General features: G+C 38.2%; 1 long non-coding RNA gene across 2 annotated transcripts; it reads right to left on the reverse strand.

Moving 5' to 3' along the window:
• Positions 1–7,143: 7,143 nt before the first annotated feature.
• LOC128851901 (uncharacterized) lies at positions 7,144–35,625 on the reverse strand. 2 transcript variants are annotated; one of them, XR_008449432.1, is made up of 5 exons: positions 35,520–35,625; positions 30,674–30,747; positions 27,879–27,968; positions 8,418–8,529; positions 7,144–7,444 (listed from the first exon to the last, which is right to left on the reverse strand). It is a non-coding gene; the product is annotated as an uncharacterized LOC128851901 (long non-coding RNA). The 2 variants fall into 2 exon arrangements; XR_008449433.1 differs by lacking the exon at positions 27,879–27,968.
• Positions 35,626–72,089: the final 36,464 nt, after the last annotated feature.

Genomic DNA, 72,089 nt, shown 5'->3' on the forward strand with positions numbered 1-72,089 from the left:
AGTGGGACTGTGCACTCATTAAGTTGCACCAGGTGACTCTGGAGCTGGCCCACCCCACCACACAGTGCCTCTGAGGAAGTGCACTTATGTCTTTCTATCCACTTTCTTCATGCATACTTGGTTTCCCATCAGAAAAAGAATCATCTAGGAACCTTTCTTAAAAGGGAGGCTTCCCTGCTGTTCTTAACAAAATGCTATGGACTCTGGGAGAGTTAGTCCGACTGTACTGGAGGTCTCCTTTGTTTCTCAAGTCAGTAGGACGGTGTTGCCCCCTTAACACTTGTTTTGCTGATACAGAATATTTTGCCCACAACAGACTCAGGATGGGGGTCAGAAATGCAGCTTATCTCCCAGAAAGATTGACGAATATGTTTTTCACTTTCCTCAGTGATGAGGGTACTACTTTCTTTCTGGGAACATCTTGCAGCTGATAAATTCTCTGCCACTCCCGACTCCTCCGGCACTGACTTGGTCTTTCTGATATTCTGCCTGCAATATGCAGTTTCATCTCCTCAAAGGATGTGAGCACCTGAAATTCTTTGGGTTTTTTTTCAAAAGCCTTTCAATTTAATATAAGATACCAGTATGAAATTTAATGGCCTATGGTATTTCAGCAACCTGACTAGATGATCTAATGATTCCCTCTGGCTTTAAATACCAAAACTCTCAGATCCTTACTTTATCAATGAATGCCTCATGTAAAATAAATTTAAAATAAAAATAACGTGATCATTTGTCATATATTTTCTTAACAGGAGAAAGTTTTCTCAGCAGCAAAATCATGGAAAAAGAAATTTCACCAGCATTTGGTGGAGTGATCCTGAACCCGAGGCCTCATTTTGTATGAAGGATTAGAGCCATTTCTCTGTGCTGGATCTGGGCTTCAGGCCTGTATCACCAGTGATATGTGAAATGTCCTTATCATCAAATTAAAAAAAAAAAAGCAAAAAAAAGCAGAGCCTATTCAGTTGAGAAGAAAAACAAAATGAGCCAACAAACGAGTGACTGTAATTTCCCTGCCAAAAAATGTCCAAAGACTGTGTGATGTGAAAGTTTCAGGAAGAACTGTGAGGATCAAGTGAAAATTTCTAAATAACAACAACAATAAAAATGCTGTTTTAAAATTTATTGAAAAGGGCAGCTGAACTAGGAGTCAGGAAATCTAGGCTCAGAAGAGTATATCGAGCAGAAGAGCCTAAAATGAGATGTCAGTAGACTTTGGGTATTTACACCAAAGTTTGTGACCAAGCTGTCCCCACGGCAGCAGGGAGAGCAGGGTGCTGTTATATCTTCTGCCCAAATCTCCATGTGAACTGGGAACAGGGAATGGGGCGCAGGAGTTCCTGTGAGTGCAGCTCATGGGGTGACTGAAAATATGTTGCCGCATGGGACCAGTTCCTGCAGGAAGGACAGCTGGTGGCTTGTTTACATCCCTGCCCATCATGCAGCTTAGCCAGCAATAAGAGCACTCAGCCAGTAACACTTCCTCCAAGACATCTGCTTTTCCAGACAGTGATAGGGTGCCTTGCAGACTGCAAAGATTAAACTCATATTAGAGCCAAGAGTCCAGAAGATGTGTGCTCCACCACCAGCGTGCTGTCTGTGCTAAGATACAGTGAGAGGCAGAGGTCCCACTGTGGAACACCTGGCAGAGGAATGTGGCCTCTGCATGGGTGTCTCCCCACAACTCTATTTTGAGAGGAATGTATAGAGAAAAAATGTTAGATTACTGGTAAAAAAAGGATGGTAGCCCAGTTTATTTACTACCAATTTTGACTCACTGTTTAGGATACTGCTTGAGAGTGGATTATTTTCTTTTCCCTTGAATGAAAGCAGCAGGAATTAACAAACAGTGCCCTTTCAGGTGCAAACCATTGCTTAGCCCTCCCTGCTCCCTTTGCTTTGACACACTACTGTATGAGGCACAGATACGTGCGATCAATTCTGTGTCCTCTCAAGGTGGATTCTTACATGAATTTTAGTCCCCAAATGCCTGACACAGTTACTTTTTGAGAAGGACTTAGAATTGCTTCTGAAAAGTCTCCAGTGTAGTCTCCATCTGTGACTGAGTTCATTAAACAAGTTATTGAGCTTGCTTACCAATGACAAGAGGAACTTCATACTGCGATGAATTTGCATGATGATTTTATTTTGACTTTCCAGCTTTTGGGTTATTCATATAACCTTTTTTTTTACTTGTAACAAAACACATAAAATTGACTTTTTTTCTTGGTTTTTAGACCTTTTTTACATGCTTAATTATGATGTATGAAGTTACTGATGTTAGTAAAAGATCAAAAATTCAGTAAGATTTAATTTATAGGAGGACACACACACATATGAACTCACATAATTACTGTACTTATTCTTCTGGCACATCTGTGGCCAGTAATAATAGCAGCAGTAATAAGAGTTAATAGTAATAAGAATGGCAACAAAACTCCCTTAACCTGGAAAATGCTGAGTAATGTCACTAGCCACATCACCTATGGTCTGTCTTGTAAACTATTTGACATAACTGACTTGAATAAAATTATAGGTATGTAAAAAATAAAGATATCCCTATTATATTTCCTTGTCTATTTTGTAATGGACACAACTTGCTACATAGCTCTTTGTTTCTGCTTTCCAGCATCTGCTGTTAGTACTTGTATTTATTAATTCATTAGAACACTGAGTTAAATTACTCATTTTATTTGATGGTGTTTATTCTGGCTTTCCACAATTTTTCTTTATCCTTTGAATTAACTTTTCATCTCTCTCCTGTCCTTCATTTGGGAAAGAGCAGGAAATCAGGTTTTTTTGAGATGAAAGAATTCTCATCCTTTTGTTTACTTATGTTGGGATTTGTGTCTCATTTCTTGCAAGAGGTTATGCAACATATTTTACTTATCTCAACTTTATGATGATATGATGCTTGATAAAGAACATTTGTACTGTAGGTGTGCACATTACTTCACAGTTTAAATATCATCCTGCTTATTCGCCTGCTGGGTTACAACATTTAGAGGATGATATTTTTTTCCTTTTTATGCTGTGTTCCTGCATTTTATAAAATTATGGTGATTAAAATACATTTTTTGGAATATGGCATGAATTTCTAAGCAGATATTAAAAGCAGTTTGGAGAGGAATACATGGCATTTGGATATTCTTTGGTCATAGCAGTAATACAATTCAGATTAAACATTGAGCTTGTCTCAAAAGGACTGCCAAGGACTTTCCTGTGCAGTGTGAGCCCAGACCTTCCATTTTGGAGCTTTAATCAGTTAAAACACAGAGTATGTACAGCTTGCTGTTTTCACTGAAAAATAAGTTGCTGGCATATCAGTTTGCTATTTGATAGAAAGCTGAGAATGAGGAGGAAAGCCCTAGCACAGGGAAATGTTGATGGACCCTTTCCCCTGCAGTCCACTGTGTGCGCCAGGGGTGAGCAGTTCAGCATTGCAGGAGCATAAGAAACACACATTTGGGTAAGATCTTACCTTCTTTCTTGAGAACCTGGCACTCTGACAAGATGAAAATAGCTTGTTACTGGTATCTCATGTTTTGTTATCATGGTGACATAACTCAGGGCTGCCTCCAAAAAGGCTCTACCCCTCCATCCCTTCCCAATTACTTTTCCTTTGGGACAGGCAAATCATTTGAGCCATCATTCAGTGAACTAACTATGGGAATGAAATGGCTGAAAAATAAATCAAGAAAAGATTCACTCGCAGACAGATTTGTTTCCTCAGCCATTTCACAGAGTGATGGCAAATTGCTGTGAGGCGTAGGTGGCTTGGGCACGAGAATAGGCTCCTGGGAGTTTGAAGTGAGCAGGACACCAGGATGGGAGAGTCCAGGATGTGCTTTTTGATTGACTTCTAAAAACCAAGTTCATGTGGTGAGAGGAATATCTTGGGGGTGGGGAAAGGGGAGGGAGTTCTTTATAGACATTCAGTTATCCAAAAGAGGGCCTTTAATGTTATACGAAGGTCTTCTTGCTGGGATGAGGGAAAGATAGGGGGATTGCTGTGTGCTTAACACGTGCCAGATCATGAGGCTTGCTCAGAGCACAGAAAGTTAAAAACATATGTAAAAGTCTCCATAAGACAGTTGGACAATTTTCTGAACTGCTTTTGCCTAACTCTACTTCAGTTGTACTTCAAAAATAATTAAACCCATGTGAAGTACAGAAAAAAAAGTAAAATATAAAAAAAACCTGTGGAAAATAACAATATTTCCTCAGAGAATATTAAAAATCTTTATAGGCAATTGGGACAATTATCTTTGGGTTTTGTCTTGTTTTGTTTTGTCTTTTAGCTTAAACAGGTTAAAGGTCTTTTAGCTTAAACAGGTTAAAAATCTTTTAGAATGTCTTCCTACTGATGAGTTGAATATACTTCACAAAATATGCTTGTAATTATTTGTGACCTCTCACCATGCAAGAACATGCTGAAGAGTATTTCTGCCTTTTATGCCCATTTACAAAACAGAGACCAGAGAACTATCTCTGCAAGCAGGACCCAGAGCTTTCAACTCACTGCGTGAACAAGGGCTGCCTACAATGAATATTTCAGTGCAACAAGAGCAAACCCACTTTATCTAGTTCTACCTCATCCTGCTAAAAATCTGCCTCTCAGCTCTAATCTACTCAAGTCAGTTTTTTCTCCTCTTTAAAAATTCTATGCTCCATGATGTATGATATGGATTATCATACATTATTTATGATTATAGTAAAAGTAATTATGACAGTTTTCCAAATGATCACAATACCACCATGACCTCAATTCCCAGGGCTCTCTCAAAGAATTTCTTTCAATTTGGAAAGAGATTACCAGTGTGGTATAATCTTTCTGACTGAAATTGAGTTTGCAAATTTGTCTGGGGAACCGGAGTCCTCCAGTAACTCCCTTTCTGAGCCCAAACGCCAAAAGATTCCAGCAGGTGAACAAAATCATTCATTTTGGTCACACCAAGCAAAACTGGTCCAGCTATGCAGCTAGTGTAAACTGGCTCAGCAGTCACAGCAGTGATGCTGAATTATGGTGGCTAAGGAGACTATTATATTCATTTTGCTTATCTGTAAAGCCCTTTTCCGAAATAGCTTGTGATGATTGTCTCTCCAAGGTAGAATCATGTCAGGAATAATAAATTAGCCATGTGTAGTGCATCTGAGGTAACACTCAGGTTTATTGCCTTTTGGTAAGTTATTAAGCTTTTATTGAAGCATATTTCGTATAAGCATCAATATTATCTGCATGCTTTGTGCCCAATGTGTTTCACTTTAGCACATTTCAGTTAAGGGTTTTAAAACAGGCTACAAGCACTAATGAATCAAGCTTTGTAGCGCTCCAGTGAGGAAAGAAAGAGACATCATTGTAGGTCAGGATACCAAGGAATGGAGTGGTTTTCTGAAGGCAGTAAAATAAACTTCAGATGATGATTCCTGCTCTTCTGCTATCTTGAGGACTTTTCCATTTTCCATGCTAATGGTGGTGTAGAAAAAGAAGTCAGCTTGCTCAGAGCTGCTGGCTGCATCCACTGGAGTAGTGGAGCCTCAGATGCACCCTGGACTGTACATGACCTGCGATGGAGTCCAGTACCTCTGAGCAGAGTTGGCCCCTCTAGCCTCACACCACTGCCTGTGCACACACTCTCATGTTACCATTCCATGCAAGACCTGCCATATCAAACGCCGTCGTCCCACACATGCTCTTGCCAAGCACAGGGCATCCTGTGGGTCCCAAGAGCAGCATTGTAACAGCTGTAACGTAGTTTGAATTAGCCATTGACTGTACAGAGGTGAGAGTTTTGACTGAGCCTAGTGTCAAGGCCCAATAAAAATAGAACAAAATACCAGCTATCCCTGTAATATGACAGCTGTGGAGAAACTTCCATTAGGAAACTTACTGGTGCTTTTTTAAACAAACACACTTTTACATCCTCTAACATTAATTTTTCTTCCCTGACATTGTGCTTAGCCGGTATTTAATTTTAGAAGTTCTTTTGTTCTGTGTGCTGGATACTGCTATTCACCCTTAACCATGTTCCCAGGTCTACCTGTTGTCAGGAGATGTCAGACCTGCAAGGTGAAATGTCAGGCCTATTGGGAGAAATTCTTCTTAATAATCCCCAAATTGTGTCTCTGTGTCTTACACAGTCATAACAACAAGTCATACACTTAGGGCAGTGTCTCTAATTCTCGAGTTTTCAGAAAGCCTCTAAGCTTTCATTTTTATTTCATCTTCCTGAACACAGTGATCTGTAGACCATAGAATCATAGAATAGTTATTGTTGGAAGGGACCTTAAAGATCATCTAGTTCCAACTCCCCTGCCATGGGCAGGGACATCCCACTAGATCAGGCTGTCCAAAGCCCCATCCAACCTGGCCTTGAACACCTTCAGAGATGGGGCATCCACAACCTCCCTGTACCAGTGTCTCACCACTCTCATGCTGAAGAAATTCTTCCTGATGTCCAGTTTAAATCTGCCCCTCCAGTTCATACCTGTTCCCCCTGGTCCTATCCCCACAAGCCTTTATGAATAGCCCCTCTCCAGCTTTCCTGTAGCCCCTTCAGGTACTGAAAGTTCACTATAAGATCTCCTCTGAGCCTTCTCTACTCTTTAATTTTTTTTTTTTCTTTCAAATGGATGTTATTGGAAACTTATAAAAATGTCTGAATCTTATTCAGCAAAGGCACTTCAGGCTTTACTCCCTTTTCTTTTTTGCTTTGGGCTCTCGTGACATCTGAGATAATTCACTTTCTTCAACTTCATTGCAATGCTTTATTTTCGTTTTCTTTGACTTTCTATGGTCACTTTGGTAACCACTGGAGTCACTAGTAGGCAATACATGTTCGTGTTCTTCTTGCTTATGTTTTCTCTTTTTCTCCTTCTTTGTTTTTATCATCACATACTCCATTCATAGATAGCATCAACATTCTGCTCTTCTCCATTTTCCTTCCCAGTGTTATCTGTCTCACTTAGATGCTGCTCTGTGACATTACCTCCCCCAGAGTCATTGAAACTATCTTCCTGGTGGTCAAGCTTTGGAATTTCATCTGCATTTTGTACTGTCAGTGAAGGTCTCAGATTTTTTTGGCGTCATGCTGCTCTTAGTGAGTCCTCCTTGAATGAAGAACACCCCAGCTGCATCAGAATCCAAATGCAATACTTCAAATTTCAGTTCATCCCCTATTTTCAACCCCAGCTCCTGCCACTCTACAATAGACATTCGTTCAGCCTTGGGGATAGAAGCATTAAAGCACCCATGGATCAGGCAGCCAATATGACTAGGGGCCACTTTATTAATTACACCCATCAGTTTTTTTTCCCTTTCTAGAGGCTGAAGATGAAGTCCGCCTCGATGTTCAGGTGGATGAGCCCTTGGTGGTCGTAAACGTCCCCGACCTCGCCCACCACTTTGAAGCTGTCGTAAGCCACGGGCACCCCCTGAAGGCTGAGAGGAGAAGAGGGGGAGGAGAAGAGCGGAGGGGGAGCGGGCGAAGAAGTTCGAAGAGGCGGAGAAGAAGAGCGAAAGGGGGGAGAAGAAGTTCGAAGGGGGGAGAAGAAGTCCGAAGGGGGGGAGAAGAAGAGCGAAAGGAGGGAGAAGTTCGAAGGGGGGAGAAGAAGAGCGAAGAGGGAAGAAGAAGAGCGAAAGGGGAGAGAAGAGCGAAGGGAGGGAGGAGAAGAAGACCAATAGGGGAAGAAGATGAGCAAAGGCGGGGAGAAGTTCAAAGGGGAGGAGAAGTGTGGAGGGGAGAGAAGAAGGATACTTTTAAATGCTTTATATCAATTCTTACTTTTCATCCTTCTCTCTGGCCAAGTCTTTTCTTGCAGTGGAGCTACCACCTTCATGTGCTGCTGGGTTTCTTAACCCTCAAGTCTGAGAACTGTCAGTTTTCAACCCCTCTTATTGGCTACTCGGTAACAGATTCTTTATTTTCAGGCTAAATTTAATTTTCTCAGTCTTTCATTATCGTGTTTTAAAAATTGGGGTGGAAAAAACTGCCACCAAACCCTTTTCTCCTAAAACACAACATGTAGATGTATAAATATTTCTAACCCTTCTCCTCCACATCTAGAAATCTGGCCACATGGGTGCATCCCACGTTTACTCATACATCACACATGCACCCCCGAGTTCCATGTCAGTGTTTAGTGGCTCAATTTTCCATGTACTTTTCGCAGATAAACTGTTTGTACAAGTCTATGTGGCAGGGAAGGGGAAAATACTGTTTGTATTCCTCAAATCCAAGTTTTAGTGCTATCCCGTGGAATGGTGAGTGGTTGGGGTCTTGCCTGACTCATTTTCCTGGTGTTGTCTCAGCTAAGGCTAGTTTTGCAGCTCCTTGCTCTACTTAGAGACCCAACAAAGACTTGGTTTTTTTCCTTCCCCCCCCTTTTTTCTTCCTAAAACTTCTTGCATTCACCTGTTTCCAGCAGTTCCACTTTGTGAATTTGTATGCCCAACAGCATCTTCTCTTTTCCTTGCAATTTCTTTTCTTGAAGGGAGACCAATTGCATAATTTCAGCTTGCATTCACTGTTTTAGATAAAGGGAAACAACAAACCAAGACACAATTGCCTTCTGTAAGATGCTCTAACAACTGCCATATTACATAACAACCATGCAGAGAGAGGACAGTCAGAAGTTCAGTAGAGTGGTACCCTGGATGCCTGCTGATTACAAGCTCCCAGGGTTACATCGGGAAAACTTTACCAGCCCGTGATAACTTTCCTTTCACCCCAAGACTAAAGAATTGTTGCACTAGAAGTGGCAACACAGACCAGCTCTGGCTGTACAGTCAGTTTTTAGCAGACTAAATATATCAATAACCTGTTACAAAGAACACTGACAAATAAGAAAGAGGAAGAGTTAATCCAATGGAAAGTTTTATGAAGAAACAACTATGCTAGTGTTGTGAAAAAGAAAACGGAGAGAATAAATTTGGAATGGTTTATCCTAAGTTAGTACATTGGAAATGAAGCCTGTTAAAAAAGAGAGAATGAAATATTTTTTTTTACAATGGCACTTTCCATGCATTAGTACTGCCTAACAATGAGTTTCACAATGTATAATATGCTATCCCTTCTTTGTCTCTTGTCCTTTGTCTTCATGTGTTCATGGTGATTTGAACCAGCAGAATTTAAAAACAAGTACTTTATGACATTAACTGATTTTCAGAAGCCTAAGAGTCTGCACTAGAGCAATGAGAGCAAAATCAAATTAGTTCTTCACACACCCTGTGAAAAAGATGGAAAGCATCCAATGAATGATGTGACTGAAGTTCCACTTAGGCTGGTAGAAAAGTTCAGGGAGTCCCTGAGCTGTTTCCTCATCTGCCAATAAAAGCACACCATCTTCTAGAGGCCCACTACAGATTTTGAACATGCATGGAATTAAATCTAAACTATATTAAATGTTGAATTATTTATGTTTTCTTTCTCTGTGTAGGAATTCTTTTACAGATTATTCATATCTATGGTGTTAAAATAAAAAGAAGTTGGCGTTCTGTTCTTGATGTGTTGAGATGTAGCTATAGGAATCTCCTTCACAACAATATTATAGCAAGCAGAAAATGTCTGATTACCAGTCAGTCTTGGGGATCATATGCCTTTTTATAAATTAAAACATGTAGAAACAAAGGTGGTTTCATGGTGACTTCCAGATCCTGAAAGCATCAAGACTGCCATATCTGTGTGTTTAACAATGGCATACTAATCTTAATAGAAGCCTTTATGAGCTGTTTTTCAGGGACTGGAAGTGAAGTAAGTGCTTCCTAGTAACTTCATAGAAGTCATTTTTTTATTAAAGCTGATCAAGAGCAACAAGCATGGATGTTTAATGATGCCACAAGTTGCAGCTCCCGGTTCTTTTCTTCCTCGTGTGCCTGTGAGCTAATCCATAGGAGAGCAATGGATGTCAACTCCAACCTTCATCAAAAAACATTGGAAAAACTTTTAGAGTTATGTACTGCATTATTTCTTTGTCTTTGTTTCCTCCCTAGTGAGAGATTATCTTTACAAAGTAGATAAAATGTTGATATATTCAATGGTGGTATGTTTAGGAGCCTTGGAGGGGACAGCGAAAACTCCATTCCCAAACTGATGCATGAGTCTCTCCTCTGGATTTCCAACAGGAAAGATCTCCCAGTCCAGTATCTCACAAGTACAAATGACCGTGGAATAGGTAGCTGCTTAGTCCAGATAAGTCCATGGAATACTGAGTCCATATTCACTCTCAGATATCCAGCCAGATAGCACTTTTTTGCACTACACAATGAACTTCAGTTCAGCCATAAAATGTTTCTGCATTACACAGAAAAATGTCCTATGTCCCTTCAGTTATTTTTCCACATACAAAAGAACAATATGCTACTGATGAATAATTAGAATGCCAAACATCTGCAGAGTTCTTCTATCACATTATACTGACAAACATTGATTGAAAGGTGGACTTCCAATGACAACTGTAATTTTTCAAGCGTAGATAGTAGGTATATGTCTTGAGTACACAGGCTTACCAAGACACCTTTGGTTTGAAAAAAATAAGAACAATGGAAAACTGTTAAATTGAGCAGGTGTTTACTGCAGAAAAAGATAGTGTGAAGTATGAGAAAAGAAATTAAATCCCCTGGGAATACAGCTAAAGTGAAAGCTGTAAGCTCTCCGCAAAATCCTTGTGTTGTGTTCAACCACACTGAGGCAATACTGGCTTCTTCGGAGGAAGGAAACGATTTATGGTCTGGTGCAGAAAGAGTGAGGACTGCAACATATAAAACAGTGAATCAAATACAGCTGTGATTAAGGATACTTAAGCCCAGAGTCCTTTACTTATTTCCTGTGAAATTGGAGACAGCTAGTTGTGTGCAAGTGATTGAGAAGTGACGGACACCAGCCTAGCAAAATCCTATTTATTTTCTCACCTGGAGGAACTGAAAAGGAGTAAAGCTACATAGCAGCAGGGCAATACAGGAATTTAGGACATTAAGTGATAATGATTTTAATGAACAAGCATTATGTCCACACATTCATGTACTTCTATGCATTTATATGCAGTAGAACGGCTTATATGTTATGAGAATGCTCATTCATTCCTTAGATTATGATATCTCTGATTCAGAGATCTTCCTCAGCTGTCATTTTTCTACTTTTTTTTTTGCCAACAGCCCATATGTTTGGTGTGCTATGTGTGGAATGAGACCAAAATAAACACTGATAGTAGATCTGGGTAAGTACAATTGCTGACAATTTAATTCTAGTTTGTATGGGCTGTTGCAAGTTAAGAAACATCCTATTGGAATGACCTCCTCGTTGAAACCTTGCCTCCAGCTAAAATGGGTACGAAGAGTCCTAATCAACCAATGAAGGGATTAAGAGTTACTCACCATAGTTTACTGTCCTCAAGCCAGAAGAACAAGCACTTGGAGAACAAAGTGAGTTCATGTATTCCCCCAACTTTTGCTCACCCCTGGGGGTGATACAAATGCTGTGAACTGTCACCTTGTTGACCTTTAGCAGAAGGCACTAGGAGAAGTTCCTAGATGCCATTTAAATCTAGCAGAAGACCTTTCTCTTTTCATAAAACAGCCATAAACTAGCAGTAATGTCACCAATGAATTCTTATCATGAATCCACACTATGGATTTGCATCAGCTTAGGATAATGTCAGTGAGAAGTATCACAGACTCTAGGTCACTTAAGGTTATGTATACCCTCAAGGCTACTCAGTTTTTATGTATCTATAGCGGGACCCAGAAGAACTCTGGGATTTCTTCTGATAGTATTCCCAACCAATTCCACTCTGTATTTAATTTCTTAAAACCCTGAGCTAGGTTTGACATTTCTGTTTATGTTCAGGCTAGTAGTACTGAGGAGCTTGATGTATAACAGAGGAGTGTCTGAATCCTTCAGTTAGAGATAGTAAATGACTTGGTGTGTCTTACTGTTTCTATGCATTTAGAGTCTAGGAGCATATCACGTGGGGGAAGGATAGTTTGTACTACAGTGACTGTCATTTGGAAGTTATTTAAGATTAGGAATAATATAAAGTAATAATTCTGTCAGAGTTCCCTGCCAAAAATTTTGGCTTATCTCATTCTCATTATCCACTTGCAGCTCATGTCGTATTTTCCTGAGTTTCCTCATATTCCAATTATTCTCTGTTAATATCCCATATCTCCCGTCACCTCCTGGCTACAGGCATGAAACTAGCAATGGCAATAAAAATCCTTGAGCAGAATAAATTATTCCCTATGAGCACTTGGAGTAATTTACAGATAAAAGCTGTGGTGGATGCCCCTTGGGGTGGTTTTTTTTAACAGCCTGGGACAGATGGTTGCTCAGTTAGCCAAATCCCAATTTTCCTCCTACACTGCATAGTTCCTAAATATTTGTTCTTCAGAAGGTCTTGCTGAGCACTGCCTTCCAAATGTTTCTCACTACAGATTTTGCAGTAATTAAAAAGCAGTGTACAGTTTAGCAGATAGCCAAAACTGCAGGTGATGCTTCCATGTGAATTTCCATAAGGATAGCTTTGCAAGTTCATCGTCTCCTTTTTTTTTTTTTTAATTAACTCCTGCTTGCATTATACTATGTATTGGGATTCATTACCTGTTTTAGTGTTAAGTTCTGTATGTTGATAGAAATAAAAGGTGATGGTAGTCAAGGGAAGTTTCAAAGTGGAAATGTTTTTGGTTTGTGTATCACTATTTTGAAGGCAATGTAGCTAACGTTTTTTGGCTTAGTAAATGCAGAAGCTATAAAAACTTCATTGCTCCTTTTAACACTTTACAAAATGACTTCTACTATTGTGCTCTTCGCAAGAAATTATATTCACAGTCTAAGTAGAACATATAGGGGACTTTAAAAGACTATTTTCCTTCACTTATTTTTAGATTCAGAATGATGCTCAGGTGCACTCCTGGAGAAGAATTACAACATAATCTACATTGAAGCAACTCTTTGGAGGAAATATTGTCCATCCTTTTCTCAAAACAGGGTTAACTTCAATATCAGAGCACGTCGCACAGAGCAATTCCCATTCAGGCTTTAAAAACTTCCAAGCACGGAGGAACCCAGACTCTCTGCTCCTGCATTGAATCACCCTGAATGTGATTTTTTTCCTTGCATCCAACTGAAATTTCCCTGCAACTTGTGACTGTCACCTCTTGTCTTTTAATTTTGCACTTTGGGGAGGAGTCTGACTCTCCATATCCTCCCATTTAGGGACCTGAGGATAGCAATTGTATCTCCCTTAGCCTTGTCTTCTCCAAGCTAGGCAAACCCAGCTGCCCTGGTTTTTCATCATGCATTATATGTTTCAGCCTCTGGTCCTCTTAGTGGTCCTCATAATTTTAGCACAAGTGATACAATAAATAATGAAAACCAGACTTTTTTTTGCAAATGGTCTGGGAATATCCTTATTCAAGTTGGATTAAAATAGATGGGCAATTGTTTTTGCAGTGCTTCTATGAAAGCCTGGATAGACAATAACACAAATAATGAAATTGAGAATGAAAATACAAGGGCAGAGGGAGTAGGAGTGTCACCGATTCCCAGTAGCCTTTGTCCTGCGCCCCTGCACTATCCTTGAAAAGCCACAAACCTGATATGGCACTGCAGATTTGCTGCAACTTTCTTTTTTTTTTTTAGAATACTCCAAACATAGCTGTAGAGCAATGGAGGATGTGGACCACTGAGTCTGACTGCCCCTCAGTGAAAGAAGCTGCAACATGATGTCAACCGATTCAGTTCTTCATAAAGGCAGAGTCCAGCCCCACTGGAAACTGCAGGCTGGGCTGTCCTAGAACTAATGGAAATCACTTTCTGGCCTCACCCAAAGTCAGATCTATACAATTTGCTTGCAGTTTCTGGAAACAGTGCCTTATTTAAAACCCTGAGCCTGATTCATCCCCCCGCTGCAGAAATTTAATAGAGTGGTGAAATGCATTCATCATTTTCAAAAACCTGGAAGCAATGGTGGAACTTCTCTGCATTCATAAGGTTTAATATACATTTTAAACATTGTAGGATAAGAATCTACATTTAGATTTAAGAAGGCAATAACAGCCAATAATCATAATGAAGGGGTGATAGCAAAATTTTTGCTGTGCTATTGTATTATCTAAATAATAGTGTTCTAGAAATGTTGTGTAGCAAGAAAAATAGTAACATTGCTGATACACATTTTTGGTTTGAGATTAAGATAGTCTGACACTTTTTGCAAGGTTTAGCTGCGAATGCAATTGAAAAACATGACTTCAAGACATTAATTTCTGGAATATTCCATTTCTAGAGGGTTTGTTTTGACTGCTAGTTATAATGTTCAAAATCCTTTGCCCTTTTTTATCCAAACCCCTTTCTTCTTCTTTTACTCACTGTCTTCATTCCTTTTATCTTCTCTCATCCAACTTGCAAGTAGAAAGGGGAGAGAGGAGAGGGAGATGGTATAAGGGACAAGGAAAAAAAAAAACCAATGCACCCATTTTAATTCTCTATACAGATATAAAAATATTCTGCAAACATTTTCAATTTCTTTATCAAAAACATTTCAACTAGCTTTAGCAATTTAGCTGGAAATTGCCTAAGGTAATGCTGTCATGATCCAGAAGATAGATATCCTCATATTATTCATATTTCCCTAGGTATGATGTTTGGCACATAAAAGAAAAATTGTGGCAGATGAAAGTGACACATCCTTTCCCAATTCTTGTTTTCATTTTATAGCTGTAACGGAACTGCTTGAGATTGTTTTCTATTTTTTTCTATTTTTTTTTTATTTTCTGATCTTTCCCTCTTATTTAAAAGGAATAAAAACAATTGGGCTGGAAACCTCACCATCTCATGAAATGCCTCTGCACTATACTGCACACTTTCTTCTGCATTTTATTGGCTGTTATGGCATATTTAATGTAGGAAGGCTCTGGGAAATGCACACCATGTATATACACTCTTGCTCTTGAGAGGCAGTGTGTTTAAGCAAGACTCATACCAGGATTCCTGAGATCTATTTTTAATCCTGTCAACGTCTCATTTTGCGACCTTGGACAAAACCTCTCTCTGCCCTTCAAACCACTCATCTGTTATATAAGATCAGATATCTGAGATACTTTAGGGGCATTACAAAGCTTAATCAATGTCTGTAGACTGACTCCAAAATGGTTGAAGGAAATGCATTACTGAAATGGACAGTTTCTCCCAGAATATATATACCCCAGCCACAAAAACCTTCGTAAGGCTTACCCTGAGGCACGGAACAGAGATCACAGGCTACACATTTTGCTTAACTTACTTTCCTCTGCCTACTACTGACTGCATGCATGAGTACAGATCGTCACTGCCCAATCTTTCCCATTCATGTGCTTTTGTAAGCACATGTAGACAGTGAGAAAAGCATGGTCTGACACTGATCCTGGGGATTCATTGGGTTGCCCGCTTTACCAAAGCTGGGATTTGCTGGTTGTTTGCTGAGCTGCTATCAACTCAATGTAGCAATTTGTCTTCTCTCTGACTGGTTTTGTACAAGACAGCAGGGTGAGGGAAAAGAAACTTCAAACATGGATGCCCTCACTGGGAGTGCAAGGTGTAAAAGAAGGATGAAGAAGCAGGAGAAAACCATCCAATCAAAGGATGTTTTATGCCATGTGTGCCAGAGACAGGCATTATTTAACCTTTCTCCTTTGCTAAACCTCTAAATACCCATATATGAAATAGTTTCTAGATATGTATCACTAATGGATTTTTTTGTGTGCTTTTTAAAGATAACCTATTGTTACTGGTGTTAAATGTACTTCAAAAGGGTATATTTGTTTATCATCAAACTTCTTAGGACAATGCTGTTACTTGTAAAAATATCTGTATTCAGGGCCACATACATACACAAATGTTTACATTGGTATTTACATTTCTTTTTTTCTTGCAATCTTGGGCATTAAATTTACCAATGTGCTAGCAGTAGTCCAAAGAAAACAGATTCAGTTTCTTTAAAATTGTTAGATAACTGTTTAGGTTGAAGGGCATTTTCCAGATGTGAAATGCCCATAGTTCACCATAATTAACTGGAAAGCCTATGATTTTCTTGAATTTTGCGTAGGCATGCAGCATTTACAGAAAACAGACATTTCCTAGCTCAGGGCTTTCATGGCTTCCTCTAATTATGTCAATGTGACAAAACAGTTTACGAAAACATGCCTTGATGTACATAGCATATGTATATATTGGTCAACAGATATTCATCTCCAGGCAAAAGTTTGTAGGTACATGATTAGGTCCTATGCTAGATGCCAAATGTAGATACATTTCCTCATTTATTGCAAATGCTCCAAAATTGACACAGTCAAAGGAGAAGTGCAAGTGCTAAATCCCAGAAACTGCTGCTATCCACTGCTGTATTTCTTCAGGAAACGTTACTGGAGTATAGCCCTTGCCAGGAAAGGCAGCTGAGAGGCGGAGGTCACCTTCTGATCTAAGTGAATTTTCAGTCCTCTCTACCAAAGTGTCCATCTGCAAACATGAGTGACACTGACAGGGATGATTGCTGAGCTTTTTTTTTGCAGAGGGTCTCCCAGATCACATATGTGCTGTTTTACAGCCTGATTCCTCTGAAATGCTCGTGTAGCACCTGCAGGCCACAGAAACCTCTTCCAGGCATTCACACTGTCAGCCTCCATTCTCCTCCAGATATGGAAAGTGCACTTACCCCTATTTTCTAACTACATGCCCGTGTAGGTAATTATTTTCACTATTAACCTTCTTGTTCCAGTCCCTCAGACTGTTAGTCATTTTACTTATAGGGATTAACACTATCCAACCTTCTTCAGTGGCGATCAAGTGCACTTGCCTCATCCTTCGCTTTGTTGCCATCAATCCCTTCAGTTGCTGATAGGGTTAATCCGATTAACACAGCTTCTCCAGCTAGGACAGCATAGAGAGGGAAATTCTTGGGAAAAAGGTCATGCAAAGGGAGTAAAAATCTTCTCCTGAAACACTAATCTAAAGCAAATTAAATAATTACAAAGTTTTAGTTTAGACAGCCAAGCTATAAGCTGAAGAAATCTGAAGTATGGCAGCCTGATGTTTGCATTTTCCTCTTCCACTTTTTCAAAAAACCTGGTTATTTCAAATCTGAAATATTTTATTGCAATAATGTGAGGATTTATGAGATATGCTCCCATATGACCTTTTTAGCAATCCCTCGTCCAGGCTGAGATGAGAGTCAAAATGTGGTTCTAAGTGTTCAAATAAATTACATTAATTGTATAATGTACATAGCTTTTGACTGAATGGTGATTTCAGCTGCTACTCAGATGATCACACATGTCTTACTCCTTTCAGTAATTCAGATGTATTTGGGTGGGATTATAATGCACTTCGTGTAGATGCTTTATTTAGCCAAGAGACCTGAGGCCAGGAAAACTCAAATGGGAGAGATTTGGAAAGATGAAGACATAAGGCAAAATCGTAAATGGGGGATCTAGGTGTTTATCCAAGGAAAATATCAACTGCTGTGCACAAATTCTTTTGTCTTCAAGATTATAAAGCAATTCAAGCTCTTACTTCTGTTTTACTTACAGCCCAGTAATTACTGCTCCCTTCTTGAAGTGAATACTTTCCGCTCTTTCTTTGTAAATGTCACATTGTAGTGACCTGTGTACATCACACTTTTCCTTCATCTCTGCATCCTCTCTGTAAGCACACTGAGTGGAAAAGAGGCAAGAAAATTAAAAAGCAGAGAGGCTTCTGGCAGTGACACATACAAACCAACAAGAAGAAAGGCAAAGAATGGGGAAAGAGAAGACAGTAGATGAGGGGCCAATAAAGTAAATAACCAGGCCTGTGGTACCTGGCAAGTTGCTAGCAAGATGAGAGTGTTGCCTTTTATAAACAGGACCTTCGATGTGGGATATGCAAAAACTGGAGCTCCTGCCCGATTACTTATCCAAAAGGTTGCTATTTTTTTTAACTCACTATTTAACCTTCTGCCTGTAGCATACCAAGCAGTTCATCTCCCTGGCCTCCATTGCCATTTGTTCTCAAGGCTTTCCCTCATTGTGTTTTTTCTTATCATCTGAAGTCTATTCACACGATAGGGGACCTTAGGATGATAGGTGTATGGCCACAGTCAAGTGCATTCCATAAAAACGGAGAAGGTCTCAGCATCACTAGTCACAGAGGGAGGTGTGTAGTAGGATTCTGGAGATACTGCTTATATTACCTTTGAAATGGTTTTCATTTCAGTGAACAGATCACGCTGTATTTCCATTCTTCTTTTTAAAGAAATAGTTTTTAGGATATTTTTGAACACTTCTATTGCATGGCCAGCTTTATTCTTTATATGTATTCTTTACTCTCCAAAACTCTTTGCTCATAATTTCTAGTGAGCCATTCCTGATGCTGCACAACAAGTACAAGGCATGGCACTAAGGTATAAATGACCTTCTGAAAGTACTCATTTTATTTTGAATCTTGTTTTTTTTTTTTTTTATTACTGAGTTGATCTTTTCTTTCCTATGTGAGGAGGAAGATGGAGTTCCTTAAACCATGCTTACTGAAGGGCTTTACAGTAAAAGTCATTGCCTATTGACTGCCAATATCAGAATTTTCTGGATAACAGAGGATAGTGGAGCAAATTCTGGTTTTTTTAGACCTTAACTTTTGGAACCAGACTGACTTCAGAAATTTTTGACTGTTGAATATTACATGGTAAACTGCAATACAAGTATGTATTTCTAAAGCGGTAGTGACCATACACTCGAAATCGTGTAGTTATGGTGCTGTTTCCCATTTGAGGTATTAAGCCTTTTAAGTTTTATTTTTCCTGTTTCAAAGCCATTCAAAAGTATCCATGTAATATAGTCATAGAAGAATTACTGTTCTTCTTTTTTTCCTTTCAAGTTCAAAGGAGGCTGGACTTTAATTTCCTTAGCTCTCTGGAAAGCTAGAGAAGAAATGATGTCCTACATATGAGATCAAACAAATTGGGTGGGATACTACTTTATGTGGTAGACTTTAGTTCTATTGGAATTTTCATTGCTTTTAAGAGTTATGATATTTGTCACCCTTCCAGTTCTTGCTATTAAAATTCATCTAACCTTCTTGCCTACACATGCAGTGACAATCAGCTGAACTTTTACATCAACAGACCGGTTACCTTTTAGCCCGTAATCGGGGGAAGACAGCCACAGTAGTCTCAGCATCCCACCACTGGAGCCCATCAGAGGAAAAGGCCTTAGTACTCAGATTATAGGCCAGAGGGTTGCCAGTGAATACCAATTTGTTTGCCTGACACCTGAATCAAATTATGCTTCTCTAAGAAGTACCCAGAGAGAGATGTACCTCATTAATTATATATGCAAATTGGGATCCAGCAATATCTTATGAGGTTCCGTATTGCAAGCCATGGTTTTCTGATGCTGTCAGCAGCTTTTCAGTTTAGCTCATCAGCGATCTAATTAAAATGGCCATCAAAGCAGAGCTGAACTGCATTAAATGGTTCCCATTAATGTCATATTTAATTTAGTGGTTCAGTACTGAAGATGTTCATTACTGTCCTTTGCTAGGTTTTGAAGAAGTTTTAGACGGCAAGTTTTACATATGGTATTTACATCCCAAGAAACATAAACATGCTGTTTACATATCTGGTATCTCTCCTGCCTTGATACCCTCCACTTAACATGTCGCAGCTGAATTGCCAGCTACTTCTTAGTTGCTTCTTCAGAGCATCCTGAGAAACTCTGAAGGGATGGGGGAATTGCAACAAGGGGAACGGCACTATCTTCTGTTGTTGTCTGTTCTCTCTGTCCTTCACACCAATTTTTATTGTCTAATCACTCAAGTCATTCCAGACTCTTCCATTTCTTAGACATGATGAGATAGCTGAAACTTCCCACTGACCAGCAGTGTTCTTGTTGCTGTGCACTAAAATTAAGGAAATTGCAAACTTTGATAGAAACAGCCTGCTATTTCTAGAGGTCAGATGAGATGTGGAAGGAAGTTCTCACCTTGGGGCACTGCAGAATTATTTCACTATTCTCCGAGGTTTTTCTTCTTGTGGAATAGGGAGGAATGAAAAAGGAACCTGTCACTAAACCCACACTTAAAAAGAAAGTGAAAAAAGGGTATTCTAAAAGGGTGCTATTAACTTTTTCTTTCTCTTTTTTTCAGGTGGCTGTGTTTTAAAGCTTAGATAACAGTTTTGTGAAACAGAATGGAGGAAAATATAAACCTAGATAAGAAAAACCTATTTGACTAAACTTCGTCTGAAACACAATGGTATAATATCAGTGTATACATTGTCAATGTATTCATTGATTTACTGTAAAATAACATCTTCCGAAGAACGTGTGGCAACTATTTACATCACTGATCTTAATATAACAAGAAGTCACACTTTTTTGTGTGACAAAAGTGTGACAAAATTAGAAAAGCTCATCTGCTGAATACTTTAAGTGAAGTCACTATGAAAAATTCAGAATTCAGCAGAATAGAAATTGTTGGCACCTTTCATCACCCAGGAAAGATGTCAAATAGTGTATCAGAATTGTATCCAAGGAGAAGTTGATGACTTTGGATAGAGTTCTCAGAAACATTTTAATTGCTCATGATAATTACTATTTTCTTTCACATGTCTAAGTCTAGTCCCCACCTAAACAACAATATTACTTAAATTAACAACCTAAAGATTTCAGTAAATTGGAGGAATTCAAATTTTGGAGAGGAGCAAAAAAATAGTTCTTTTATAGTGGCATCATAGGAGGCTGTACTATAACTACACACTGAGAAAGTGGTTATGAGAAGAGAATAAGACTAAGTTCTTGAGTACTATAAATACTATATAATAGTAATAATAAATCAAGTGATTAAAACTGTACCCATCTTAAATGAAAGGGATGAAACTCAGCAAAGATGCAGATGAATGTTAGAATATAATATTTTACAATTTCTGATATTAGAATGTCAGAATCTTTTACTCCAGAAAAATCACCCAGGGCAAATATCATCTTATAATTTAAATGTGGATTAGAGGAAAAAACATGACTTTTTAAAAACACATATATCTCTGAAAGGGAGAGACTCCTTAATTTTAAACAAGTCCATTTTGTTTTTGTCAAGACTGGAATTACTTGGCATTACTAGTTGACTGCGACTGTTTGCTAAGAGAAACAGAGATGTACCTAACACAAATGAATTAGTTCATTGTAATATCCTAGCACAGCAAGTCAGCCTTGTAATAAACATAGCCTACCTTTCCAGAACATTCAGCTTAGATGTGAACAGCACTCAGACATTTTGGTCATATCTATTTCAGGAATTGAAAAAGGAAGATCCCTAGAGGCTGTATGCAATCATCTGCACTATGAAATTGTGACAATGTTATCTCATATGCTTTAGGACCAAAGCCCAAGTATTACTACTTCTTTGAGGTTTTGGGGACAGGAACAGTAGTTGCTACAATGCTGAAATTTTCTGTGGAAGTGTGTCATTTCAGCTGAACCAGTTGAAAGTATTTTGTTAGCAAAAAGTTGTTGCCTTCTGGCTGAATTAATCTTAAGGGAAGTGTTTTGTTTTGGTTCTAAATTTTAAGTTGGTTCAATGAGCTTAGGTTTGAAGAAAGGAAGGTATTTTCATTATTTCAGTGAACTATATTCTTGGTAGCTCTCAGGGATTTCCTATCAGAATTCTGATTAAAGGACTACAATGGGTTCAACCAAGGTTACCTTGAAAAACAATAATTTTAGGCTCCCTAAAAATATATCATTCCATTACCAATATCGGTGTGATGCAGTTGTTCTGGAGAAATATTAAGCACACCGATTGACTAGAATATCAAGATAGAATATATTGGTTTCCTTTTTTTTAGTGGTACTTTGCCTTATTTACAGTGTGGTAATTTTAATTGTAGTAGGAAAAGAATCAAATATATTCTTCTGTCTGCAATCACAAATTACTTCAGTTTTTGGACTTCAGAAAAAGAAGTTATGGACCTCTCTTTCCTTCACAGTTTGTTTGCTTCCTGCTGTTTTTTAGTTTGCTTTTTTGTTAAATTTTTCAATTTTACATGTGTTTATTAAACACATGTAGAGTTTTCTAAAATGCAGAAGTTTTGTATGTGCTTTCCTATCCTTTGGAAGGGTAGACAGGGTGTGTTCTGTGGCTCCAAACAAATGAACAGGTTTTGGTCACCTGTAGAGGAAAAAGTGGTCCATAATGGTGTCTCATTCTAATAGATTTGCCAGGGAAACAGTACTTTTCTTTCTCAGGAAACACTTTGAATTGGGTGGCAATTGAAAAAGAGATGGGAAGTAGAATTAAACTGTACTTGGTGATTACATTGTTGCAGAAACACTTTAAGCACATTTTGGGGTAATGATATTACTTCTGCTTCTTATTCTAGAGGCAGTGAATATATAGGAATGCACTTGAACTATGATAAGACCCTGTCCTCCAGGGATTATGTGTCTCACTGCACATAAGTAGGGAGCCAAGACTAGTGGAGTGCAACAAGGCTCAGAAGTTTCAATATTCACTTTTCTGATGTTTTTTTCCCTGTAGAAATACTAGCACAAAATTATGTTCCAATTGATCAGTACCTCCCAACACCCCATTTACCCTCTCTTTGCTCAATGTAGACAGCTGCTCCACTAGATGATCTATTCCATACATAATTTTATTAAAGACAAGAGTTCATGAATCCGGTGCCTTCTGCATTTATAAATCTCACACATCTCAGCCCTTTGATGACTTTCTTAGACATATTACTGACGTAAGTGTAGCAAATGTGCAAAAAGGTACAGCAAGCTTTCCTTTAAGAGACAGAAAACTAAGAGTTTAATAGAAAACTAAGCATGGAATTTAAGTCTGCTGAGATGTGTCTAGGTGTACACTGAGGCAAAACAGTGGAAATATTTGAAGTGCTATGTTTTTATAATACAACAAAGAACTAAGTGAGAGTAATCAGAATATTCTGACGTGAGCTGAAGCTATTGGGCTGTAACAGAAAAGAGGGCAATGTGACTCCCATTCCCCTTGTTGGTGCTTATAAGGATTATCTTACACTGCTTCTTTCAACTTTTCTCTGAGGATTTCCACATGCTTTAGAAACACAGACAAATCAAGACTCACAAGGGAATAGCTCTCTGTACTGCAGGCATATATAGAATCTAAATGTTTTCTTTACATGTGCTGTAACAAGTCCCAAAGAAACTGATCTCTAAAAGAGCTCTTGTAGGTAGCAGCCCTCCTAGCCCATGCTGGTCTCAGGGAATGTTGGGTTCCCATGGGTGACAGCAAGTGTGCCTTCAACAGTGCGTTCCCTGCTCCTCTGTGGTAACAGCTTCACAGATTTAAATTTGGCACTGTATATTTATGTCTTCTCTCTGCAGTCAAACAAGTTTGAGGAGGGATGCAAGTATCTTCATACTTAACTAATATGATACCTAGATTGCTTGAGCCTTTTCCTTTCCAGAAATAAGGCAAGAAAAGAGGTTGCAGCCAACATCACTGAACTGCCACTTCAAAAAATATGCACTTAAACTATGATATTTATCAGACTAATTTTTTTATAGTCCTATTTAATTAACTTTACATTGCTAAGTCAAGATTTTGACCACAAATCTATACAGTTACTTCAGCCGCCATCTCATGGCTGTAAATGTGATTAAGCATTAAGACCCAAATTTCTAACATCAATATGCTGGTGAAGCATGTCTTAGAATGACTGCATGGCATGAAATCTAATGATGCACTTCCAGACAAATCTTATTAATGGCATGTGGATGGAAAACAACTTCTGGAGACTATTTTTACCTATGAACTCCATGAGTTGAACAAAATGTGTACAGATAATTCAATACTTGTCGCAACCATAATTTAAAAAGCTGACTGCTCAAGTTGCTCAGATGCTTGCGTGCCACCAAAGCACATGCTGAAAACTGGTGTATCTGAGTGATGCTCACCAAAACTCCTGCCTCAGTTTCCTTTGGGTATTGAATACTCAAGGCCATAAGGTCATTTGTGCCATGGAGCAGATCACAGTTACTGGTGAAAGCTCTGCATCACCAGGTTACACACAGCACCTACAGGTTCTCCTCGCTGGTTTTGATAACCTGAAGCTACTTGAAATGGGAGTAATAATCTGTAATGAGGTACTGTTCTTCTCAAAGTAATTATGTTATATCATACCAATATATGAAACTTTTAATGAATGTCTCCCAGAGTGCCAGTAAATTCCTAGCCTACTGAGTTTATGCACTGTCGGGAGCTTGTGTATAATTTTACTTCTATTTCTTCTGTAATTATAATTGCAAATTATTTTCTTGCCTATGATGATAGAACTGTTTGCCTTTTGATTTGAAATAAATATGATCGATTACATCATTACTTATTGTCCCATACAGTAAAATACCATTCTTCCTTAGTAAAGGAAGAAGTTTAAATTTTCTGCCATACCTTCTGGATTTAAATTACAACTCACAGAGAGATTTTCTTTTGTTTGTATTAACTACTATAAAAATACCTGTAAACTCTTTTTGCTTTGCAAAATAACGCTCAAAATCAATGGTCTGTTGTAGCAAGGAGAAGAGTGCTTGAACAAGGACATAAGGTCATTTCCTTCAAACGGGCATCCTGGGATGGCAAGATAGGCTGATGACCAGGAAAGAGCTGAGGTCTAGGTTTACTGTTAGTTTATTTTTTTCTTTGCTGCATGCAAATAAACACTGAGAACAATTTTTGAAACATCCCAGCTTATTCCTAAAGCTCAGTTTAACTGTATTGTGCTTTTAAGTCTCTTGCAGACCACTGTTGATTATGGTCGTTTTCAATCCCATAGGTTGCAGTCAGTTACATCTTAGTGTATTAAAAAAACAATTGACATTTTCAGTGTCCTGATAAACATGTTTCCACAAAGTATCTAATCCTTCTGCAACCAGTAGCAACCAAGGATATCTTACAAAACACAGCTGAAAAGAAGAGAAAGAGCCATTTTCAACTACCACTAACATGTAACAGGATAATAATAATTTCTGTGGGAAACAGGAGTCCGACGTTCATTTGCCACGTCTGCCTGGAGAATTTTATGACCACCTCAGCTCTCCTCCAGGAGCAGGACTAGCCAAACTACTTGAAGATGGGCCACTTTTGTGGCTGGACTGGGAATTTTGGGGCTGGTAGAAGAGAGAAGAAGCCTGCAGAATAAGCTTTCCCACTAACCTAATGGCTATGTCTCTCACATGAAGAAGGAGATGTAGGTTTTGCTCTCTGTCCTTCCCCCATCACCAAAAGTGGGAAACAAAGGCATTGGCTTTGATTTACCTTATTAATTTATAGAAAGTTAATTCAATATTTAGAAAGTCGGTGTCTCTTCTGTGACTCTCTTTTGTCTCACAGTAGGAAGTATCAGTAATAGAAAAAATAGTTTGTAGGCAGAATAGAAAGTTGAACTACCAAGAGTGAAAGAGACAGAATTAAAATAGCTTCAAGAGAACTTTTAAGCACTATTAAGGAAAATATTTAAGAGAGAATTTTATGGCAAATAATTAATTTGTGGGAAAAATGATAATATTTATGAGTCAAATAGGTCAGGTTAAGCTAGCTTTTGAATATGTTATATTAATGTTGTATATATTCTGCCTCTTAAAATAATAGTTTAAAGTGGAATGAAAAATGTTAAATAAGTAATACATTGGGAATAACTTTTACATTATGATTACATTTGATTACAGTAAAGTTAGAAACTATACACAGAATTTGAGAATTGACTTAATTTTCAGGGCAGTCAAAATAGAATTTAATTTATAAACTAGAGTTGTTTGCAACCATGGCCTAAAAAGTCAGAGACTTTCACAATGGAGGGGGAGGTACAGGGAGCAGGAAGAAGTGTTTCACAGGGTGGGAAGTGCAGATGTAGAAGAGGAGGGAGGCAAGAGATGACAGTGCAAGAGGAAAAGCAAGCAAAAGAGGGGCAAGCAGAGCTGAAGGAAAAAAGGTCCTAGGTAGGTAAATATGGATACCTGTAGTAGACTCTGTTGGGTCTGCATATGAAAATGCGTTAACATAGAGACTCTGCGGTATTTACCAGCTGTTTCAGAATTGCTGTAGTGCTGTTCAGGATTCCTCTCTGTGCTCGGCAACTATTGCCTCAAGTGAACGGCCCACTGGAGAGAGATACAGGGGGACACCCTCCTATACACATCTCTTCTGTGATGCAGAATGAAATGAGAGCTGCCTACAACGTAGGGAAATGTTTCCCCAGAGAATCCTCTGTTGGATGATTAGAGCCCCTCTGTGTGGGTGGCAGTGCAGATGCAGTAATGAAGGATGTAAAATATTTCCTCAGTTTAGACTGAACGAGTAAAAATGTGCTTTACTTATTCAATCTTCTCAGTGTATCTCAAAAATCCTGAGCTAGGTTCTTGAAACCTTTATCGATTCTGCAACAGAAGTTAACTTGCCACACTGACATGCAGACAGCTGTAAGCAGGTGGATGTTTTGTTGTTTTTATAATGCATAAAACAGTCTAGAGAGCTAGACACCTTGCTCAGCATTTCTGAAGGTTTCAGATGAGTACAAAATTGATTGTTCAGTGTATTACTAAATCATAGAATTGTCCTTATTTTTCTTGTTCAGTATGGACTACATACACACAGATTTTTTTTCTGTTCTGCTTATCCACAAAGCTAGGTAGCCATCTAGCCACGTATATGAGCAATAAAGACTTAAAGGGTAGTGCTCTGGTAGGACATTCACAGAAACAGGATAATTATTCAGATTTGTGAACATGAGATCTGCAAATGCATTGTGGAATCCATGCACAATGAACTAAAATTAATGCCTTATGCCATCATAATACTCTACACAATTGCAGAACTTCTGACCTGGAGGACTTGACAATGGAAAACCTTTCATTTTGCTCTGTCAAAGGAGCTCAGATTTGGTACTGAACAGCTACAGACTGGGTGGTAGGCATGTGGGTACTTCCTCAATAATCCTTTGATCCTTGGCATTTCTGCTGCTGTATTAACCATAGCAGGGGATCCAGTGTGACAGAAATGGATTAAAACCAACCTGTGTCACATATGGTATCAGCAGCCCACAATCATCCGATGATAATGAATTTCTGTCGCTATGCAAATGTGGTGCTTTGATACTAACTTCCAAGAAGCTGAAAAATGCGTCCTCATCATCAAGCCCCCGAGCAACTGCTACTGCCATCACTAAATTTTGTTAGAGATGACGCCTGGCATCATAACAAAATCAGAGGTTTCTTCCACTGTAGGGTGACTTGGTGTATGATACCAGATACGCAGCCTGTACTTGAGCTTTACAATAAGAAAGGGTAGTGGAGTGAAACGGGTGGCTGTCTGGAAAATGCTTCTAGGTCATTTCTCTTCAAGCACACAGACTAAAAACAACTCTGCTCAATTTCCATGTATTGCAGAATGAAGACAGTTTGTAATCAGGTGAAACAGAATTTGAGGACAGATTTCATGGAGTAGTTATCCTAAAATATGCAGATTTTGCTTAAATGTGGAGGATTTCAGTAACAGGTACAAAACATTTATAAATTGTGTTGGGTTTGTAGCTCATGCTGTTGAGGTAGCTTTACTGCACCTGTACCTCTGTGATTTTAATATCTCACTCAGCTATGAAAAGCAGAAACAGCATTACAAACTGAAAAAAAGCCTAAGGCATCCATCTGAATTTCTGTCTTTTTTTTTTTTTTTTAATGACCTTAGTATGGTAAATGCCAGGATTTTTTTTTTTTCCTCAGGTAAAAACATTTAGGCCACTTATGAAGGTCACGTTTTGGGCTAGCCTTTTTCTAAGTAAGTTTGGGATGTTCCGTCTATTTTAAGCATTGGAGGCATGAGTCCAGATTTTATTCTACTTACCTTTACATTTTTTCAGTGCTGAGCTCTCTCTGCTGTCTCAGCCCTTCAGGACATTTCAAAATAAACTTGTTGGGGCAAGGAAGGATTTTGCTGAAATTGAAATTTTGGGCATTTCTGAGGTGCTTTAGGCTATTAAACAAATAGAGTAATTTAAGCAGTCACATCTTTGTTCAAAGGCATGCTTTCCATTGAAGTACCTTAAGCTATCATATCTTCACACAGCTTTTGCCATCATATTAATTTGACAGACTTTTCAGGAACTTTCCCTCAAGATTCTTCCTTCAAAATGTTCAGTGCTTCCAATGACACAGATGAGATTTAAAGTAGCAGACCTAGTTTAGTAGCAAAATTTCATCAGTAGGAGACTACACGTAGCTATGCTCCCTCCATTCAAGACCTGTTACTTTCTAGGCTAGCTATAGAAATGTTTAGAACTGGTGTTTCTATAACGGCAATGCAAGTCCTGTGTTGTGTACTCAGGAATGAACACTGGAGTGGGTGCAAAGGCTAAGGAGATGGTTTTGGAGGATTTGCTGTCCTCTGCAGTCCTGCATATCCTGCTCTTTTGGGGAATTGCCCCTGGAGTGTCTCTAGAACCACACATGAAATCTGTAACTTTAAGTGTTGTTTAGAACAGGTGAGGAAAGGGTCAGCAAGCCGCTGATAAGCCATAGCGATCATTCAAGGACCCATGCCTGAGTTAACTCATCATCTTTTATTTAGTACTCAGCCAAGATGCCTAAGAAATCAAATAATATAGCAATATAAAAATATCACTGGTGCTTATGAGCTTTCTTTCCAATGCCAAAGGCTTTAACTAACCCAGCAACAATTACAGCTTTTTGTGCTATGTGCTCCAAAGCCTCTGACTATAGCCATGAACTGAAGCTACAGACAAAATGTGTAAATGCCTATGATTAAGAGTTTGGCCATAATCTTATACCTATTTTCTTTCTATCTTTTCAGGATGTGCAGAACCATTCAGTAAACTGGATAGTTGAAGTTTTCTGCTCTACAATCCCTAAGATTAATTGCATCCCTGGCACTAATATTATTACTGTCAGGGTATCAAAGATTATTGTAAGACTATAATACCCAATCCCAATTTGTTCTTTTCCTGATTTTTGGATCTTTATGGGATTCTTAAACTGCTGAAATGTCATCACAATCCTTACTCTAACTTGTACCCTTGAGTAAAAATATTCTACTAGAAAACAGTACCAACAATGGTTGCACTTTTTCTATTTATCTCTGGAAATTCTGAAAAAGCTTTTGTATTTAGATTTTTCTGTTATTAATTATATTCCGAACCATAATCTTTGCCCTACCATAGCCAGAGATTCACTGAAATGTAAATGCAGTAAATGCCCTTAGCAGAATGAGCACTTCCCTGTAGGCTGGGAAGAATAAAGTAGGATTTTCAGACATTAGATTGCTTAACTGTAGCCCATAGACCTAAGCCTAGTTATAAACAATGCATCAATATCAACGATAAAAGAGAACGTAAGGCCTTTAGGCTACAGTCCTAATCTTAATTATAAATTGGCTCCAATCCTACAATTAGAATTAACAGCAGATACTGGTTACTAGTCACAAACCCTGCTGCTGTCTAAAAGAACAATGGAGGATCAAGCAATGAGGAAAATCACATCTTAAAGGAGATTATGTCCTGGATATGCACAAGCCTTCTTATTATCATCAGAGGTCTTATGGGATTCAGGAATAAACAAAGAACCAAATGATATGAATTTCCAAACTTAATCCTAAAATAACACTAACTGTAATCATAGTCAGAGCAGAAAGTCCTGTATTTAAAAACCACGTATACATTAGACCTCACCAGCACCAGCCCTCCTCTAGTTTCTTTAGATGAGGTTCCTTTGTTCACTTTCTTTGGATAGGGAAGAGGTCAAACATTGTCTCAAAGGATTTAGTAGCATCTCATTTTCCTTTGACAAATGCTATTGCATTGTTTTTCTCATGTCAAGGAGTGTGTTGAACAGAAACTTCATTACTGTCTGACAGCACTGATCATGTACGTCATTCTGAGAGATGGGGACAAATAACGTTTAAAATGAGAGAAAAATCAATGATTTACAGAACGGGGGCTGCCTCCTTATTTGGAAAGCCCTTGCTCAAAAAATGCTCTTTTTAAACATTTGTTTATGGGTTGCAGTTCAAATTACTTTTAATTTTGCAGTATAAAGTCAACCATTTTATGCTCCTTGCTGCCTTTCAATCAATAATTTACAAGCACTTTGAAAGCATTAATTGAGTCTCAGGGTTAAGCAATCATGATAATTAATGTCACATGTAAGAAAGAAACCTGTTACGTCATGAGATTTAAGAGCTACCTCAGATTCTTGTCTTTTTCATTATTATTTACTACTTATCTATGTTTGTTGAGGCTTCAGTGGAAACTATCACAGAAAGGAGAAATTCTGATTATCTGAAAAATAGCCCTCTCATGGGTCTGTAGGAAGTCTGCAAAAAAGACCTAGAGAATATTAAACAGTTTATAGCATGCAGATAACTTGTGCATATATTTTTAAGATTAACTTCGTGCATAAAACTCAAAAACCTTCAGTGATCAGGCTGACATTTTTCTCATGTGATACCACTGACGTGTTTGTTATGAATGGATTACTACTACAAAAAAAACCCTGGACTCTGAAGTTACATTTTGTTTGTACTGATAATTAAAACTAAGCTCACTTACAGAAGATCCATGAAGATATAAACATTTGAATTAGACACCAGTAAAAAAATAATAGTACAACAATGCATAAACTGACCTCAAATATGTACAGGGTCTCTCAGGTTGCTTTCACCTCAGTGAGTTGTTACGTGATGTGTATCGCACATCGAGCTAATGGGAGAAAAGGAAATACTGATTGCATAACCAACAGTGAATGGATAAATCCTAAGTATACTTATGAATAATATTAAACATTATTTTTATATTGACATATCTTCTCTTAGCTCCATAAACTGCTACTCTTTTCACAATAACTTTTTGTCAAAAGAGAAATTGAGTAGTAGAATTCTGACTTCTCAAAGTTTTCATGTGACCGCATTTGTTAGACAGTATTCTCCTGTTCAGATTGAGAAGATGTAATTATGATGTTTATATCCACTTCAATCAAAGATTTCAGTTTTAGAAATGAACCTGAAGTTTATGTGATTTATGCCATAGAAAGCAGTCTGTCTTTTTTTGTATAGCACTTCATGGCAACACTCATACTTTCAGTAAGCAGACATTGACAAGTCTGATTTCAAACATATAATGCCATAAATTAAATCTGTGGGAATATCATGCTGATGACCTAGCATCTCATTTTGTTTTTCAAAGCTTTTCCTAAACCTTTTAAAAGTTTCAGATGGTGTATATATACTATACCTTACGCCTGCTTCTAAACTAAGGATTAGAAAGATTGAGGTTGAGTTATCAGTGGATATAAATGCCTGAAGATATTTTACATACTGCACCTACATACCAAGTATTGTGGTAACCATCACACTGGGTGACTGACTTGTGGGATGTGTACTCTACTAGTCAGAGGAAACAGAAGCACTGTCCCTTTCAGACAAAACCTTCATTTTAGAGTCTCTCCACCTATGTCTCTAAGCAAGATTGCTTTTTCCTACAGAGGTAACTTCTATTCCCTGCTCTGAGTGTGGTCTGACCCACAGGAGACCTTCAAACTTGAGACTGATGCTGGTCTGCACTCCTAGCATGAATGGTGTTATGAGGTTGAGCATTGCAGCAACTTTCCTTCTTAGTTAGAATCATAGAATCACGGAATAGTTAGGGTTGGAAGGAACCTTAAAGATCATCTGACATAGGCAGGGACATCCCACTAAATCAGGCTGCCCAAGGCCCCATCCAACCTGCCCTTAAACACCTCCAGGGGTGGGGCAGCCACAACTTCGCTAGGCAACCTGTTCCAGTCCCTCACCACTCTCATAGTGAAGAAAGTCTTCCTAATGTCCAGTTCTTTTCTTAAGAACACTTTCTCACCCTTGCTTTTGAGATCACCCTCTGAAGCACTCACAGTCACAGTGAGTGATCCACAGTGAGCACACATTTTTGTGAGCAGCCTGAACCAAGGCTAAATTCAAACTAACAATAAGAAGAAATATACATGCCAGGGCTCATGGAATGAAGGTCTGGCCTTTCCAGCACATCATATTTGCAGCTCTGACCATCTGGACTTTCTTACACGAGCAGATTCCATCTGCCACCTGCTTGATGCCCCAGTTTCTTTTCAGAGGTTGATCCCATATGGTTATAGCTTATGGTTCCTTTTCCTGCACTGTAGGAACTGCACAGGTCTCTAACTAGACACTGTGCACATTTCCACACAGGCACCATCTAGCCCCTTAACATCTCTGATGTTCATTGCAATTAAAACATTTCCTGATTCATTGGAGCCCCAAGGAACAGGAAACACTATGAACAAAAAGGATAGTGAGGTACAAACACATCTCACAGTCCACCAAAACTACTGTGCAACGTGTAGGAGCATCTGTACAGAAATAGTTTTCACTGTGATATTTAACTAAACCTAACATTTATGAAAACCCTCCAAAGGAGCTTAGATGTGGGAACTCAACTGGCATCATTAATCTCCCACTAAAAACATTGCTCACTTTACCAGCTTACATTTACCAGCTTTGGAAACATCAAAGTTTAAATCGACGGTACAGAGATAAGTATTTGGTAGCATTGTGCCTATGCAAACATCAGTGTTATGTTAATGTAATCCACAGTACAGGAAAGAGAGCTGAGAGGCATTTCCATTCTTGCACTTGTAGTTGTTTATTAATGTGGAAAGAGGCAGTCCAGGAGCTATAAACAACATCCTTCCCTCACAGCCAGTGTTCCCAAGCACTCAGCCACCTGCTGCCCTGCCTACCTGTGATAATCACCCTTTCTCCCTGCCAATTTTTGTGCTGCACTATGCATGACATTTTAAATGATTTAGTGGACTAGTTTGAATTTTTCAAATAATTTTACTTGCTTAATTAGTTTCAGTTTATGGTTTAGCTGCCCCTTCACAAACGGCATTACGGAAAGACACGAATCGGAACAAAATTTGCCAGTTCTGAGTGTATCAGAAAGAATGCCCAGGAAGGCTGCAGAAAGTTTGTGGGCTGAGGGGGTAGGAAAGGTGTGCATAGGGTTTGTCTGAAGTTCAGGTGTTTATGACAACAGCAGGAGATGCAGGAGTGTTATGGTTTGTGTGCATAGCTGGCAGGCAGCAGGGAGAAGAGGAGATTGCTGTAATTGTGACCTGCTATTCTAGATGGTGCTGGGTTGCCTGGGAGTGCTGCAGTAGCTGCACAGGTCATCATAGCTACGGGAGCCAGTGAGATTTGTTTTACACCAAAAGTTTTGCTAAACATTTCCCTTATATCTGCCCTGCCTACCTTTCAGCTGGTACTGTGGCTGGATGCCTGAGTCCCAAAGGCTGCAGAGGGCAGCTGGTAGATCAGAAGAAGGCTGTCCAGATGTTGCAGCTTCTGCCAGAAGCTGAGCAGAAATTAAAGGGCTTAAATTTATGGACCATAAATTTCCTGTCCCTAGACTTATTTGTCAAACGAAAGAAAAAGTGAGGCAGCATGGCAGAAAGACATCCTTGCCTCACTTTTGATGCCATTTATATATAAAATCAAACTGTAGATACCAAAAGCACTGGGCATCTATGAAATAAGCTGTTATAAAGACTCATCATTCTTCATAAAAGTCTTTTCAGCTGATGCTATTAAACCTTCCTATTAAGAACTTTTGGCAAATTGAAATAGTAAATTGCACCTCCAGGGATAACGCCTCCAATCAAAGAACTCCAGCTTTCGACACTTTGGATATTGCAGAACATCCCTGTTCCCACTGGCAACCCTGACTGACAGCGCATGCCGTGCACTACAGTCATCACAGGCTTTTCTGCTGCCATGGCACAGGAGACAGACTGTAGGGAGGGCTTCCCAAAGAGCCTACAGAGGATCTGCAATATGAAACATGATGATCAAAATGCACAAAATGGTGCATGTCTCCAGTATCTACAAAATCTTTGAGGAAGTCATTGCTGTCTTTATTTTTTGTGTTTATAAATGACATAGAGTTGCTCTCTACAAAGTTGATTTTTCACGAAACTTAAATGTCTGAGTTTATTCATTGTGCTAAAATGTCTGTGGCTAAAAATTACATTCTCTAGACTGGCAGATTCAAAGTATGACGTATTTGCTGTGTGGAATGCACTTCAAAGTTCTTGCAACATGCTATACTGCTTGATTTTTATCAAGAACATTCAATGATTTTTTATTTCATCAGTCCTTCTGAAAAACAGCAATGAGTGTATGATGAGAAGGGTACTGTTTAATGAAGAAATTGTCGAGTATTACCAGTGATTCGCATGATCACCAAGGAAAAATAACATAAACACAATCTACCATAAAGTTCAGTGGAAGCACAGAACTTGTCCGATTTCATTTTTCTTAGTTTTTAAAAGGAGTTCAACTGCACTTATCAACATCCCTATACTGAGAAAAGTGGGTATGCGAGGGTTTTTTCTTTGATGATGTGCACTGATTTTTGTTGTCATATATCATATGCAAAACAGATCGACCACTTGCAGTATCTAACAAATTCTGTATATCAAATGATGTACAGAGAGCCCGACACCTTAAGCAATCAAATCTGTAGCAATTTATAGCAGTCTCTCATGGTGAATTAAATCATGATCAAAATTTTTATTGATTTTGGGAAAATGCTGAAGCCCTTCCATTTCTTCCTGAGGGGTAAGTATACATAGTTCTGCAGGTTAGAGCAAAGCTTTACACGGCATTTTTATGTTTTTTTAAGCTCAGAAATGAGGCAAAGAGAACCCAGATTGTTCTTAACTTGTTTTGCTCATCTCTAAGAGAGTAATTTATCCCTCACTGTAAAGCCAAATGAGAAGTCTCTTAATCAAGGTATTGTGCTGAGATCAGTAAACTCTCAGGAACATTTATGAGAATTTATCATCAAAATGTGACCTCCATCCGTGCCCTGAAGCCCCTTTACATATAAGTCCTAAAAGCAATTGCAAAACGGAATGTAAAGTATACAAAGTCTTGGAGTAATGCCCAAAGTGTTTTTCTGTATTTCACACTCTTCATATTTTTTTGAGAGAATCAGAATTAATTTTTTACTGTCTTTTTCAGGGAAATTAACTGAATTTTCAGCTTTTTCTGTGAAAAAATCTAATGGATTTAGTGCTCTTTAATCTGTTTCCTAGAAATAGTTGTACATGTTGCACTAAAATTTATACTTATTTGCTTGTTGCATATAAATGAAAGTTGTAGCCTCACTTCTACAAACCTTAAGTAGTGTCTTGAAAAAAATAGATGCAAATGAGCATATATAACTAGAAGTATTACATTCCCAACTCTTTTTCTTTAACAATACGTAGCTATGGAGCTGTTTGTCTGCACGTGTGGGAAAGAGAAAGGATCTCGTTTCAAGGTAGCTACCTAATATTTTAAAGATCTCCCTCTTCACTGACTATGGAGCAAGAATAGATAGATTAATTTCATGTGGCTACAGCTAGTAGCTGAGAGTTATGATTTTTAATCGTTGCTGGAATCCTGCCTTCTTACCTGTTAATGAGGCAGTAAATTGGTTTGGAGCAGGTCCCTACCTCTAGATGTTTCCCATTCACTCTGTGAACAGAAGCAAACCAGAGTCTGAGTGCACCGATGGTCAGCAGCAATTGTGAAAGAGCTTAGGAGCCTTTAGAAACATGGATCTAATGAACATTTCCTCTGGTCTGAGATTCCACTGCAGTTAGTCATTATTGTAAGAATAAGGTGTTTGATCTTTGATTCCAACATAAGCTGTGCTTGGTCATGAGGATTTATTGAGAAACTCTATTACAGCATCACAAACCACTGTTTCCTTGCCAAGAGAGGACTACTTTTTTTTTGAAAGCTATCACTTTTCCAGTTTGTCATGCATTTAACAAGCACTACACAATTATTGCAGAATTTTAGTATTTTAACCAGTAAGTCATGCATTGCTAAATTTAACAAAACCAAACAACCAAGATTGAAAAAATATCTCTTATGTCTCTTGATTTTTTTCTCAGTAACTTTAATCAGCTAGTGTTTCTAGCTAGTAAGAATTCTACTACTAGTAACACTAGTAAGAATTCTACTACTAGTAGTAGTAGACATATAAGTAGTAGCTTATCAGCTCATATTACAGAATTATAACTGAATTTATTACTGTACATGTAGCTAGACCTCTGAGCGCCATTAAACGATAAACTAGGATCTGGGCTTGCAGACTGTTTCACACAGGCCTGTGCTATGTTCATGCAAGTCTCTCTGAAAACAAGAGACTTCTGTGTGTTTGCAACAGTTTGCCTGTGCATGACAAATTGCAGAACCTAACCTTCCAGGTCTTAATTTCCAGGCTGAGGAGTAAAAATATTAATGGCATTTCTTGCCCTGTTGACTGCCACTGGAATATTTCAGACAAGATTTTATGTTGGAGAGTGTGTATGATCATGTATACGAATGACTGTATAAAACTTCTCCAAGCGTATGCGTGCTACAGCCATAGAGTCAATAATAAGGAAATAATTCAGTGATATGAAACAGCAAGTTCAGAATGGTAGGAAATGTTTTCAAATGAAACAAAAATTCTAGGGTTTGTGGTTTATTACACTGCAAAACAGTTCCGTGTTTGCTGCTTTCTGATTTACAGGCAGTTGTTCACTGTGTGAATTCAAATTAATTGCTTAAGTCCTACACAGGAAAGCACACTGGAACGTGCCTTGCAAGGGCCTTTGCCTACCCTTTCTCAGGTGCAAGTATTTAGAAACCAGACCATACTTTTGGAGCACCTGATAACCTCTGTCTAAGCCTCCTGAGTTTGTTCCTTTACCCTGCCCTTTCAGTATGTACATGATAAGACCATCAACAAATATCAGGTTAGATAACCATATAATTCAAATTTTGTTATTCCCTGAATCTTGCCATCTCCACAGAGCTGGCAACGTGATTAGTACGTTACGCACAGTTTTGATTAGTGCCAAGTACATTTTAATAGACAAGTCAGAAGCAATCTGGAAATGTTTGTTGATAGAGATAATTGGGAAGATAAATTTAAGCCTGACTAGAGAGAACATGTGGTAATCAAAAGTATGTTTCATATAGTCAGTTTTAAAGTATTTAATTCTACACACTCTTCTAACACTAAGCACAAACAAACATTGCCCAAACTGGAGTTACTCAAATGACCTATGACTCCAGAGCATTTACAAAACATTTCACTGATTAGCCAGGGAAATGTCATTGAAAATGCCAAGCGAGCATGAAGCTGAAAGCTTAAAATGTTTGATATATTGGTAGTATTAATTTCCAATGTTTTCCCATTATTGCCAAGTCTGTTCAAGTGTTCAGTAATACCATTTTGAGTTTCTACCTTTCCTGTTCATCCTTCTTAGATTTTCAGTGTATTTTTAGCTCTTGCAGGTGAAAGCAGTTAAGACCTCTTACTTTTCTGTGATTTTTTTATTTGGCTCGCAAAGCTGAACAATGCACTGCTTCTGAAGGCACTGTTAATCCTCAAAATATTATCTTGATTGTGATGCTTCAGGGAGGGATATTGATTCCCTAGTCCTGAGTTTCACAAAACCAGAATCCTTCTGCAATCTTTCACATCTGTGATCTGTCAGTAGACATCTCTGATCTACTTTCAGGTCAATGCCTTTCCCTCACAGATAGAGCTAACATCCACTTCACAAATGCGCAAATTGTGTTACAGAGTGAGTTGACCGAAATGGGAAACAGCAAATACATTACAAAGCCAGTAACAAAATGCTGAGCCAAATTGTTTGAAAAGGAGAAAGCAAACCTAGCTCTGATTTGAACTTCTCCCCAGTTTGGGCAAGGGGTTGAACTAGATTGCCAATTACTTTCATTACTAATTTCATTATTGTTTGTTCTATAGTCCTGTACTTTGGCAGCTAGATAATATCACTTCCCAAAACCACCATGTATCCAGCAATGTCTCAATGTATTTGGCAATACAACAATCTCTAGTCACCTCAGGGGCACAGCCACGCGAAGCCAAAACAAATGGTGAAGGCTGCCATTTAAGATTCTGGATTAGGTATAAAGAAGAGGAAATTTATGGGCTTTTTTAATTTTAAAATGTGAGCAATAATGGGAAAACAAATTCCTGAAAAAAGATGCTTGGTGGAAGGGGAAATTGAGGGTAAAAGAATTTGTTACACCAGTGGCTGTACTTACTAGTAATCAGATGAAATCCAAAAAGTACAAATATGTCATACATAAATAAGCTGAAATCTGCAACAAACACTATCTCACCTCGGATGATTCTGAGCCTACCACTTGACCAGCTTCAGAGATCCAGGGTTTGTTAAACAAGATTCGTATTTCTAAAAGCAAAAAGTGATAGTCTCCATCACTGGATGCAGAGATATTACAAGCTATTGATAAAAGGCACTTCAAATCAACTAGATGTTCTCTACAGGTATCATAAATTCTTAGTGTTCCTCTCCTTCTCTGCAGTTGTAGGGTTGAAAGCAGTTTTCTCTGGACCATTTAATTGTCCTGTCACTATATGCTTGGAAATCTGCTAATTCATGAGCCAGTAACTGTGATATATGGTACATGATGTCACTACTGCAGGACGGAAGAATACAGTGATGAGATGCTTAATAACATAGCAGTATTAAAACTCATATAACAGAGTTAATACTGTTCCTACATAATTTTTTTGTCTTCTCTTGCACTGTAAAGATCAGCTTATGTTTACACAGCACAAAAGTTGCCTGAAAACTGGATCAGAAATAGAATTTTCATGATAAAATATTTTATTCCTTTTACATCAACTTTATGTAAAATTAAAACCTTCAATAAAATAGCACAGCCTCTCCTTCTTTAGGTGTAAGAAGATCATTGTTACTGCTGAAATTTGGGTCGGTGAATATGGCGTTGTTCATACACTTAAAATTTTAGAAGACCATAGCAAATAGCTAGTCTGACATACTGCACTATACCACAGATTTTCAACCAGAAATTCCTGTCTCAAGCTATACTTTCTCAATGAGCTACGTTGTCTGGAAAATATCTGCATATTTTCATCACCCCTTTCTAGTGCTATGCTTAGAAGTGTCTAGTGCTCAAAAATGCTTAATAAATAATATCAATGAGCTTCTGAAGGGGAATATTTATTTTTTTTAAAAGAGGCTGTGAGTTATAGGAATGAGACTGTATTAGTAATATTCTAAATAAGCTGTATACAGCTGGCAGAACCAGAAAGACAGCATTTCTAAAGTGGATTAGGCACTAAATACTGACCCATCATTGTAGCTCCTAATTTCCTGTGGGGATCTGGGAATTACTTTGCCCAGAATGGTGAAACAGTAAGAGCTTGTCTTGCTTGTTGCACACTAAAGGTCAATGGGACACATGCTCTAAAAGCCATAAGTGCTTCTGAAAAAAAAAAGCATTTTTTAATAACTCTAGTGAATAATGGGTTTTTGAAGCAGAGGGATGAGGCAGTGAATTCATGTAAAAATCCAGAAACAGACAGAGTTTTGAGGTTGATCTGCTTGTGTCTCAGTAACACATCTGCTTGAAGATCCTTCTCATAGGCTTCTGTAACAGTAAAGAGAACTTGAAGTTTGACTAAAACACCACTAATAACAAAAAAAAAAAAGAGTGTACCAGCATTACACTGAAAAAGATAAAGGAGTAAGCTGTAGACATGGGAAATCCACACCATGCATGCTTCCTAAGGTGCATCTGAGCAATGAACTGCCCCTCTGCTGAAACCAGGAGAAATTTTAGTTAAATGCAATTAGAGGAGCTGTTTTTTAACTGTGATCCAAAAAGTCTAGGAAACACAGGAGTGTAAACAAAGCTAATCAGAGAAGTGAAACACCATATATGCTAAACTGAAAAGGGAAAAATAACAACAAAGAGAAATGAGCAGAAGTATAGTTAAAAATTCTTACGTTGAAGGAACAAAACAGAGAACAGGAGGGATTAAAAGGATGTATAGCGATCACCCCTGGACACTTATGGATAATAAATAATGCTCCTGTAAATTAAAGGAGCTAAACAGTCTGCCTGCGCTTTATGGAATTTTGAGTAATGTTGTCAAAGAGCAGGAGTTTGAAATGTTAATCTTAATAGGTTAAAATAAAATTAATAATAATAATAAATTTTAATACTTAATCTTAAACGCTGACCAGCAGCTTCTCATTTACCTGTCTAATCAGAAGAACATCTCTCACAGCAGTAGAGAACTCTTACTAAGAATGTACTTCATTGGGAGGCATCTTATTTCAGAAATTGCCTCTTATCCTACCATTTCTCCCATTACTCAACCTTCAGCTTTGAGGATTTTGACTTCTACCAGTCAGTGAAAAAAAAAAGTTTTAATCTTATCAATGGTATGAATTTTCTATTGCTATGTCTACACAAATATTACTAATTTGATTTCATTCACCAGCTGGGACAGATAAAGAAACTATGACAGATTTTGGAACAATGCCTTTGCACTTAAATACCATATTATAGCAATGCTTGAGAAAGACTCTTAAGAATATAGTTTGATGTTACAGAGAAAAGCAAACAAAGAAGTTAAAAGAAATAAAATAATAATACTGTAATCTTTTTTTCATGAGCAGCAGAACAGAAGAAGCCTCCTTTCTAATAGATTCTGACCTTAATTCCTGCTTGTTTTCTTCCTGCAACAATCTCAGGTCAGTGGTTAGGAGAAGGTAAACAAAACACAAAACATCAGCAGTTCAGAGATGAGAATGACAGGATACTAACTCTTTTGTATGGTTGCTACATTTTTCTTCAAATGAGGTACCACCTCAAATCTCGTTTCAACTCATTCTTCCTTCCTATTCTTGTGTTTCTCATTCTGATGAACAGTCAAGCAGTTGTGTTCTAAACCCCTTAAACTGAAATCCCACTTCTTTTTCAAAAGTCTTATACATATAGGTAGTTGTTGAGGCCAAACAGGGAGAAATGATCTGTCCACTAACTATAAATAAAATTACATCTTCTCTTTCCTTTAACTCTTGTCATTGCAGGAGAACGAAATGGAAATCTTCAGTGGTTTGCTACCTTTCAGTAGCAGCCAGGGCCAGGTATATATTCCAAGGCTTATTAAAATACTGAAACAGAACTTCTGTTTTTATTTAATTTTTTCACAAATGAACCAGAAAAAAAATGCACAGGAGTGTCACTGTGTTTGGGTGTGTTTTTCTCTTTTATACTAGTTTAATTCTTCTTTATGCCCCATTGCAGTTGATCCTTAATCTATGTAATCCAGGTGTGTCTAACCTGTTGCTCTTGAGGCGTCTGCTATGTATTGATATAAACTTGATATAAGCACAGAAGCTATAGAGCATATCTGGAGAGCAGAGGAAGACGTTGCACATTTTCCTAGAGAATAATGGAAAAAAAATAAACAAACTTGCTGAAAAATTCTTATAAAGAAACACCTGGGATGACAATTTAGGATCCCAGTTTACAGTTAAACAGGTTCACGGTAATTTCTGATAACTGCTGTTTACTGTGTTCAGACATCACAGTTTAAAACCACAGCACTTTCATCTAGCACTAGGTGTTCTTTTCTTCTGAAAAATCTGATTAATTCTGCTAATATAAAAAACTATTTCATTAAATACATACACATTATTAACTTTATGCATAAAGTATTTAATGAAGGCTTCACTTTGATTCTGAGCATTCTTGTCCTTCTTCCCATGTACTATACAGATTCCTTTCCCAATAAGGATGGTCACCTGAGAAGGAAATAAGTGACTGCAAGACTTTCACTGTGAACTACACCACTGAGATGAACAGCAGGAGAAAATACAGCTAAATCAAATGGGACTCCAATGGTAATCTCCAGAGTTGATTTTAGAAGTGAAACACACTACACATTAGAAACACAATTCAGCGTTCACACAGAAGAGCAGCCTGTTTTCAGAAAACAAAAGGAACAAACCCATTCCCATTGCTATCATAAAAACCAAAGCCTGCTTGGGGAACTAAAGTCTTGAGGAAAAACTGCAACAACCCTATGCAGTGCTACAGACTAGGGGAAGAGTGGCTAGAAAGCTGCATGGAGGAGAAGAACCTGGGGGTGCTGGTTGGCAGCTGACTGAACATGACCCAGCATCGTGCCCAAGTGATATCTTGGCCCAAGCCAATGATATCTTGGCTTTTGTCAGAAATAGTGTGACCAGCAGGTTCAGGGAGGTTATTTTGCCCCTGTACTCGGCACTGGTGAGACTGCAACTCGAACACTGTGTTCAGTTCTGGGGTCCTCACTACAAGAAGGATGTTGAGGTTCTGGAGTGTGTCCAGAGAGGAGCAACAAAGCTGGTGAGGGGGCTGGAGAACAAGTCTTGTGAGGAGCAGCTGAGAGAACTTGGGTTGTTTAGCCTTGAGAAGAGAAGGCTGAGGGGAGACCTTATTGCTCTCTACAAGTGCCTGAAAGGAGATTGTAGAGAGGAGGGAGCTGGGCTCTTCTCCCAAGTGACAGAGGACAGGACAAGGGGAGGTTCAGGCTGGACATCAGAAAAAAATTTTTTACAGAAAGGGTCATTGGGCACTGGCAGAGGCTGCCCAGGGAGGTGGTGGAGTCACCATCCCTGGAGGTATTTAAAAGACAGGTGGATGAGATGCTCAGGGGCATGGTTTAGTGGTTGATAGGAATGGTTGGACTCGATGATCCCGGATGTCTTTTCCAACCTAGTGATTCTGTGATTCTGTGAACTCCTAGAGGTTAAGATGGGTACGTTTAGTGAAGTCCTGTGCAGACATGCCATCTCCAGCCTAGGAGGAAGCATAGTTACACTGGCACTGAATTCCACCAGGGCTCATTTTCTTAGCAGTTTAACTTAGCCTGGGCACAGCACCAGTATATTTTTATTCCTTTGCTTTTGGCTCCATGACTACCTTGGCTCTCTTTTAACATTACTGTACTACACAGTGTAACCAGACCCTAAGTCTTTCTGCAATTCTGCCGCTTAATAAAACGTGTAAAGAGAGAATCCCACCTTTTCCTTCTCTTCCAATGTCTCTCCCATCCAGTAAAAAAATGGTTCTTTATGCTTCTCTTCACGTGTTTCCACCTTCTCCATTTCTTTTGATCTCCTGCACTCCACATGGTTAGAGCTATACTCACTTTGTGTATGAAGGAGATCGTCATGGCTTGAAAAATGTCACAGGTCATTCCCAGGCAAAAAAGAAGGAAGACATGATGAGGCAGTATGGGATGAAAGCAATAGGTAGAGTTGCTTCAAGAGGGCAGGTGTCAGACAAAGACACCTGTTTTGCACTGTTCCAAATAATCTACAACTGTAGCTAATTTCTATGCACTGAATGTACTGGGACCGTTAGGAAACTGGCCTCATTAGACTAAAGTCTAGCCTTTGTCAATTCCTCCTCAAGAAGACAATGCATCTCTTTTTGCCTTGACTCCTTTTATTTTACGTGAACCTTTTTCTTTACAGAACTCTATTCTAATTCTTGCATGATCAACCATGAAACAAGACTAGTGCTGACAGCACTCAGATCTGCTTTGCACATCATTCAGAAAACTTGGACAAGATAAATTCAAAAAGTAGAATGGTTTTATAACCAATCCACCCAAGAGTATTGAAGGAACTGGCGGATGTCCTTTCCAAACCCCTATCCATCATCTTCCAGAGGTCCTGGCTGACTGGGGAAGTTCCACTAGACTGGAGGCTGGCTGATGTTGTGCCCATATACAAGAAGGGTTGCAGAGAGGATCCGGGGAACTACAGGCCTGTCAGTCTCACCTCAGTGCCAGGGAAAGTCATGGAACAGGTAATCTTGAGTGCTATCATGAAGCACACGCAAGAGAACCGGGTGATCAGGCCCAGTCAACATGGGTTTACAAAAGGCAGATCTTGCCAAACTAACCTGATCACCTTCTATGACAAAATCACTCAACTACTGGATGGGGGAAAGGCTGTGGATGTAGTCTTCTTGGACTTCAGTAAAGCCTTTGACACAGTTTCTCACAGCATTCTGCTGCAGAAACTGTCAGCCTCTGGCCTGGACAGGCGCACACTCTCCTGGGTTGAAAACTGGTTGGATGGCCGGGCCCAGAGAGTGGTGGTCAATGGAGTTAACTCCAGCTGGAGGCCAGTCACAAGTGGAGTTCCTCAGGGCTCAGTACTGGGTCCAGCTCTGTTCAATGTCTTTATCAATGACCTGGATGAAGGCATTGAGTGCACCCTCAGCAAGTTTGCAGATGACACTAAGCTGGGAGGAAGTGTCGACCTGCTGGAGGGTAGGGAGGCTCTGCAAAGGGATCTGAACAGGCTGGACTGCTGGGCCGAGACCAATGGGATGAGGTTTAACAAGACCAAATGCCGGGTCCTGCACTTGGGGCACAACAACCCTATGCAGCGCTACAGACTGGGGGAAGAATGGCTGGAGAGCTGCACAGAAGAGAAGGACCTGGGGGTGCTGGTTGACAGCCGACTGAACATGAGCCAGCAGTGTGCCCAGGTGGCCAAGAAGGCCAATGGCATCTTGGCTTGTATCAGAAATGGGGTCACCAGCAGGTCCAGGGAGGTTATTCTCCCTCTGTACTCGGCACTGGTGAGACCGCACCTCGAATACTGTGTTCAGTTCTGGGCCCCTCACCACAAGAAGGATGTTGAGGCTCTGGAGCGTGTCCAGAGAAGAGCAACAAAGCTGGTGAGGGGGCTGGAGAACAAGTCTTATGAGGAGCGGCTGAGAGAGCTGGGGTTGTTTAGCCTGGAGAAGAGGAGGCTGAGGGGAGACCTTATTACTCTCTACAACTACCTGAAAGGAGGTTGTGGAGAGGAGGGAGCTGGCCTCTTCTCCCAAGTGACAGGGGACAGGACTAGAGGGAATGGCCTGAAGCTCCGTCAGGGGAGGTTCAGGTTGGATATCAGAAAAAAATTCTTCACAGTAAGAGTCATTGGGTACTGGAACAGGCTGCCCAGGGAGGTGGTCGAGTCGCCTTCCCTGGAGGTGTTTAAGGAACGGGTGGATGAAGTACTTAGGGACATGGTTTAGGGAGTGTTAGGAACGGTTGGACTCGATGATCCAATGGGTCCTTTCCAACCTTGTGATTCTGTGATTCTGTGATAACTAACTACAGTGGAAGCCATCTCCGACTAAATAAAAGACTAGCTGCTGGTGATTGTCCGTATTATTTGAATTTTCTTACTAAATTGCAGTCTGTTGTGGTTTTGTTTGTTTTGCAGAGACCTTTAGCCTAGCTGCTACAATTCTCACTCGGACTATAAGGCTGAGAGTTTTTCTTTTTGTATGATATGAAAAAGTTATTCTTATGATAAAAAAAAAAAGTGCGGGGTGGAGAAAACTTACGTCTTCAAAGGTCAGTCAAAATAGCAGTAAGAAATTTCTGCCCACATAGCTGGGAGCATGTCTATTCTGATAACTTCATCCAAGGCAACAGCTATGTAAACTTTAAGTGTTACTTAGATACATGGAGGAAAGAGATAGTTACGGAAATCCCCAGAAAAGACTTCTTCACTTGAAAGTCCAGAGGAATCCAGTTTAAATTCCATTCAGAGACCGTCTTCTGAGCTGTTGACTCTTTTATATTCAGAAAGAAAGTGACGGCTAGTGGAAGAAATGTAACAGAACTGCAGATGCCAGGGTGGTGATAGACAATCTCTAGCAATCGTTACTAGGCTGAGCTGATTTTCAGTCACATTGCATTACCAGATAGTGTGTGCATCTCACTATCTTCTCGCTACCCGGACTGCAGCTAAAATACATGACCTTGCACCACCTTTACCATGAGCTAAGATACTGCTTTTCGTCTTGCAGCAGACTCATTACAAACTTGTGCGTATGTCTGTGACAGCAGAGGTAACTTGCTGCAGTCACTCGCTCTGTGGTCACTTGTCTGTATCAAATGGCTTATCTACACAGAATTTTTTTCCAGAGCAGATGCTTCTCCTTGATTTTCTGCATTAACACCTTGGTAAAGATTGTCTATATATTTAATTTAATTTTAAATTAAATTAGGTTAAATTAATATAGGTTATATTAATTAGACTAAATCAATCTGATTTTTAAATAGCAATTTTCTTCTAGCATGAAAACATTGAAGCATGGAGTCACCCATCATCCCTCAAGTGCTGTTCAGGGAATGACTGTGACTACTGTTCACTTTTTATTGCTGTAGCTGTTCTGTAAAATAAAGGTGTGTATTTTCAGTTTTCCTAGTTCCTGCTAGTAAGAAAAAAATCTATTGTCCTTACAATAACCTCCTTAAAATAATTTTTCTATATAGAAAATCTTGAACATAGAATTCACACGTGTTAGGCTAAAAGGGCTGATAATATAATAAGGATATTGTTTAGGAGTCTTGTTTTGAAATTAGAGATATTGTTTTGTTATTCCCATGGAACTGTTTCTACAGAAGAAACACGAAGCTACCGAAACCCATGTACCTAGTGCTTATATGAATTTATGTCCTTCTCTTTAGTTACATAAGAATTTTTGAAGTACGTTCAGCACAGCAGTGGGTACAGGGATCTTTCTAAACACTGCCTGCATGGCAAATGTAAATAATAGGCTAGTGGCTTTTTCTGTGATGGAGCACTTACACTTGTTCCTTACAGTACTTAAGGTTGAAGTTAGATTCCCTGCAGGAACCATGACAGATGAAAAAAATAAAATAAAACATGTGAAAATAGGAGATGAAATATGACATTTAGGTAAAGGCACATTTGACTCATGCCATATTCTGGCACATTTTACCAAAGGAAATATTAAGAACAGGACAAGGCTTTAATGGTTGGGTCAAACAGATAAGAGAAGAGTAAAAACACATTCAAAGGCAGAGATTCAGACTTGTTCTTTCTTCACACCATTCCTCATGATCTGTCATATGCCTTCAGTGAAAATTAGTAGTATTCTTCTTTCCTAAGATCTGTTTGTGAGTTGTAACAATACAGTCCTTGGAACTTCGACACTGTAATTTGTTGCTGTGACAGTAGCAGGGATATTATAAATTAAGCTCCCACAAGGTCTCTATGCCTGTAGAAAGAGGCTGTGAAAGAAAGCAGCCAAAAGATTATACGTGAAATTTATGAGAAAATATTATTTTTCCTTCAAACCATCATCAAAATAGGGTTTGATCCTCTTCCAGCTAAAATCTGTGGGAGTTTTGTCACTAATACAATGGGAGCAGAATCAAGCAGTATGTCATGGATATCAGTATGAAAAACCAAGAGATGTGTGCAGCAAAAAACCTCTGTAATCCCTCATGAGAAATCCTTTCCCGACATTTGGATGCTTTTGCTGTTGCTGCTACTTTCCTACATGAAAAAGAGAAGAGATATGCATCAGAAAGATGACATTGTTTGGTAATCTCTAAAGGGTATCGTTCTGCTTTCAGTAAAACAGATTTGGCTGGTTTCCTCACTCTAGGAAGTCAGATGGTCCCTGAAAGGCTTTACTTGCAGTTACACCCTCTGCTAAGAAAGCAGTACAATAGCTGAGTGCAAAGTCAGACCAACTGTTTTAAAGGACTTGAGACCAGATCCTTTGGCTCCCACAGAAATGCTGTTCAGTCACACAGATAAGCCTGAGGAAGGACTTTTTTCAAGCTTAAAATTGAAGGATTAGGCTGTAAAAGAAAGGAAAATAATCCCAAGGGCCAGCAATTATTTCCCAGTGTTTTTCAACTAATAATTAAAAGAAAAATAACCTTCACACTGAATGGCACAGCCAGCTTCTAGACAGAGTCAGCAGATGTTAGAGCACTTAGGACAGTTAGCATTTACAGCAAGGGATTTTTCACCTGGAAAGAGAGGAACTATTTTACAAAACTTTCAGTCATTGATTTGAAAAATGCCCTGCATTATTACACCTATGCTGCAGAAAGGGAGAGGAAAGCACAGGGATATAGACAATGTTTTCAAGGTTAAACCATTAGGGAGTTACTCTGCTGTAGTGTTGAAGATGCCAAAACATGTCTCGGTCCTTCCAGGCAGTCACATTTTAGCAGGAATTGAATCTAACTCACCCTGCTCATTGGACAGACTTTTGGCAAATCCAGTGTGTCGAAGGAAAGATCACAGAATGAAAGTAAACAGAAGTGAAAATAGGCTGCTCTAACAAGTACTACATTTCAGGAAGAGAGAAGGCTCAGGTTTGTGTGTGTGTGTGCTTCCAAAGAAATCATCGTTATTGTATAGATAAATCTTCACATTCATCTTCATCACAAAGCCACCAGAACCCTCAAGTTCAATGTGCAGGCCTCAAAATGAGGGTCTTGCATTGTTGTCAGTAGAAGGGTTAAATGTGCAGTGAACACACGACACCAACACAGAGCAATTTATTGTTTAGCTATAAGACCAGAATTTTGCCATCACTTTTATTCACGTTACAAGTCAAGATATATGTCTTATGGCTTCAACAATTTTCCAGGTCGGTGACAGATATTCTACACAGATTTACAGGGCACTTTGCCATTGTTCTGTCCATTTCTTACATTTTATATTTCTATGTATCATCTTGGCATTAGTTAAGCTACTGTTGTCTATATATAGTGCTACTTCCATTTTCAGAAAGTAAAAAATAAAGTGTAATTTCAAAAGAAAAAAATGGCAGGAAGATCAATGTTTACAAAGACAACAGAACCAGCCCTAAAGGGTGTGAAAGAATAATTATAACTATTAAAGTTTGTAAACCAGTAAAATATTGTCTAAATTGCTGTTTTCTATACAATTGTGGAGTAAATCTAAGATTAGAAATCTCAGTGAGAACAAAGACCTAACATTGTTACTATTAAGCTTAAAATGCCCATTTTTTCACCCTTGCAGAAGCGCAGTATATCAGTTTTAAAACTCTTGTTGATCTAAATACAGTAATGTGGGTTACTTTTCCATCACAAAAATTATACAGCTACTTTGAACCATTCATATGGTGGAGAAAAGTGACTAAATATCAGTTAGGTCTCATTTTCAGGATTTCCCAATGCTCCACAGTTCCTTTGTACTTGCAAGCCCTCATGCGAGAAGTTCAAACCAGCCGACGAGGAAACATGCACTGTGGTACCAGCAGCACAAAGGAAACATCCAGCTGTGGACGAAATGCAAAAGCCACCAAAAGCACTACCTGCCAGCTGCCGTGCAAGCTCTCAGAAGACAGCGAAGTGATGAGAAACAAGCAGGCTCAGAGTGCAGCTGAACTGTCACACTGGGCTAAAGTTTAGAGAAAACTAAGGTGAGTTTGTGAGCAAGAATTTCAGGCTCTGTCTATCCTTTAGAAGGCAGCCACATAAATACTTGGGTAAATAATCGATACTCAGAAGAGAATGGCACAGCACACCCCACAAAATTAATTCAGTGATGCTACTAATTATTAGGAGTAAGCCACTGAATATTACTATACTTCTAGTCATTATTTTTAATAACTGCAACCTGAAACTCCTAGTCTTATTATCTCTCATATGAAACAGTATATAATGAATATGTTACACTTAGAATTTTCTGCCTCATCAAAAAGTATAAAAAAAATCTTACGATAATAGGGTACAATGGTTATTTAGTTTTGTGTATTTTTATTTCCATAGTTGCAACATTTTAATAGGTATGTAAGTTCTGTGGTCAACTGAAATTTTTAAAATTAATATATCGATGAAGGGAAAGATTTCCATTTGTTTTCATTTTAGTTTCTTCACACCATATTTACTCAGAGAAAAAGAAAACACAATTTTTTTTTTAACTTACAATTTTAATGTTATTGTATTGGTTAATCCTCCAAGTTGCTTAAATACCATAAATTTATCATTTCCACTGTCTTGGGAAGACAGTAACTGGGAATGAAAGGAAAGCCTTTCCTTTGGGTTTGGATTAAGCATAAATATGAAGAAAGTGAAAAACAAAGAAAACAGCAGAATGACTCATCTTACGAGGATAAATGCTCTCCTACTAGAAATATTTCATGAGTGGGTCAGATCTGCTGTGGTGGGTTCATGATGCATTGGAATAAAAAACCAAAGAAGAAAAAACCTCACACTTTTGGGCCTTTGTTTACAATGCTACAGGAAATAATACAATATTAGGCATGTAGCAAAATGAAAGAAAACAAGGGAAAGGGTATTGCAAATTTTAATAAAAAGCTCACCCATGATTAGCAAGTGGCCTATGACTGTTGTTACTGGCCTTCACAGAGAAGAAGCCAGGAATTTCAAACTTACTAATGTGGAGGTCCTTTGAAGTCCCACAAAGGATCACTATAGACAATAAGATGAAGACTTACGATGAAGCACATAAACTGGATGAAGCTGGAGAAGTTACCATCTACAGTCACCTATTGCAGTAGTTAGACAATGTGGCAAGACAACATTTAAGTCCTTTGAAATGTTCAGGGGTAAGGAAAAGATGACATTAATCTTAGGGGTTGTTTCGCTGAAGCAAAAGAAGCAAACACCAGAAATATTTCTTAAAACCTGACAAAATAGTAAAGCTAATTCTTGTTAACTTTTATGCTTCTCAGTTTCATTTGCTTAGTAGCAAGAGAAGGATAAGATTAATAGTCTTTGGTTTGAAAGTGACTGACATTTCAGAACACCTTTAAAAACAGGTCTTATGTAACTTGGTACTGACTTGGTTGAGATTCATATCACTGTACCAGATATCAGTACAGAGGAAGAGATGGAAAGATAATGTAAGGAAGAAATAGCATGACAAGGTTAAGTACTATGTGAGTGATTTAAGAAGCATTGGTAAGATGCTTATTCTTTTTCCCTCCAAAACATGGATGACTTGTTTTAAATAGAACAGGGAGATCTCTTGGCACTATACCAGGTTTCATGCGGTTTATCTTCTTGTATATGAATTTACTCACAATCACCAGTGTTATTAAGAAAAAGTAAAATAAATATACCCCAAACCCTCAAAAACCACTATGAATTTCAAATCCAGATAGGGATTTGGGTCATAAGGAAAAGTCAAGAAATGGCCTACTCTAATGCTATGATATCCTTGTATAAAAGGTACTATGATAAAATCCTCTTGCTCTCTTTTGAGCAGATAGTGCTCTTGGACATACCATTTTCTGTGAAGGTGGCTGTCTAGACCAAAGATACCACCGTCATACCTGTGACAACGTATGGAACCAAGTCATCTGGGAAAGGAACAAAATTTATTTTTCTCAACTGAGCTTCAACAGCAAAGGTCTGGTCTAGATATCCTCTTTTCATAAAACTTCAGCTTTTAATTTAACAGATTCAAAAGATTCTCATGTGACCAGGATAACAGGGTCAGGAATGGCAGGCACGGAGTGTCTTTCAGGAGTCCTCTTAGAGGACCATTAAAGAAACCAAAACATTCTCAAATGAGAACATGTGTTGATATTTGCTCCTGAGAACTCAGAGAAGAATTGAGGGAATTATCTTCACAGTTAATTTCTGAAAGGAAAATAAAATAAGCACTCAAAATTAATTGCCTGGGAATGGAAGGATAATGGCAAGGGCTGTAGATACGAGGAAATTTTCTGAGGTCCTTTTTTTGGTGTATCAGACTTTCTCCCCACATCTAATCTTTCAAGGAAAGGGATCTTATGAAGAAGTTAGAAAAGTAATATATATATGAAGCCATGAGAATAAGGTGAAGAGGTGGTTAATCCTGCTCTAGTGTTTAGAAGGGAAACAGTAACTCCGAAGTTCCTCCTTTTCAGTCTTATTATTTACATTTTCTGTGACAAACCACTGATCACAAATGAGTTGGTTTTTTCTGTTCCATGGAAACAACAAACAGTGGAAGTGTTCTACATTTTAAAATAACTCTTTTTATCATTCAAGATCGTCAGCTCCAATATGAATCAAATAATCTTTCTGATTCTCAAAGTCTGCCACCTTCAGTGTTGCCTCTCTTTGTCAGAGACTTTTCCTTACCCCTCAAAAGCCTTTGCAAATCCAGTCAACAAAAAACTGTTAAATATTTTATGGCTTTTTGATAATAAAAGAATATCTTGTATCTGCCTTATGATTGCTTTTTTAAGGGCTTGTGATCAATCAGGCCCAGGTAGCTGTGAGCTCAGAGGTTATGATCAATGGTAGAATATCTGATGTATGCCCTGGTTTTTGAAATAGGTCTCTAAATAGATTCAGCAATGCATTTAGTTGTTTAAATAGTCATACCTGTTCCCCAACAAGAGAGCTTTAATATGTTTAATTCGAAGGGGTAGTCAAACTCATAAACTTTATCCTTAACTTCCACCACCATACTATTCCTTTTCCTTCTAAGGTGCTTTTAGCAGCTCCATGCTGTCTTTCTGCAAGATGTGTTAGCCAAAGGTAAGTTAATTGTTAGTTGGAACAAAATTTAAGACATGCTGTGAATCTTCACATGAAGCGTTGGTGAGAGAAAAGGGAACAAGAAAAGAAAGAATACAAGGGAAGAAGAGGAGAAAGAATAAGTAAATGTAATGGGCTTTACATTTACATTTATGACATCCTCTATGATTTACTGTGCCAGCTTCTTTTCCTAAAAATGCCTTGGGTTTGTTTCAGCTAAAATACACTATGATGCTTATCACGTTAATTTGTTTAAGGTAGCCCTTACTCTGTGACTATTCAAGTGCAAAAGTGGATGCCTCACAGCAAAAGTTGAGTCAGAGTCACGGCTTGGGGCCATCTCAACACAGCTATAAAACCTATATGTGTACAATCCCTTACCGATCCCCATTCATCAAAAGCTGTATCAAGTCACCACTGTAAACAAAGCTATGTGATTTTCTTGCTCAGTGCCTGGATTTGTAGCCAGGATTCAAGACGCCCTTGCAAAATGGAGAAAGCTGGTAACAGGCAGTTTCAGACCTTGACACTCAGTAGTGGAGTACCCACACAGTCCCATGGATGCTGGCTTAGAGGCAGAAAGTTCTGAATGATATTGATTAATTATTCCTGCTTTATTGCCACCTCTGATATCAGTAATGGAGTTGGACTCAATGATTCTTGTGGGTTCCTTCCAACTCAGGTCATTCTGTAATTCTGTGATTCTGTAATGGTGTGTTAACATCACTACTTATAAGTCAGAAATAAAGTTAACAGAGTATGTCAGTAGCTGGCCTGAGACTAAGATCTCCAGTCTGCTACCACAACAGCTCTTCACATCTGTTACCACTTAAGTATTCCCTGACAACTAGTAACTGTTGGCAAATGCTAACGTCTCTGGACCATATTAGCGTGATATGCGGGAATAATTCCACTGTTCCTCTTCTATTTATAGTTTCAAAGATCCTGCCTTCTTGGCTCGTGACCTATAAAAAGCAGCAATTTCTAATGCAATTTTTTGGCATCAGTACTTGCCCACTTCAGAATGAGTTGAATTAGAGTGGATTAAACAGTGATATGTGTAGAAAAGATCAGTAAAAAAAATTAAAAAGACGCTTTGTCAGAAAAACATTTATCTGCCTATTTTAAATAGACAGGAAAGGACTGACTTAGAGTTACTGCAGAAAATGATATAAAAAAAACTCCAAGGAAGAAGAATTGTTTATATTGTTGAAATTATTTTGAATTTTAAAGGGAGTTGTTCTTACTGAAGATAGCAGAAAAAAATAGCAAATCAAGATTGATTTATTGGCAATGAAAAATGAAATTTAGGTTTGTGATATCAAAAATTAATTTATTTTTCCCCTTAAACAGTAAAGAACTATTCTTTTCTGAAACATTCCTTTTATCCTCATAGAGTTATTTCCTTGGTAAAACATAGTTTTGACCAGTTTTTGCAAATACAAAAGAAAACTGGAATTAGAATTTGAAAAAATATTTGGGAATATTTAGAATGGCGAGAGACAAGCTAGTTTTAGAAACCAACATGTGAACACAGCAGAATGAAATGGCAAATGCTTACTCAGAAAAAGGATGCAAGTGACAGAGCGTCTTCAAGAACTCTTTTCTGAGACAGCTATCAAAAAAAGACCATGAAATGGCAAAGCACTACTGGTATTCCCAGAAGATTTTTTTTCCATGAGTAATTTTCGTAAACTGCAAACGGATTTTGCTGGAGCAAAGTCATAAGAAGAACAACTTTGAAAGCTGTGTTTTGGCAACTACATACGTAAATCCTGTTGTTTGCTAACAGGATTTGTGAACAGAAGTCTCCATGCACTGTGTTACAGACTGAGCTGAGAGGATTAAAACACATCGAATGTTTCTTTTTCAAGCCTTTTACTTTTATTGCCTTTCTTCCTCCCCAGTATTTAAGACGACACCGTCTTCATAGCTAGAGGGGTCTGGCTTGTTAGCAGGTCTTTATGGCCTGCAGTTAGTATGTTGCAGGTAATTTCTTACTTTAATATTAAACCTGATACAGCAGTTATGAGGTTTCTTAGACCTAGAGCAATCTTAGGAATTCGGAGTTATTCTGCAGCTTCATTGGTTCAATGAATGAAATCAGAAGGATCTATAACTATCCGTTACCAATTTAAAAAGGACAGTATAAACCAAGGTGAAAGACATGAGAAAAGAAGCCAACCTAGGTAATTACCTCTGATTCTGGGGAAGTAAAGCTGTTCTCCCTCTCCTGGAGCACAGCAACAGGAGGAGGAAGGAAGGGACGTGAAAAGGGTCCCTTTTACCAAACGACCAAGGACTGAGCATGTGCCCATGGGTAGGAGTGGCTGCAGCCACACCTGATTTCTGAAATGTGGCTGTTCACTACATTATAAAGAAAATACAACCTACTGGTGAATCATTAAGTAATTCTTCAGCGATCCTCCAGGGTGTTAAAGAAAATATAAGACATCCATTATTAGGCCTGAGTGCCTTACAACATTTGAAAAATATGTTTTATAAATCAAAGGTAGAAGCAGAAGGTAAAATTTATCCATTTGCCAAAGGCCAGAGCAAAGTCAATGTACCAATTACTTTCCCAAAATAAGTTTAAGTGAGACCTATGGTTTCGTGCTGGCCTTTCCCAAAAGGATGAGCTTCAAGATCATTCAGATGGAAAATAATGACCTTAAAGATGAATACTATAATAGAGGAAAAGTTTCTTCACATAGTGAAATAAATAAAATTCCCAGCTACTGTTACCGAGACATACATCTGCAGAGAGTTGGAAAGAGAGGCAGCATATTTTTTCAGCATCACATTGAACAACACATTCGCTTGAAAGAGATGCTGTATTCCAAGCAGAAGCAGCCCTGCATATTTAAAAAAGTAAATCAACCTAAAAATGTTAAGTTCCTTTGAAATGTAATTTAATATTTCTTCAGTAATTCCAGGGGAAATTAAAGATTTATTTTAAATTCTCTTTCTAAATGCATCTTGCTGTTTCCATGATGGCTGCTTAAAGAGGAAACAGGCAGAAAGAATGCAGGAGTACTTCTGAGTGACTTCTATTCTTGAACACTGCACTGCCTGTCCTTAGGAAAGCTTTGACCTTGCTCTTGTCCTCATATCCTCATTTCCATGAAAGAAAAATGTCACTGCTCTGAACTAGTAACAACTTACATCAATTTAGGATTGGTGTAAAAGATTGTTCTACAAGGTGTCAGGTTGACAAAGGATCACAGGACACCAAAAACCAATCAAGGCTATGAAATGGAGTGGTAGCATACGGGCTTTTCGTATTGATTCGAGGTTAAATGCTAATGGCTCGTGTCTTCATTATTTTTATGTATATATACATATATTAATATGTATATGCTTACACATTTTAAGAAGTTTTTTATGTTAAAGCTACAGCTTGAAAGGGGCAGTTCACTATGTTTGGCAGATTCTTCATCTGCATATTTTCATCTATTTAATTAGTTGTATTGTGAGGGATGGTTGTTAGTTCTAATCTGTTTTTATTGACTATATTTTCAAATAATTATCTGGGGCATATCTCTGAAGTTCTTATGGAAATACCCCAAGCCTATAAATAATACATCTTTCACTTGATTACAAACGGTAACACATTCTTCAGCAGGGTCTTACTTGTTTCTTTAAAACTTAGGAGAAGTTTCCTAGGAAACTAAATTTTCGGAAAGCCATGAAGATATAGATGCATGAGTGTATGGGACTCTGGTGTGATACTCTACACACAGACCCACTTCTAGGCTCTGCCACATACTCGGAGACCCTTGCTACACCATGGAGCTATCACAGCACTTAACTACAGGAAACAAGAGAGGAAGAAAACAGCTAGCTCAAAAGAAGCCAAAGAGTCTCAGAGCCAAGCTGTAGCTGCATAAATGTTTGGAAGCAACTGGAAGCAGGAATTGTGAGAGCTGAAAATCTTTGAAGTAATTTCTAAATTGTGTCCAGGCAATTAAAAGATCTAAGTGGACTACAGACAAAAAAACCCAGTCAAGTCAGCCATTTCCAAGAATCACATACTATTGAAAACTACTGTAAATCTATTACAAGAGTAAAAGTTTGCAGGACAAAATTAAATGTATGTGTCAGATGACCTTTTAGCAGAAGCCTCCTTCTTCCACATAGCTTTAGTAGTTAGGTGTCTATAAGCTTCTCCTTTTTTTTTCCTGTATTAATTTGCAAATGAAACAATAGAGAGGAAGATAAATTATTAAGATGAAATCTAAAATATATTGAAAGTATCATAATATTAATTTCAGTTTAGAATTTAATATCTTTACTGCTATGAACTACACTGGCCAATTGTGCCTCATATCTAATAAAACTACACAGAGCTACAACAGTACAATAATTATTATAAAGCAGTCTGTGAACCTTGGTAAACTTAATGGCTCAAACAAAATCAAAACCCACAAATGCTTATTTGAAATATATCCAAACATCTTTGATATAAGGTTTGGCAACGTCATTAATATAAGATCTATTTTTAAATTTCTGAGATTGTCTGGGTGTTCTTCTGATTAGAAATACACAAGAATAGCCCTTTTCTCATCATGTTTTGACATGAATGGTTTTTCATTCTATCTGGTAACAGGAATCTGAAAAAAGAAATTAGATAGAAGTTACTATTATCTATCCGCAAAATACTGAGGGGAGTGATTCAAGTTATTTTCTGTGTTTCTGAAGCTATTTTGCTCACTTCATCAGTGTCTAGATATTGCGTGAATAGACACCCAGTTTTCAAAGTTTCCTTTGCACATTTACAAGTATATGCATTTGAACAGAGGGTAATAGATACATGCATGTAAAAAACTACTTTAAAGCTATTCATAGCTTTAAATTACAAGTAGTGACAAATACCAAGAAGTGTTTGCCATAGCTGGTTGACTACACCAGAGCCTGATGCAGCATAATTTGCTGCCAATATCCTAGGGAGGCAAAGTTCCTCTTTTCATTCCCTGACTCAGCAAGCTACATACTACTTCCAGAAACAGGATAGGCAAGAGTCCATATGTCTGATGGAGTAAGAATAGAAAACTTTTAATAGGAAAAAAGTCACCTTGAAAAAGTCTGCAGGACTCATGGTCTTATAGCAGGACAAGCTGCTGACAATTTTTCCTAAACACATCATGCTCAAAGTACAGTCTCACAGATAATGCTTCAGTGCTTGAAATGAATGTCAGCATAAGTCAGTTTGAGGACAGCAACCATTTTGCTGGTGAGAGACCACAGGCATTGTTGCCTCACACAGAACCTAAAAGAAACAAAATGTTTGTTAATAAGAGCATTTTCTGAAAGATTTGCCATGGTGGTCCATATATACAAACCTTGCTCTTATGAATGAACAGAAGTATCTTAACATTTTAGAAAATGGTGCAAAAGTGAAATATAATCTGGAACTTAGTCATTGTTATAAAAGAAGAAAATCCATCCAGGAAATCCACTCACAATAAAAGAACAACCTAGCCTTTTTGGTGAGACTAAGGGCTCAGCAGGTAAGCTGTGATGGTAACCTCTTCCTTCCCCAAACTGCCAAGTGTAGGAAGTGGGTGGTTTCCCTTGACTTGTTACATATACCCCATTAGAGAAACACTTCTCAAGTTGGTCTTACAGAACATCACCTTTGAAGTCTTTTCTTTCTCCAAGTTTTTTAATCAGTTTATTTTGTCCCAAACTCCTCTGCTGTCCACCATTTCCTTTACAAAAGTACTCCACGGGCTTTTCCATCTCACTTTCAGGCATAAAACTGTGCATACTCTGTGTTATTACAAACATTGCAATTAAAATTCCTATTAGTTTTGAGAGTAGGAAATAAAAAAGCTTGGTGTTCTATGTCCTTTTAATAATAATTGTGTTTACCTCTCACAGAGCAACAGATGATGTAGCCCTCGGAGATTGGTAGTCCTCAATAGACTCTGTGAAACTGTTCCAGCAATACATGAAATCACAGTAATTTTCTTTCATTCTAGTTTGGGAGAAATGGATACATGTGGAAATACAGTTACAGGTAACTAAATATCCCTGGGCACTGGGTGAGAATGTAGAATATGAAGGCTCCTCAAAACCATCTGAATTTCAGTCATTCACTGGGGCATGCAAAGAGTTATTTCATTGCAAAATGAAAACTTTGCTCGCATAGTGAGACAAACATTTTTCTCCAGGTGCAGCATACCTGAGGGTCCAACGCTTTTGCCTGTGATGTAGTAGCCCAACACCATGTGCTTAAGCCAGACAGAGAACCCAATATATCATGCCTCCTCCAATCCATTCCTCTCCCACTTTAGGATTAAAGCCATTCCAGGTAGCTGAACCATCTGTGAGGTCTAACACATTTGTAAAGTGCTGACATCTCTTAGTAGAGCTCCATCTTTCAACAGAAGCACAACCAGCAGTTTTCTGGACCTGCTGTTTTGCTTCAACAAGCACAGCTTCATTGCTACCCCAAAAGTACAGGAAGTAAAATCTTGAGGTCCAAAGGACAGTCTCTTCCCCAAAAAGAGTGAAATTTGACTTTGATTATACCTTTGATCCTGCTGGAACTTTATCAGGTTGCAGTTAGGATGAAGCAGAACCATTTCTTTATTCATATTTTGTCCTCAGCCAGCTGAGAGTGACACTAATTCCAAGAGAATTGTTGTCAGATGTAGCTATTAATATACAGTATATTTAAATACTGGTTTGTATCCAAAAGCAGCTTCTGAATCTTTTTGACAGGCACTTCCTGGCATGTATTGCTGTACTACAAGAGATACTATCTGCACATATTAATAACGCACAGATATTTACTTAGCAAGAAAAGCTCACATAAAATGAGCTAAATAAAAACATTGACCTCACAGTAAGGCTAGAGAGGTCATTATTAATTACAATATGCTAATTGAATATTAGCCCTTAACTATGAAGAAATTTGGCCTTTAATATTGGAATAAATTATAATTTAATCATACAAATATGCTACATGAAATAAGGTCATAAATGTTAGGAAACGGAAAATCAGGAAAACTTTCTCTGGGAAAATTAATAAAATTATTTATTGAATGCAGGGTAACTACTTTGCTTTTATTTATTGAAGAGATAAACTGAGAAGATTTTCTTGCAGAAATAAGGGTTACTGGTTTATTTGGCAACATCTTTTTTGGCAACATGTGGAAAGCAGCATTCAGGAAGTAAGCATTTGGTTTAAAAAACAATGATAGACTTTTACTGAAAAACTAACTCCATGTCACAATACTTCCAGAGTATGTGTACAAGTGATTATCATCTGAGATGCAGCATCTCATTTATTCCTATTTATGGAAGAACTGAGATTTGTGAAAGGCAAGGTCAGAGCAAGAGTTTTTAATAGAGGTTATATTTGAATTTAGGACCTATTATTCAACCCTCTGCTCCCATTTTCCACCAAATAAATAATAATTTCTGAATCTTTAGCCCTGTTCCCAAAAAAAACCCTACAATTTCCAAGCAAATTCTGAAACTGCATTCTTATTTAAGTTTATAATAGGTACACACTGCAAGGCTTTGAAGGTCAGAGATCTGCAATATTGAAAATAATCTTTTCTCTGAAACATGGTTGCAGTGAGAAGTAGAATTTTACTTTAGCTGTAAACTTTCTTCCTCTAGCAAAAACTACTACATTTTTTTTATGAGATAAATATTCTTGTGTTTATATGAGTAAATATATTATATATATATATATATAAAGAAATATGTACACAATAAAGTATCCTTTTTGCTTTATCACCTCTATGTTCTTTACAGAGTTTCCTACCTCTACAGTTCAACGTTTATAGACTTTTCAATTTCCCTCAAACTAGACATTAACATTGGAAAGGCCTGGAGGAAGAGTTATGATAGAGAAGACTTCACACTTGCTAACACTGTGTTCCTGTCCTTGCTACAGGATTCACTATTAAACACTAGAAATAGACTTGCTGAATTCATGAGACTTTTTTGACTTTAAAAGCTGCCTTTGCTAGGTTCTACTGAGGACAACGCGCTGGCCCTAGATCATGACTTGGACCACATGTATAGTGACCTTCTACTGAATGTTTTTGTTGTTGTGAGTGCTCTTCATGGAGATTATACATTCAAACAATTGCTTAAAATGGCAGATTTATTTTTATACCCAAACTGAGGATGCCAGTAACAAATTATATCTGATTTTGATGGAGAGGTACTTGATAAAACGTATGAAGAGATAACTTCTTAGAATGCCAAGTACAGAACTATTCAAAGCCTGTGCTGATGTTGCAACACAAAATGATGTGATAGCAGAATGCGTTCAAGCCAAGTCTGTAGAGGGAGTACTGCAAGCTAACAGCAGGAAACTGAAATCACACCGTATTCACAAGATGTGTTAGCTGTTAAATAAAGGCATTATATCCAACATCTCCCATCTGTACATCTGAAATCTAGGCATAAAAGGCTGAAAGCACTTTCATAACGCATCATACGTTTACCTAGGACTGTCATAGTGCTTTTTCGTTCCCTAATAATTATTCCAGCAATAGCTTGAAAAAGAAGAGTTTCATTTGCAGCTGTTGTTAAGACTGTTTAGTTTTGGAGAAATAGTTGCATTCTTTTTCTGTTCAATTTTCTCTACCAGTTAGTTTGTCTTTCTTGCCTTTGTGCTTGTCTTCTAACTCTTGCCCTTGCCCTCTTTGCTCTGTCCTTCTGAACAATTCCTTCAGTATATTGCTCCTTTTCTTCTTGTGCCTTAAGGCGTGATGCTGTAGAGATTTTACTCCTTATCTTTTTTTGCCTTGACTTTCACTTTCAGACCACTGATGCTGGTTTTCTTCCTCTTCCTTTGTAGAAAGGCCAGAAAAAAAATAGAACTAGTCCCAGCTCTCATGTATGGGCTTCTGGACACTTGTTTGCAACCCAGAGCTTCAAAGCAGCTGAAAGTATTGATTAAGAACCACCTGACTTCATGGATCACCAGAGTACTACGGACAGTGATCTAAAGCCTTGGGTGTATAGCATTACTAATTAATAATAGATTAATCATTATCACTTTTTTTTCTTCTATGGCTTATACCAGAATGGACCATAATTTGAGACAGCAGGAAGTGTTTTGTCTACAGGTTTTCCTCTGTCTCAGAGATGATTTGAGAATTTGAGGGAATCTAGCTTCCAGCTCTTCTTAGTTTAGTCACTAATCCTGAATTTGAGGTAGCTTCTTGGCTTCATTGCATCACATCTTTAAGCCCAGGTGAAGGTGTTCTACATACAGAGATTAAGGGGACATGGCAGAAAATTTGGAGTAGCCAATGTGTCACTGTGTCATTGCATTCCCTGACAGAGAGACCCAGCATTGACCAACTGTAATTGCTCAAGACTTGGAGAAACTGTGTCAGGCCCAGGAAATGGGGTGCCATTTGTGTGGTAGTTAGCTTTCTCTCCCTAAAAACATCTCACAAAGTAAGTCTTGGCTGGTCTCATTCAGTAATGGCCCTCTCAAGCAGTTTTGTACAGACCCGGTTTCATTTAATGTCTTACAAATTACTTGATTCCAATGCAATTGCCACTGCTCTCCTGAGTACTGAATTATGCTAATAAGAATATAGACTTGTTTTTTTAGTGCTTTATTCAAGACATAAACTAGAAATTCAGTCTCTTAAACCTTTTTTATTTATCAGTGAAGTCATTGTAGTCCTTGCAAGTTTTATGCTGTAAGCTACAATATTTAAACTTCTTTTAAGGCTCCCCTATGAACTGGACTTAACTTATAAGGATTATAAAAAAAAGAACTGCAAGTGACACTGATGATCTCTAACACTTGCTGGAGATAAAAAGCTTCTGCTAGAGTCACTGTGAAATCAACTACAGGACTGTAAAGTATAAAGTATTTTGCTGTAGCAGGATATTTATTTCCCACAGTATTTAGTAATGTATATTGACATCTAATAACGAAACTCACTCTAATAAAAAGATTTAACATCCTAGATATATTCAGAAAGATGTCTTTAAAGAAAGAAATAAAGATAGCTGAATGCTAAGACAGAAAAAGATCATGTTTCTTTTTGATGTTTTTTGAATTCCCTTAATGAATATTTTACTAATATGTTCAATAATACAAGAAATGTAAAACTAATCATGGTTAAGATGTTGCTGAGTATCAGAATGTAAAAAGAAGGAACCAAACAAATACTGCAGATATATTCAGGACTAAGCAGCAGAGAGTTTTATTAACTTCCAGTTTTATGAATCTCATTCTCCTATGGGCTTCTCCAATGTGATCCCTATGTCTGTGAAAATTCAAACCCCAAGTTTGAATTGGGAAGTTCAAATCCCAAAACTGGGGTAAGTTTGTGGGTCTCTGCAATAAAGACATCCATCCGATAAATAATCATCAGATATTGCAGCTTCTTCCCAAAAGCAAGACATTGATAGAAAACCTATAGCATTCATTATTTTGTCAGATGTTTTGAAGAGTTCCTTATATAAAGTCACTCTTTGTATAAAATGCCATAATGGTTTGCTCTTCTCATGTAAAAGAAAAGCATAATATGAAGTCACAAACTCGCCCAGATGATACAAAAAGAGAGAGGGAGTGTTTCACTCCTCCTGCCTGGAAAATCCTATTTCTCAGCTATGTCTAAGAAAAGACAAATGTTTCTATGGGAAATCAAAACCACAAAATAGGCGTGAATACTGTAAGCACAATCTATATTGAGCTGTGCTACTGTGACACAATATTACAATTTATTAACACTTTCATTCATTGCAGGAGATTTTTCCAGATTTTTTTCCCTGATAGCTATCTAGTACCTGTTTTGGAAGTTTTAACAGTTTTAGCCAATGCTTTCATCTAAATTACACAATAAAACCTAATTAAAACACTGAGCTTACCTTTTCCTTTCAATCAGTATTCTTCATTAATACAGTAAATGCACCTTTTTTTTTCCTAGGGAATTGCAAAATTCAGTTTGCCTCTCAACAGCTCACTCAGAAATGCTTTTTTTAGCGTGGTTCTCAAACTGATTGAAATGACTGGTTCAAGACATGATTGATATATGTGTGATATTCAGCAAAACTAAGCAAGTGTGCTTTTGTTTCTATGCAGCAATGTTTTCATGGAAATATATGCAAATATATACACCAAAAATTAACTAATCACAGATCTGTTTGTTCCGTGTTTTCCTAAAACACTAAGTAGTGCATTAATATTTTCTTAAAAGCTTTTCCCCACCTCTTTAGGTTCCCCACCTCTTTATGAGGCTAAAATCATTTCATTCACCCCAACTGAAAAATTACCTTATTTCAATCTCACTTTATTCTTTTTTTATGTAAACAAACTGTGCTATTAAAACATCTTTAAATACATAGCTTTACCATAGTACCTGCTGAGGTTGCTGTTTTTCTTTTCCAGGTCAAAGTAGTTCCTCAAATTTCTACGGCAAGAAATAAACAAAATGGAATTCAGAAAGCTGATCTCATTTCCAACTTGCACTCATTTCCCTTGAGAAATATATGCATCATTATATGTGAACGCAGCAATTCATACTAGAAAAAAAAAGTAGAGGGACAACAGGCATCCTACCCTTGACTCTCACAGAACACTGATTTCACAGACAAAACAAACACACAAGATGAACGGGGCTCAGACTTCGAAGCATGCAAATTCATGCCTCCATTCTCTTTAAATAAAGAGAGTTAAGTCATTATTAGGAAACATATCTGATTGCTGAGCATAGGTGTTGATGTTTGCATGCCATATATCTATATATTTACACATATCTTGCCATTGGGAGCCTGGGTATATAGAATTTGAGATTCTTCATATCAAGAATCCTTCATATTCAGAATTCTTCATATCAAGAATTTACAGGACAAATTTATTCAAAATAACTTACTGGAACACTGCTGCTGTGCTGCCACAGTACATCTGCTCTTATATTTATATATATTGAGTTTATAGTGAGTAGGATATAGAATGTAAATATATGAAACTCATTGAGGCACGGCCATGAATAATTGCTGTAGAGTGGAAGACATTTGAATGACTAGGAAGAAAATAAGACTGCCATGGTAAAGACAGTAAAACTTTTGATATTCTTTTCCATGAACGAACCTCTAGGCATTTACCAACAGTAATGAACTAGACATCCAGATACAAAACTGTTATTCTTCATTTCAGAGAGGGGTAGCAAAGCACAGACAGCTTTAAAGCTTCTTCCTTCAGTTACATGAGTCCCTGGTATTCTCATTTTCATGATGTGTGCTACAACCTGTGTTGCCTGAAAAATGAACAGTGACTTTAATCTGAAAGTGCCCCAATTTCACAGAGTTCTAGCTATCCTTTACTTACTCTGTCTAAATCTTCCGCTACATTGGACTGTCTGGCAAGGCTGTGCACTAAAAAAACTGTATCGTGTCTTCCTTCATTGTCCTCCTCAGATATGACTTCACCAAAAAAAAAGTGAATGATTGAGAAGCATAGGGGAACAAACATGACAAAAAACACTGTTTTTTGAGTCAGTGATGAGAAATCTTATCTCATTTGTATTCCCATCCTCAACAGACAGTTCGTTTGGGAGACGAGTCTTCCTAAAAAAAGTTGGGAAGGATAAAAAAACCAACATCCTTGAGGTCACAGAGGGCACAACAGTATCCTGCATCTTTCAAGTAATTCTGATCCTGTGGTTTCAGTATAAGACCGCTCCATTGTTATATGTGTGCAAGCAAGCTGAAAGGATCCTGAACCACGGGCTTCTGACAGCATTTGCACTTTAGACAACAGCCAACATGAAGGAGGTGGCCACTGAATGTCCATAGTCACAGCTGACACTGCCAAAAGGAATTACAGGGAGGACACTGCACTACACACCATCCACAGATTCCGGAACAGATTGGATTTTACCTGCATGTAGAATGAGATATGGATCTTGGCTATTATATTTCTTTCTAACAGCGTCAGTTCGTCAGTTTACTATAGGTAACAACTGTCTCACTCACTCAGTCCTTGCAAAAGACTGTTAAGTGTGTGCCAGACCTTGACTTGCAGGAGTCATCTGAAGAATAAGTCAATATCCATATCCCATTTAGTCATTGACTTAACACATGAAAAACCCCCAAAACAACAGACCTCCAAAACAGGACAGTTGCCTGACTGTTTTAAGGTGGAAGTGCCCAGGTATCATCATTCATCGTTTGAAATCGGTGAGTTCTGCACATGGCCAGTCGATGTGTCAGGATAATCTCAATACAGTTGTTCTTGTTCTTTCTTCACCTTATCTGCATGCTCTGTTGCTAGTCACAGTCCCTTATTCTGCCTTGCCTTAAGTAGAAGATATCAAGATTTGTGTCTTCCTTTGAGCTTGTATAACCTCTGGCAGAAAACTTGCATCACACATCAGTTTTGATTCACTGGCCTACTTCAAAGAAGTTATTTCTTTTTCTTTATCAATGATCATGATGAGGAAATTGAGTATACCCTTAATGAGTCTGCAGATGACATTAAGCTGGGATGAAGTGTCAATCTGCTTGAGGGTAGAGAGGCTCTACAAAAGGATCTGAACAGGCTGGATAGATGGGCTGAGATCAATAGTATGAGGTTTAACAATGCCAAGTGCAGAGCCTTGCACTTGGAATACAACAATCCCATGCAGTGCTACAAGCTTGGGGAGGATTTGCTGTAAAGCTACCTGACAGAGAAGGACTTGGAGTTGTTGGTCAACAGCTGCTGAACGTGAGCCAGCAGTGTGCCCAGGTGGCCAGGAAGGCCAATAGCATCTTGGATTGTATCAGAAAGCGCATGGCCAGCAGGACCAGGGAAGTGATTCTGCCCCTATACTCAGCACCAGCGAGGCTGCACCTTGAATGTTGTGTTCAGTTTAGGGTTTCTCTCTACAAGAAAGACATTGAGGTCCCAGAGTGTGTCCAGAGATGGGCAATGAAGCTGGTGAAGGAAATGGAGCACAAGTCTTATGAGGAGCAGCTGAATGAACTGGAGTTGTTGAGCCTAGAGAAAAGAAGGCTGAGGGGAGACCTTATCATTGTCTACAAACACCTGAAAGAAGGTTGTAGTGAGGCGGGTATTGGTCTCTTCTCCCAAGTGACAGGTGATAGGATATGACGGAATGGCCTCAGGTTGCACCAGGAGAGGTCCATATTGGGCATTAGGAAAAACTTAATCCTGAAAGGGTTATCAAGCACTGGAACAGGCTGCCCAGGGTGGTGGTTGAGTCACTATCCCTGGAGGTATTTAAAAGATGTGTAGATTAAGTGATTAGGGATTTAGTAGTGGTTAGGTACGGTTGAACTCAATGATCTCAAAGGTCTTTTCTAACCTAGCAATTCTATGGCTCTAGCACAACTTTTCTTTTCAGTGCAATCCTATCCTCCAAGGAGACTGAAAGCAACAAGCCAGGCCAATTCAAAGAGAAAACACAATCCATTCTTTACTCCAAAAGGACAGAAACCAAAGTCTTCATACCAAAGCTTTGTTTCAGAAGACCAAACAACAGCAGTTTTATACTAATCTTTAAATCCCTATGTGGTTCTAGAAGAAAAGAAAAATAAAAATTAAGCTCTCAAAGGGCTTTCCATCCCTGTGACAGCCTCACTTAAGGATCCATTCTCATTACCCTGTCTTCCATGTCTTCATGACTTTCCTATAGATTCATTTTCTGTTAAACTAAACCTTCCTCCTGTTTCTTTTTTACTGTCACTATGTAAAACATATGTGAAGACCAATCTTTTAAAAAAATCTGAAAGTCTTACCCTATAATTATTCACCATTCTTCATGGGATGCCCCGAGCTGGCAGCTACAATCTCAAGAGATGTCATCACACAGCCAGGCTCCTTCCTGAGACTGTATTAATCAGCTTTACAGTACTTGGGTTTGTGCTGGTTACGGATGTCACAATCTTTTGAACCCTTTTGTTTCACTTGCAAGACACTGAAATGGACTATAGATGGTATGGAAAAGAATTAGGGAAGCACAGCGTATTCATAGACAAACTCCCATGTCACTTCTAATGTCTCTATCTGAAACATAATCTCCCGAGTAGCTGAAGCATGAAGCCTGTTTCCCTAAAGCCACATTGCCTGCTTGGATTTGCTGGTACCTTCCAGCAGTGAAGACACACACATTGAGCCCTTCTCTCTCTCTTTCTCTCTGATTTAATGAAATTTGCAAGAGGTTTATTTTTCTGAGATATCTGCCATACCAATGGGCCAGTGGATTTATAAGTTTTTGGGTAAAGGCATATATGTAGATGGATACCACAATGGTGCAGGTTTTAGCTCCTTAGAAGAGAGATTAAAACAGTCCTTTGGTGCTTCAGATGTCCCATCTCAGGGTACCAAAGGGAAAAGAAGCTAGACTGTTACCCAGGATGGTATTCAGTACCAGATGTGAAACACAGAAAAGAAAATATGCAAGGATGAAAAGAATAACAGACAACACTTGCTAAAAGGGTATGTTAATGAAAGCACTGAGGATGAATCATAAGCTGTACCACTTGCTGTCAGTAGATGAAGACAGGAAATTGGGTGTTCAGTGGTGCAAAGCAGGACCTCTGTTTTCAGAGTGGATAATCTAAAGCATGTCACTGCAAAGGGGAAAGGGGGAAGAGACTAACTCGAGAGGGTGGACATTGTTCATTTCAGCTGTCAGGTTGAGTAACTGAAAATAAAAGAAGCTTTCAGCTTCACAAGAAGCTCTTTCAAGTCCCTGACTATAGGAAGAAGTATTTTTCTACCTGGAAAGCTGACCTTTTCTTTGCTTGCATAAGCAGACTGAGGGAGAATTTTAAAGGCTTCCTGCAGTCTTGTACGTCTGTCTTTTATAAGGATTTCCCATCAATTGTTTTCAGAGAAGAACAAGAATGGAAGAAATGCTCTTACATTGTAAGGACCTTTGGAAGGAAGGTCCTTACATTACTCCTGGATTAAACATTTACTAACTGCTAATTTGGTAATGCTTTACATCTGTAAATGATTACTTCAGATGCAAGGCAGCAGAGACATGGTTCTGAAAAGTTTGCCTGTTCCTAAAGTCTTTGGCATCCTGTATGCTCATACAGAATTATTAATCTTTGTCAGGAAGGTCAGGAGCCATCACACAGTGATTAATTGTAACTTGTAGAGGTTTCTGATAACTGAGCTCTGAGGATTGTAGTTGAAAACTGTCAGATGGCCATTAATACCTCCTCTGCCCTTGCTGTAACCCATTCTTTCAGTAGTCTGCGAATGACTACTGAAGAATTGCTGGTGTTTCAGCTTGCAAGGATATTCATGACTCATCTCTTTCCTCAACAGGGCCAACATTTCAGGATCCTTTGAATTTCCAGCTGGGTGTTAATTAAGAAGGCATCTATTGGTCTGGAACAGCTACATGCACGGTCTTTTCCTTGCCCTAGGTTCACCATGGCAGGTGCTTTCCTCTGAAACAAGCTCACAAAAAGTAGGATGAAGCGTGTAAAAAGGGAAGATAAAACACTCAGTGTCAAAGGTGTATAAAAAGAAAGAAGCGCATAGCTTATTGAAATCTGTGCATTAAGTTCATTCTGCACTCAGATAATTTTAATTCCATTCTTAGAGACTTTATCCAAGGCCTCCTACTTGGAAAAAAAAAAACAAAACCCACCCACAACCAACCTTTCTTTCATGTAAACTTAGCGAATACGCACCCTGCTCAACTGTATGATGCTATGGCAAAACAGAGTCAAGAAAAGTGTAGCAGACAAACTTTTAGAAGAACTCCAATGTTGCTGCTCACCTTGCTAGGACAGGTAGGAAACAAAATGGCACTTTCTTTCTTCAGGTAATACTCCTGGTAAATTTGAAGTCTTGTTCTTTACACTAGAGCACTGGCTCCCTGCTGCTTTCAAACTGTGGGTGGGGTTTATGAGTAGGAAGGCACTGCAATGTCATCTAATCTATTCTCTTTGACCAGTATATCTGTGCTAGCGGTAGAGGTTTTTTTTGATGAGTGTGCAGAACAAGTTCTCCAAAATGCAATCAGGATATTAGGAAGGAAATGTAAAGGTGGCTAAACATTTAGGTAGATATCCTACAGCGGTATACAAAGATGTCTCAGTGTTTAATAGCTGTTATACGTTATAATGCAAAGTAAGTACATAAAAATGTTTAAATGTTTCACGACTGTCTATGTAATATTTTGAGGTATGTAATTTTTTTAGGTGCCTAAATATGTTTTGAAATTTACCTGCAACAGGCTATTTAAGGAAAAAGCCTTTCAACTATGTGTTTATATGAGTGCACCTCTAGTTAAGTGAATTATCCTGTTCTCACATTGAATTGAAATTATAACCTTTTAGCTGGTTTAAACAAAACTATGTGTTTGCATAATTCATAATGCACCTTGTTTTAAAATAGCAAATGCAGGGAAGCAAGTGTAGTTTAGTATATCTAAACCTCTGCCAAAGATTGCTGTGAAAATGCATAATCTGCAACTTTAGTCTTTTTAGAATAGATTGCCTGTATCCTCTAGCCTTTCTCATAAATGTTCTGCAGGAAACACACAACATATTCACGTAAATAGTCCTTTGTGGAAGGATGCTGTGAGCAGTATCAAACCAGCTGCCATAGAAGTTGTCCACTTAGTGTTTTTGCTGTCAATGTCAAAACTCAAGCCGAGTCACTAGCAACTGATTGAGCTGATACAAGCAAATACACTGACTAAGTGAGTTATTCACGTTGTTGCTATGTGTTTATGAAAACTGCTAAATGTATTAAGTAATCAATTCACTCAGCAGCTCAAGATGAATTTTTAGAAATGAAGTCCTGCAAATTTCCTTCATTATTGTCAGATTGACTCCTTGGATGCCCTGAAAGGTTATACAAGAGGATAAGTATTCAACAAACATTCTCAAATTCAGAAAAGCCTGCATGACTTTTGAAAGAAAAGACTTAATCCAAAGAAAATGGGAAGATAATATTATAAACTTATTTGTTTTGGGCTGTTCAGTATCCTGTAAGACAGGATAAATGGACTAGTCACAGACACCATCATTTAACTTTCGGTTTAGTTGTACTTGTCTGGCATAGAACTTAGGTCAGGAACACACTCATAAATTTTCATATATTGATCCAGAACTAGGCCTTGTAAAAACCAAGATAAAGATGATCTGTGAACAACAATGCAATGTAGGTCTAGTTTTCTGCTTATTCTTATCCAGAAGATCCAACTCTGAAGCTTCATTAAGCTTCAACTCTGAAGCCTCTCTTTCATCGTGTACATAGACAACTCTATAAAGTAATAGAAAACTTAGGCTTAGTGTACTCTGAACAGTAGACCTTATTAACATATCATCATTGGTTTTGAAAGTTGGCTTTACAGAGGTCATAGCAAAACACATGTTGATTAAAAAGAGCAGACTTCATTTCTAGAGGTTTACTCCGCTTTCTCTTCTCTCATGGTAGGAATGAAGGTAATGAAGCCTGTGGAAAGATGACACCAAATGCACTGGGGAAAAAAAGGTTGTAAAGATTGGGCCATTTTTTTCTAGTTTGGAACAGTGTTGAAATGAGCATTTGCATGGACACCCTGGTTAGAAGGAAAATGTATTGTTATAAATTGAGCTGTTCAAATAATACTGGAAAGCAAAGCAAAAAATTGCTGAAATATTTAAAATAAATGGATTTATTTGTGAGAAAAAATAGTGCACGCTCTTTAAAGTATGCTCTTTGTAATGGCAGCAACAATCTTGTTTCTGACAAAGCATTAGCAGTGCAATGAAACATCAGCAAAAGAGCAATATTAGAAGAAATTTAAAAAATTTACAAAGATTTACTTATTTTGTAGTATGATTCAAGCACGAGAAATACCAGATCAAAAGTGTTACAGACACATGCAAAAAGGCTGAAAATAACTTGATATGGAAAAAATTAAATATCTAGCTCAGAAGGAATTGCATAATAGAGTTAAATTAACCACTTCGTGAAGGCTTATAAAGCAGAGAAGCAATTAGGTACAAATAAAAGAGACATAGAGAAAAGCAAATAAAGTGAAGAAATGGGTCCTCATTTGAAGAATATAAAGAAGCCAAGATGGAATTTTAATCAAATTAAGTTGAACAACAACCACAATAACAACAGCATGTCAAGAGAAGGAGATAGTCTGTTTAGGGAAGTACAGCATGAACATACCCATCACGTCAGATGCACTTAAAGTCACTATGGAACTGAGCAAGGTCACTCTCCTAGCCCAGGTGGGCATTTAAATATATAAAGACTAAGAGGCAGTTCAGTGGGAATGATCTAGAGACGTCCTTTACTGCAGTGATGTTCCTACAGTAGTTCTCTTTACAACAGTAATTTCGTGGAATGGTTTCATACAGGATGAGGAAGAAACCATTCCTCATGTGGTATTAGCTTCTCCTGGGTTTAGATGTTATATAATAATGAAAGACATGTTTTATATATATATATATATATATACACACACCTATGTATGCACACACGTACATATACATATAAAAAAGCATTTGTTACTTTTCCAGATAGGCATCTACTACATTTGCCTTGGGACATCCCAAAGGGTAAAATGAGCTGACCTCATAAATGTGAAGAGCTTGAAAAGCAGCACAAGTATTGCAAATGAGAAAAGACGAACATCAACAAAGCAATTTCCTTGACAAAGTGACCCACGCTGCAAGAAAATTTGAGACTTACTTCTCAGCATTGCGCTGATCGAGGAGAACTAGAACTTCCATTAAATGTTATTTTTTTCTCTTTGGTTAAAACAACAACAACAATAACAACGGAAATACAGGGAAATTTGTCTGATGAGAATTACATTCTCCAGCAACAACACTTCATCCCC

The sequence above is a fragment of the Cuculus canorus genome, chromosome 3 (assembly GCF_017976375.1).
Source record: "Cuculus canorus isolate bCucCan1 chromosome 3, bCucCan1.pri, whole genome shotgun sequence".
Lineage (NCBI taxonomy): Eukaryota > Metazoa > Chordata > Aves > Cuculiformes > Cuculidae > Cuculus > Cuculus canorus.